The sequence below is a fragment of the Vulpes vulpes genome, chromosome 2, assembly GCF_048418805.1.
Source record: "Vulpes vulpes isolate BD-2025 chromosome 2, VulVul3, whole genome shotgun sequence".
Classification (NCBI taxonomy): domain Eukaryota; kingdom Metazoa; phylum Chordata; class Mammalia; order Carnivora; family Canidae; genus Vulpes; species Vulpes vulpes.
In genome coordinates this window covers 37,482,341-37,543,185 of record NC_132781.1, presented here as the reverse complement: position 1 = coordinate 37,543,185, position 60,845 = coordinate 37,482,341, and the positions used below count along the sequence as shown (strand labels likewise).

Genomic DNA, 60,845 nt, shown 5'->3' with positions numbered 1-60,845 from the left:
TGTTGCTTCTAGGTCACTTAAGGATTCAGCCCCATGGTCAGTAATGGGCTTGGCCCCAGGACTCTGTGGAGCTGGCACAGACCTCCTGTCCTGTTTGGTGGGAGGCTGTGAAGAGGGATGGAATTATAAAAACTGAGGAGTCAGCAGGAGAATTCCTGGTGCCACATTGCTTCTGCTGACCTCTCTGCCTTGGGAAGCTCAGAGTCTGCCTACTTCCTTGGGACTATTTCCCCAACCTCAGATTCCTAGACCTTACCTCAATGACTGAGGGAGTCTCTTCAGGAAGTCTCCCTCTGCCTGGGGCAGTTTTCCCCTGGCTCCCAAATCCTAGGCCAGGTTATAGAACACCCCCATGGCTTCTCCTCATGTCCTGCCACTGAATAGGACCTTGAGGCTCTGGATTTCCTAGAATGGCTCTCATCCACCTGCTGATGCCTTTGAACCCAAAGTCCTACTGGCTCCATTCTGGCATGTCCTGCCTCTCCTGGACAAGAGGACCAGCCATTATGTGGCTCTGGCTACTGGTCTTCTAATAGACATCTACCATTTTGCTAGGGATCTGCTGGGGGACATAGAAAAAGCAGCAGATCCTTGGGGGCCTTTGTCTACTCTAAGGAAAGGGGCCGCCTGAGCCTGAACCATTTTTCATCAGAATAAGTGAGCCAGCTCCTTCGCCCAATGATAAAGTCAGAAGAAAGAAGATGGAGATAGCATTGTTCAGTAGTAGGAAACTTCTATCTCTTGTTTTTTTCTGAGTTTTTATCTTGTCCTTTCATTTGAGTTGTGTTCCTCTGTCTCCTCACTTTGCTGGACTCCGTGTTTCTGCATATCAGATGAAGCAGCTACCTCTCCCAGTCTTGAGGGAGTGGCATGTAGGAGATGAAACTTAGAGTTCAACTTCACCCAAGTTCTTGGTATCTCTTGAACCATTGTGATTGCTCAAGCAGCCTGTTTTATTTTTGATAGCTCCCAGTTGTTGAAGGTGTGCCAAGACCTGTCAGCATCCCAGCATCTGCATCAGCCTCTAGCTTCAGGCTGATGGGAAGCCAGGGCGAGGAACCAGGCCCTTCACAGAGAGAGAGGATATGTGTCAGTTGCTGTTTGTGCAATGCCCTGGGGTGGTAGCCTGCTCTCCCTGATTGGTAGTCTCTGATGTTACAGTCTCATGGGACCCAGAAATGCACCATAAAAACTGGAGCACCAGATGTGTATGAAAGTTCCCCTCCCAAAGATACTGCTGCTGTGGAGTGAGGCAGAGGGAGAGCACAAAAATAGTACCTCAATCTGGGAGAGAATCTCCACAGGTCCTGCAGTCGGGGTGCTTCACCAGATTCCTTAATTTACTCAGAACTTTGGGTCTCGAGTCCCATTAGTTTTCAAAGCCAGATGTTTGGGGGCTCGTCTCTCAGGTGAAGTTCTTAACAGTTGGGGTGCCTGATGTGGGGTAGGGTCACTTGGCTCCTCAGGGAGATGTTCCTGACTGAGCATCACAGTATGGGGGTAAGAGGGGGAGGAGGGAGGGTTATTGTGAGAGCACTGCTCTGTCTTTCCAACCCACCTCCATGGGGTTCTTTTCTCATTTGCTCATGTAAAGTGGCTGCTCAGCTAGTTTTCTGGTATTTTTCAGAGGAAATTGTCCCCATGTAGCTGTAGACTCAGTGTATCTATGGGAGGAGATGAGTTCACGATTCTTCTATGGCACCCCTTGGATGGACCACCTCCTCTATCTCAAGCTTTTTGTCTAGTCTTAAGTTTGGTCTCTACCTCCTTCTGCAGGGAATGCAGGTAATGGAACAGTCTGGTGCTTGTTCCAGTGTTATTGGGGAAAATAAGAAATTTTTCCAGCAAGAGACTGCCTCTGCAAATACCACCTATAAGGTGGTACTGGGGTCGGTTTGTTACTCAGTTGATCCCTGGGAAGCCATTGAAACTGGATTCTGCCTCTTGTTGAACACCTACTCAGTTTTACCCTTCTCAGAATAAGACAAGTCCCCATCATGCCCTCCAGATACATAGACTAGAATGCTATAACTCCTTTGGAAAGAATAGCCATCTGAACAGATAATGCATGGCATTTTGAAAACCTCTTGTGAAGCTCTCTATTTCACTTGGGTATCATAGGACTTTGGCATTGTGGTCTGACCCCAGCAGAGAATGGACAATAATAGGAAATGGCAGGAGACTCCTGAAAGGTAGCCTCAGAACAGAGGGCCATGGTGAGGAGGATAGTGGAGGCCCAAGAGGGTGGGCCAGAATGAGACTCAACTTTCTTTTGGGGTCCCCTATTCTTTCAACATGTAAGCTCTGGACCTTGGGGAGATGGAAACTTAGGGTGATGAGAGAGGAAGTTTTTAAGCACAGTGTTGCCTTGTTGCCTTGTACATACAAGAGGGGTCTTGGGTAACCACAAGGCTCAGGGTATTTGCAAGAATGGTTCAAGTGTTCAATTGACAAGGGCTGTTTATGGGGAAGTGGTTTCCACAGTAAGAGGAGGTGAGATGTTGGTGTCATCCCAGGACCACATTTAGCTGGGTCCTTTTCATTAGAGCTCTGTAGTCATAGTTTCCCCCAGCAAGGCAGAAACTTCTGTGTGATTCCATAGCTGTTCTTACTGATAGGCATGACATGCAACAATGCCATGAATATTGACCAGCACACCCGGGCAGAAAGAGCTGTATTAGCAAAGCCTGGGCTTCAGAAGCAATTGAACATTCAGGCAGTCTTTCAGACACTGCTCATTCTAGAGAGATTCATCAAGGGCCCCAAACGTACAAGGCAAACAGCATAAGGACACGTTGGACAGGCACTGAGGCATATAAAGAACCTTAAAATGACCTTTGCCTTTGACCTTGATAATCTATAGCTCAGAATGAATTATCCTATGTAGACGATCCTTCCTATATAGATGAATTCAAATATGGAAAGAATATTTATATATTAGAACATTTGGTCTCTCAAAACCACAATGAGTTACCACCTCACACCAGTGAGAATGGTGAAAATTAACAAGACAGGAAACAAACAAATGTTGGAGAGGATGTGGAGAAAGGGGAACCCTCTTGCACTGTGGGTGGCAATGTGAACTGGTACAGCCACTCTGGAAAACTGTGTGGAGGCTCCTTAAAAAGTTAAAAATAGATCTGCCCTACGACCCAGCAATTGCACTGCTGGGGATTTACCCCAAAAATACAGAAGCAGTGAAACGCCAGTACACCTGCACCCCGATGTTTATAGCAGCAATGTCCACAATAGCCAAACTGTGGAAGGAGCCTCGGTGTCCATCGAAAGATGAATGGATAAAGAAGATGTGGTCTATATATACAATGGAATATTACTCAGCCATTAGAAACGACAAATACCCACCTTTTGCTTTGACGTGGATGGACCTGGAGGGTATTATGCTGAGTGAAATAAGTCAATCGGAAAAGGACAAACATTATATGGTCACTTTCATTTGGGGAATATAAAAATTAGTGAAAGGGAATAAAGGGAAAGGAGAGAAAATGAGTGGAAATATCAGTGAGGATGACAAAACATGAGAGACACCTGACTCTGGGAAATGAACAAGGGATAGTGGAAGGGGAGGTGGGTGGGGATTGGGGTGACTGGGTGATGGGCACTGAGGGGGGTACTTGGCAGGATGAGCACTGGGTGTTATGCTATATGTTGGCAAATTGAACTCCAATAAAATTTTTTTTTAAATTAACTTCAGCGGAAAAAAAAAAGAACATTTGGTCTCCACCATATTGATAGCAATTTAAATTTGGACCCAATTTAAATCACCTACAGTATGGAAATAATGAGAAAAGTCATGTGATATCTTCACTTGATTTGTTGTTAGGGAGGCTTTACAAACCATGCAATGTCATGGGAAATGCTTATGTTATGATAAGTTAAAACAAAACAAAACAAAATGTAAGTTGCCTTATTTTAATCAGGACCCACTCGGTATGTGGGGATGTGGTCAACTCCATGAGATATTTTTTGCAGTTGCTGTTCCCAGAAAGGAAGGAGAATAGAAGAAAGGAGTAAGTATGAGGTATCTCCCGTCATCTGTGCTTTTGTCCATCTAATATTAAATACTCTCCTCTCTTCCTCACTACAGGCAAGCTCAGTAATATTAGCTCATTTTTCAGGGAGTTTGCTCATTTCCCTGTCCTCAGGCTTCTGTTTCTATGAAGCAGAGTTGGTGGTGCCTGTAGTAGGGCCAGTTCTACCCACTTAGTATGTCCTGGAGTGGACATAGAGCCTTAGTTTTTGGTGGTTGTTTTGGCATCGCGAAGAGCTTAATGTCTCTTTAGCCTCAGATTTGAGCAATAGCCAATTTTAAGGCAACAGGAAGTACACAAGTCAGCATGCTTTTACAAATAAAGTCATTCAAGAAGATGGAAGACTAACGGTTTCTAACCCAGAGACCAAAGGAGATGAAGCATTTATCACCTACAAAGAGTTAGTTCCTTTTAGATAGTAGGAAAAAAGTCCACTGGAAAAGGACATATTACAGTGAACATGTGTTTTTGCTGACCAGCATCCCTCCTGATACCAGAAACCTACATTTCCTCTGGGAAGCCACACTGACGCCTAATTCTCAGACTTTAAGATTATGTGACACTCATGCACTTCACAGATCCAGGAATGCGTTGATTGGCTTAAGCAAATCAATGGAACACAACCCTAGAGCCACAGTGATTGATCACAAATTGGGTTTCTGACTTAAGGATGGGTCAAATCGGAAAGAACCTAGTGATTTTCTTCAATGGGAACACAGACAATGAGCAAGGATTCATGTAATGCTGGGAGGTACAAGCAGCCATCCTGGGATCCGACATGGATGGGAGGTCAGGGAAGAAAATGGGACCTGGGGGATACCATAGGGCTGCCACATGCAGCCTTGCCTGGAGCCAGTGCCCTTTAGTCTTGGGGTCACAAAGCTCATTTATTCAAGCCTCTTTGAATTAGATTGGTTTGTTCGCTTACTCCCTAGGCATCCTGAGAAGTGCAGAGACCTATGTCTGTGCAGAGATCTAGAGTCTTTTAACAATAACAGCCCCTAACTGAAGTGTGGGATCGGCTGAACCAAACAAGTAGGAGGATATTTGCCAAGGATCTCGTTAAATGGAAGTGGCATTTAAATTTTGTGTGCATCGGAATTACCTGGAGCCTTGTGAAAATAGATTGCTGGGCTCCACCCTCTAAAGGGAGGAGAAGGGGCTGCTTAGGACTTGCATTTTTAATATGTTCCCAGGTGATATTCATGCTGTTTTCTGAGCACCACCTTTTGAGAACCACCCCTACGTGGTATTGCTACTGGTTGAACTGAGCCCTATCGTCTCTTGGTGCTAAGACTGTGTGCCAAATACTAAGTCTGCAACAGTGAGGAGTTTGATAGGAAAGCGTCTTAAGTATTGGAATATAATAGCTACTTCTTGCATCCATCAGTGAGCTACTTTAGGAAAGAGTTTAGACGATTTTTTTTTAATTTTTTATTTTATTTATTTATGATAGGCACACAGTGAGAGAGAGAGAGAGGGGCAGAGACACAGGCAGAGGGAGAAGCAGGCTCTATGCACCGGGAGCCTGACGTGGGATTCGATCCCGAGCCTTCAGGATCGTGCCCCGGGCCAAAGGCAGGCGCCAAACCGCTGCGCCACCCAGGGATCCCAGTTTAGACGATTTTGATATGGCCTTATCTGAAATCAGAAAAGGAGAACAATTCAACTTTGTTATGAAAGGCTTTTTCAACCTGCCAACTGAGAGCCAGTCATCTGGAATTTCTACTTGAAGCTAAAGTTAGTGCAAGTAGAGGCAGGGAGGTAAGAAACTTCACAGGAGAGAAATCTGGGGTCTAACTGCACCCCTCAACCCCCTCCCCACCTTCTATGAAATTTTTATCTCCCTCACTTAATGAGGACAGTCAGCTTTGTGTGAAGGTGCAGGGAGGCCAGGGTTTGGGGCGAGGTATCAGATATTCGTCACTTCCCCACATTGCCCCACCTCTGCAGGGGCGATGTGGAGGCAGAGGTCTGTCCCCAACAGGCTGGGAGTCAGAGGTGTAGGGGTGGGACTCAGGACTGAAGCCTGTGCTAGGAAGCTCACATTCTCACCCCCAAGTTAACATGCAAAATGTATGACTGGACAAACTCTCTGCTCTGCTCTTAGACAATCCATGGAATTGATCAGAAGCAGAGAGATTCAAAACCTCCAATCGTTAGAAGGGTGTTACCTTGCCAAAGAAACCACAAGACCAGCCAGAAATGGCTGTTGATTGCTCAATGCCCAAAGCAAAGGCCAAGCTCCTAGCTCATGCAGACAGGAGAAGGCTGCCCCCAGTGAAGGGTTCCTCCCCAGTGCATATCTCAGACAAGTCCAGGGAGGACCTTCCCTACGGCGGCCAACCAGAGAGGCTGACCAAGGAGCTCAGTCACATCTTACTGCTCCGCGATGCACCATATGCTAATTAGCAATGCTATTCCTGTTCTCCACTTTCCAGCACAGGGGTCCTTGTAGTATTTATGCTGTTCGCAATGTTTGTGTTTAGGGAAAGTTGGACATGGTTAAGCTTCTTATTTGGGTTTGGGTCACTGGACCTTGAGAAATCACTCAGTGTAAATAAGCAGATTTTGTTTGTCTCAAGACTCTGGACACCAATAGAGAAAAGTGACAGTTTCTCTGCTTCTTTGGAGACAAGGGCTGTTCCTCCCATTCTCCTGATAGTACCTACACACTTACCATGGCTGTGGCTGGTAATGGTGTTAAGGGAATGGGGCGACTTGTAATAGAAGGGGATTGTAAAATGTTGCCTGAGAGGAGCTGTGTGTGTGTGTGTGTGTGTGTGTGTGTGATATGAAAGTCTCAGGCAAATGACTTGTTACATTGCCCTCATTATATAAAAGCCATGATGGCATTCAAGCTGTTATGACTGGCAACGATGAGCTCTGTCTTATGTCCAGTTCAGAGTCACCAGAAAGTTATTCCAATGGATGGAGTATCATCACCCATCAGTGGATAGGGTCAAATGAAAGAGGCAAAGTAAGCAATGCATCCTCATTGAAAAAGAAACAAAAGAGAAGTGCAGAAAATATAAAGGAGAAGTGTCCATGACAAAATTAAATAATAGTCTTCTTTTCCTCTAAGAAACCACAGTTAGCTACTTGACATATATATTTCCAAATATTTGCCCTTGTAAATATACATGTGTATACGGCTTTTAAGAATGAAACAAGAGTAGTATTATTCTATACATACAGTTCTGTAGCATGCATGTAGAGTATATATGGCTATACTTCATGGAAACACAGACACTTTTTGCACCTAACATGACGCATACTTTCCATAGATATGGATGTGTGTTACTCTTTTTACTGATTGCAGAGGTTTCCATTGACCGGCATCTCAATCCTCTATTGACTTAATCCTCTGCTGATGGTTGTTTCCATTAGTTTGCTATTTGCAAACTGTGCTGCAAAGAATATTCTTCTGCCTACGTATTCCTGTTCTTAGTAGTGTTGCTACAAAATACATTCCTAGAAATGGAATCCTGGCAAATGGCAGCTAGATCAAATACTATGTGCATTTTAACGTTTGCTTCATAGTAGCATTTAATTGTACTCTAAAGAATTTGATCACTGTAATTCTAAACCAGTTTTGGATCAAAAATTAGATTATTCTAAACAAAATGAAAAATCATGGCTCACAGAATTAACACATGCTTGGTTTTGGCACAGCCTTTTGAATTTCCCTTCTGCGGAAGGGGATCTGGCTCAGTATACATTTCTTATAGTTATAACTATGACTGAATAACCCATCTATTAAATAGCTCAGCTTTCACAGTGAACTTAGAAACTGGCATATAGTATAAATCTATAGCCCCACATATGGGCTGGTTGTCTTTTCCTCCTCTAACATTAGCCATTTACTCTGTAGGGCATGGACTCTACAGAAATAATGTATGCTATCCCTGTTACTGTATGCAGATATACACTGCATTTGGAAAAAAGCGGTGAATCATACTGACTATTGCCGTGGTCCTCAGCTGTTAAACACGCATGTTGAACACCTGATGAGGTTGTAGAACTATCCATTCCCAGGCCCACACCTAAAGATTCTGATATGAGTGTCCTAACGAATCATGGCATGTGATTTGAGGACAAGTGGATGATATTTGGGGACATAACTTAGCTAGTGTTTAAGGGTCTGTAGTTACATAAAAGTCTAGTTTTAGAACTCAGTTGTACCATTTACTTGCTGTGTGCTCTCAACCAAGTTACTTACCCTCTCTAAGCCTGGCTGGAGTTTACTCTTGAATCACATGAGGATATTAATAAGTATTTAAACTGTACTGATTCATTGTGAAGATCAAATGGACCCTACTTAAAAAGCACGCAGCCTGAAGTAGGTCTCAATATGTTAGTAATTGTTATTAAGAAAGCTTGATTTATTATAAATAAATCTATTTATTATTATTTACTATTATTTGTTATAAATAAATAAATGACACTCTTCTTACTAATATCCATAGTAAATTTTCCTGAAGCATGTATATTATGATTTGATTTATGAAATATTCATAATTTCAATGATCCAGAAATGTGGCTCCATTATAAAGCAGAGTATCTCTGGGCTAGCTACTCTTTTATCTTTCCCAATTCCCTCCTTTTCACACCTGCCTATTTTTTGCCTATTATTCCTTCTGACCAGCGATTCTGACTTTGCAGACAAAACCAAACTCAATACCAGTTTTCAAAGGACTATCTTTATTATTTCTCTAGGCTGAACACAGCACTGAACAGAAACATCTTAATACACACATGTCAGTCTGGTGGCTTGCATGCCACTTCTGCCTAGAATAAACCATGACAGTCACTCAATTGACACCAATCCACAGTGCAAATGAAGGGACCAGGGGAGGACAGTGAAGAAGGTATCTTGGGGTCTCTCGGAGCAAATGGTCCCAGAGTATGACATTGAAAATAAATAACAAAAATTAAATAGTATAAATAAGTTGAAATTTAAGTTAGAAAGAGTCCCTGAGTGTGGCTGTTTGGCAACAACCAACCTACAGGAGAGGTAGCTGTGGAGGTTAGAGGGGTGTTTCCAAGGCTCGGACTTCTGCTCCCCAGTCAGCCCACTGAGGTCACTGGGTTCTCCAAGCTTCCAGGCCACTCAGGCTTTCAGCTTCAGATCGGCCACATATTCCTGGACCCAGGCCTCACTGGGGTTGGCACAGGCCTGGCGGCCTTTTCTGGTTTGGAAGCTATGGAGAGAAGTGGAAGGATTATATACCAAGGAATCCAGCAAGAGGATGCTGAGTCCCCTGTGGCCCCTCGCCGCACTCTCTGTCCTGGTCAGCTGGAGGCATACCTACTTTCTCAGAGACTCTCCGCCCACCTCAGTCTAGAGAGCAGCTCTCACTGACTTGGGGTGGTCGGGGTGCGTCCAGGGGACCTTTATTTCTCTCTTTATTTCTCTCTTCCTTCTGGGCTGGATCAACCCTCTCTGACTTTGCAAGCCCCTGGCAGGTCAGGTCACACCTCAGAGACCGGGGTCCTACATATCTCATAGGCCCCAGAGGGCTGTGCCATTCCAGGATGGCACCCTGGGCCAGTCTTTGCCCTTGGGTGCTGCTCCCATTGTAGACCCTCCCTGCCTCCCCAGAGCTGGGCAGGAAGACTGGCACTTACATAATACCGGGCTTGGAGCATTGGCTGCTGGTCTCAAAGCAGTCGACTATGAAATTGCGTGGAATCTGCTTGGAGACGTAGGAGAAGCAGCAGGCTATTGGGGTGTCAGCACCAACTGTGGAGGAAGAGAGAGAATGAGCCCGAGTCACAGTTTGGAAAGGAAAATGAGATTGGATCCCTGAGAAGGCGAGAAAGACTTGGAGGAAAACAGCTTCGCTCGGAGTGCAGGCTGGGGGACAGGATCACTGGAGGGCACTGGGCATCTTTGCCTAGAAATATGCCTGTCTCTGTCCTGGTTTCTGTCTGTGTCTTCTTTCTCCTTGACTTTTTGTCATGAGCTGTCTTTCTTGATGTGATCCAAACATCTAAGCAGACTGCTCTTGTCTCATCTCCCCCCTGGAAATTTTGCCTGGTTCAAGAAGTCCTGCCCCAGCAAACAAGAAACCTTGGACATCTCTCTTATGACATCCAGGGGACAGTGCTCTGGGGAGGTCTAGGGTGAGTGAGGGTAAGAATGACCCCACCGGGAGGTCACTAGGCTTGGATTGAGCCTCTTGCAGACTCATTTGTTTAGGGTCCCTATTTTTCCATCTGTAAAATGGGACTATAACTCCCCTACCTCACCCTGGCTCTCAGATCTGGGGACTGGGAAAGCTAAGATCCCTTTATGAAGATGAAAATAAAAGTCTTGAAGAGAAAGGCCACGATGTTTTCTAGCCCTCTGAGAAGCTCCCTATTTTCTCCTGGGGGCTCCCGAGGCCATGAGACAGAAATGGATGTGGTCCGGCTGTGGGGACAGAGCGTGGGGACATGTGCAGCAACAACAGAGACTCACATGGTGCAGAGAAGACCTGGCTGCAGAGGGACATGGTGCAGAGGAGGACGGCGAGGGCAGCCCCGGGGACCTTCATGACGCTGAGCTGCGGATGGAGCGAGGGCTTGCTTGTCTGCAGAGGTGGGCCTGGGCACTTGCTGCTGCCTGTGTCCTTCTGAAGAGTGAACAGATCTCCCCTGCTCTTTATAGGCAGCCCTGGTGGAAGGGGAAATAGAATCTGGGGGTGTGGAGGGAAATTTTTAAGCACAGTGGTGTTGTCACGCTGAGTGTTGCACAACTCAGGGTCCCAGGGTACCACAGGGGTTCAGGATATCCAAGAATAGCTTCTCTGAGTTATAAGTTTCAGCCTGAGACCCATGACTTGTTCTGGTTTCTTGTGAGGAAATGGTTTCCCCCGTGAGCAGGAGGAGAGAGCTATGTGTTGACCCAAGGCTATTCTTAGCCGGTCCCTTCCCATAAGACCTGATCTATACACAAACTCACCAGCCCTGTCCTTTCCACAGAGCTGACACTTCTGTGCTTCCTCAGCTATTCTAACCACACGGATGGGGTAGATGTGGTGATGCAGAGGATGGCACATACCTGCCTTAGATGCAAGGAACTGAACCAAGGGATCCTCACTAGGGGACTTGGAGGCATGAGATCACATCTCCATTGTTCATCCTGTCATCAGACAGTGACCGAGTGACTCGAAGCTCTGGATTAACACCAGATGAGGATCAGAAAGCCACATTAGATGTGAGTGTTCACATGTCAGGAGCCTAAAAAATATTTATGCCTTATAACCTAGGAGATGCATTTCTAGGAAAGAGTTCTAAAGAAACAAACCCAAATACAGAGGCATTGTTAAACATAAAGATATCAGACTCAGCATCATTTAGGATTCTAAAATAAGAAAACCTAAATTCTCCTTTATTAGGGAATTATAAAGTAAACTCCTGATTGTTTATTATTAAGCCCTTAAATGGAATGAAGTGAAATAGCATAAATATATCATAACAATAGTTATAAAAAAAAGATGAAAAATTGTACAAGATGAAGAATTATATATATATATATATATATATGCATCCACACATGAATGGCAAATATTGTAACTATATATATATATATATACATATATATATATACATATATATACATATATATGTAAACACTAGGCATGGAAAAAAAAAGCATTGGGAATAAATGTCTCAAAGAACCAATAGTAGCTATATTTGTGTCTATGGTCTATAGGTGATTAATTTTTTTGTGATTAATTTTTTTGCTTTCCCCTTTTTATAGATTAAAAAAATATATATTTTTAAATGAGAATGTTGAGATCCCTGGGTGGCTCAACGTTAAGCACCTGCCTTTGGCCCGGGCGTGATCCCGGAATCCCGGGATCGAGTCCCATGTCGGGTGCCCTGCGTGGAGCCTGCTTCTCTTTCTGCCTGTGTCTCTGCCTCTCTCTCTCTCTCTCTGTCTCTCTTTCTCTCTGTCTCTCATAAATAGATAAATAAAATATTTTTTAAAAATGAGAATGTTTTACCTTCCTGATCAGCTTACCAATTTATGAACACGTTTTATTTATTTATTTTTTAAGATTTTATTTATTTATTCATGAGAGACACACACACACAGAGAGATATTTCCCCACATTTTGTTTTAAAACATTCACAACATTACCATTTGGAAAGTAGGTTGCTATCAATTGTCTAACTTGAAAGAAATTTTTGATATACAAAAGTTTCTGTTCAATGGTGTTTGCTAAAATGAAGTCTTGATTTCCATTTCTCTGAACTATTTTAAGGAACCTGTGTGATACTTACATAAATAATAACAAATTCAAAGCAGTTTTCTTATTCTTTTTTAAAATGATTTTAAAAATTTATTTATTCCTGAGAGACAGAGAGAGAGAGAGAGAGAGAGGCAGAGATACAGGCAGAGGGAGAAGCAGGCTCATTGTGGGAAGCCTGAGGTGGGACTTGATCCCAGGACTCCAGGATCATGCCCTGAGCCGAAGGCAGATGCTCAACCGCTGAGCCACCCAGGTGACCCTCTCTCTTATGCTTTTTAATTTATAATTTCAGTGGTGTGAAAGGGTCTCCTTTTCAGCCAGATCTACATATTTTTCTATCTTTTATTATCTTATTATTAGTGTTTAATAAACATAATTCACACTTGGACTCTAGATACTCTCGGTCTGATAGGAATGGGTAGAGCATATAAACAGGTAACCACAGCACTTAGCAGAAAGTGCTAAGATTCCTAGGAGGGAGAAATGACCTCCCTCAAGAGAATTTGGGGAAGGCTTCACAGACGAGATGGAGCTTTGCTTGGGTGTTAAAAGGTACACAGGTTTCAAACCCATATAAATAGAGGGTGGGGTTGGCAGGAGAGGTCAAGCCAGCGTAGTCAAAGGTGTGGACTTGCCAGTTCAGAGGGAAGAGTGAGCAGATCAGTGTAGCTGCATAGTGGTGGGACAAACAGGGATGAGGAAGCTAAATTGGGGGTCAAACCAGGAGATCTTTGAAGTCCCCAAAAAGGGGCTAGCACAGTGGTGGAAATAAGATATAAGCAAAGTGAGATCATATCTTAGGAATCCTGCCTTTCCTGGGTCTGTAGGGTTCCTGCTCTTAAAACGCATGGGCTCTCTTCTCATCCCATTCCTAGGATTGCTAATGCTGGTTCTGAGAGAGGCAAAGGCAGGATCAAGGACAATGGCAGGTTACCCTGGGGCTTCAGGATCCAAGTGTCTTCCTTTGTTCCTGTCAATTCCATAAAAGGAGTCTATCACTAGTTTCAGTGGAAACTCTAGATCACAGACCTGCCTCCTCCTCAGCCCGCCCCCTTTGCCCTAGCTCTCAGCTGACACCCTGAACTGCACTCCCTCAGTTCACTTCTTGGGGAACCCCCCTCACATTTGTGATTCAGCTTCTGAGAGTTGGATGCTTTGAGTTGGGAGGGCCAGAAAAAGGAACTGGAAACTGCTGAATCAACCCCTTGGCTAATAATGGACCTTATTATATCCTCTTCTATAATTACAGAACCTGCCACACTGCGTTGTAATTAGTTACTTATGCAATTTTTCTCTCCAGAAATTTAGACCATATCCTGTTAATTTTAAACCAAATTCATATCATGGCTTGTTGGTTAATTTAAACCAAATGCTAGCCTGTGATGATTATAACAGGATGAATTGTCTGCCATTATAGCTATTCCTTATATTTTTGTTCTTTTTAATAAAGGTGCTTTACTGAATATAAAATTTTATCTTAGTGTTTATATATTTGTAAGCCTTTCCATATCAACCTTTCAAATCAGAAAATAGCCCTTTGTTGTATGTGCTTTTATTGGATTGGAAAATAATATACTTGTGTGCAAAGTATGTCTTAATATGTATATGTTGAATGACTAATATAAGGGGATCTTCAGGTGGCTTTGTTGGTTGGGTGGGCCTTAGAAATTTCTTAGGTGGGGGCACCTAAGCGGCTCAATGTTTGAATGTCTGCCTTTGGCTCAGGTTGTAATCTTGGAGTCCCGGGATCGAGTCCGGCTTCTCCCTCTGCCTGTATCTCTGACTCTCTCTGTGTGTCTCTCACGAATAAATAAATGAAATCTTTTCTATTTTTATTTTTTTAAGATTTTATTTATTTATTTATTCATGACAGAGAGAGAGAGAGAGAGAGAGAGAGAAGCAGAGACACAGGCAGAGGGAGAAGCAGGCTCCACGTGAAGAGCCTAATGTGGGACTCGATTCCAGGACTCCGGGATCACACCCTGAGTCGAAGGCAGAAACTCAACAGCTGAGCCACCCAGGGATCCCTGAAATCTTGTTAAGAAAGAAACAAGAAAGAAAGAAAGAAAGAAAGAAAGAAAGAAAGAAAGAAAAGAAAAGAAAAGAAAAGAAAAGAAAGAAAAGAAAAGAAAAGAAAGAAAAGAAAAGAAAAGAAAAGAAAAGAAAAGAAAAGAAAAGAAAAGAAAAGAAAAGAGAAATTTCCCAGGTGGTAAATTGGTGTTCTCAGGTGACTTTCCCGGGATCACACAGATGATATTGGTCAGTTTTATGTTTCACTGTCTGTTAATTGGCAGGTTATCTCCAGTGATAACCACAATGCCTGACATATAGTAGAGCTTAATACGTATTTGGTGAATGAATGAATACAGTGCTAATTTGACTAACAGTGTGTGTTATGCCCAAAGTCCCAATGTGGAGTTGAAAGACTAACAGGAAGGAAAAAATCAGAAAGGTCCTGATGTCGAAGTCTTGATCTTTGGTAGTAGAGCACTCAAAATCTCTTAGTGATGCTAGCAGTCAGCATGGTGGATCTTGCAGTTTGGAGGGGGCTTACATTGTGTCCTAGCTTCCCTGGCTCATTCTAGCCTCTTTGAGGTCCCACCCCTGTCCACCAGAGTATCCTAGCCATGAGTACAAGGTATTTGGGCAGAACAATTCATGTTCTGCAACATCACTGGCTGTCCTGCTCTGCTCACATCCTCACTGCTTCCCATGCCCTGGACCTGCTGGATTGGTTTTTCTCCAGTTTCCAGCTCTGTGGCTCCGCTTCCTTGGGCATCAGTTCCAGCTCAAGGGAAATGATAGGCTGGCTGGCAATGACAACTTGTTTGACCCAGCCTTGGCTCCCTTTTTTCAGGCGTGGCCCCACCTTTCAGGTAGGCGGAAACTATGTCCTGGAGGCCCCTTTATAGCATTCTAGAGACACAATGTCTCGTTGATGCAGCCCCTTCTTTCTGCAGCCTGGCCCTTTGCAATCTTGAGTTCTCCATGTCATTCTCCTCTGGCCATTTGTATGTGCAATAGATCAGGGCATACCTCTTGGTATTGGATTAGATTCATCCTTGTGCCCCTGCTCCCCCTTCTATGTTCTTTTCTTTTTTTTTTTTTCAGTTTTATACCTTTATTTGACAATCAGCGATTAGTTCTCATCCACATTAACAGTCTGTAGATTTTTGAAAGTGGTGACAGGTACGTAGGTAACCAGCGTGTAGAGCTTGTTTGGTGAATCTTCATCCTTGTTACGTTTTCTGGACAACCGCACACGGATACGGTATGGAACATTCCTTATTCCTTTGGCCCAGACAGCTTTGTTGAGCCTGGTGTCAATGTGCACATCTGGAGTTCCCATCTCCTTCATGGCAAATTTCCGGATCTCTTTGAGTGCCCGAGGGGCACGCTTCTTGAAACCCACTCCATGGATACGTTTGTGAGTGTTGATGGTGTATTCTCTGGTCACTACCTCGTTGATGGCAGAACGGCCCTTCTTCTTCTCGCCACCCTTCTTTGCGGGAGCCATTCTGCCGGGCCCTAGTTGGAGAGGAAGCCCCTTCTATGTTCTTGACTCAGTAAAAACCATCCCCACCTATGAAGCTTCCATGCCAGAAACCTGGGAATCACCCTGACTCCTCTCTCCCCCTCATCTACATCTATTGCATATTTGAAATGAAGTAGATTTCCTTCTCACTGTTCCTACTGCCACTGCCTGGGGTCCAACCCTCATCATTTCTTGCCATGACAGCTGTAAGAGTGTCCTGTCAACTGTGTTTCCTTCTAGTTTTGCCTCTCTTTGATCTGTCCCATCACATGACACCCAAAGTGATTTTGCTAAAGGTCAAATCACTGTCTATCTCTGTCTGTTGAAAATGTTTCAAATACTCTGCATGGTTTCCAGCATGGAATGGAAGCTTCCCCTCTGACCTGACCCCTGCCTCCCTCTTTGGTCTATCTCTTGCCACCTTCAGACTTCCTGGAAATTTAGTCAGCCCTCTGAATGACATGTAATTCTTTAAAAGTGCAGGCCTCAGGATCCCTGGGTGGCACATCGGTTTAGCGCCTGCCTTTGGCCCAGGGCGCAATGCTGGAGACCCGGGATCGAGTCCCAGGTAGGGCTCCCAGTGCATGGAGCCTGCTTCTCCCTCTGCCTGTGTCTCTGCCTCTCTCTCCCTCTGCGTGTGACTATCATAAATTAAAAAAAAAAAAAAATTTAAAAGTGCAGGCCTCTCTTCTGCTTTCTATGAATAAGGTGTCAGCTCATCCTGGGAGATCACAGGGCGGAGTGAAACCCTAGAAGCATGGGTATGTCCCATGACAGCAGTGGAGATTAACGTTTAGAACAAATAAGGAAAGTCATTATTTAATTAATTCCCTTACTTTTCTAAGGAAAAGAGAAATCCATGGACTCCACTGTTCAAAGACATGCAGAATGCAAAACTGAGAGACATTCTATATCGCAATAACAACTCTGGTTTGTAAGCTTCTAACATAAATTTATAATAAGCCCATTTCCCTTTTATGACTTACTTATGCTTTGAACCAGACTTCCTTGGCGTCATTTCCAAATCTAACATGTATTAGCTGTGTGTTCTTCTGTAGGCTACTTACCTCTCTGTGTTTCAGTTTCCTTGTGTGTGAAAGGGGATAATAGTACCTACCTCAGAGGACTCCTGGGAGGGTAAAATACATTAGCATCTATGAAAGGCTGTGAATAGCTTTTTCCTGTAAGCACTATGTTAGTGTTAGTTACTATTATCATTTTTACTGAAATATACCAGTCAATCTATTTTATGCATTAAAAAAAGCACAGGTCTCGGGCAGCCTGGGTGGCTCAGCAGTTTAGCGCCGCCTTCAGTCCAGAGCCTGATCCTGGAGACCTGGGATGGAGTCCCACATCCGGCTTCCTGCAAGGAGCCTACTTCCTCCTCTACCTGTGCCTCTCTTTCTCTTTCTGTGTCTCTCATAAATAAATAAAATCTTAAAAAAAAAATTTAAAAAGCACAGGTCTCTTGTTCTTTGCCTAGTTAACCCTGGCCCTATACTCTTTGCCTGGCTAATCTTTCTTCAGATCTCAGCTAAATTTATAATAGAGAAAAGTTAGAACAACCCGAATGGGCTGACCTAAGTAACAGAATAGTTAATTATACATTTAAAAATAAAATTTTGGTATATTCACAGAATGAAATATCACACATGCCAATTTTGAATAACTTTAGTGTTTTTAATGACATAGAAGAATATAAAGTAACAAAAATAAGATATACTAATATACTAGTTCAAGAAAGAGTAGTAAGTGACAATAGTAAAATATAAAACCATGTACAGAATGTTGAGTCATTTTTATTTTATTTATGCTTTCCTATATTTTCTAATTTTTGTACAGTGACTATGTATATTTTCTATGAAAAAAACAAAACAAAACTCAGGCATTACCTTTTTTGACATTTCACCACCACCTTCCAAAACATGTATCTCCAATGCTTGAAATAGTGCCCAGAATATAGTAGACCCTTAGTAAAGTTTTATTGAATTATTTTTCTTCTCTTGTTGGATATTCTCTATGACCAAACTGGAAAGAGCTTGAAACAGATATAAAGGGGCACCTGGGTGGCTCAGTGGTTGAGTATGTGCCTTCAGGTCAGGTCATGATCCTGGGGTTCCAGGATCAAGTCCCGTATCAGGCTCCCCATGGGGAGCCTGCTTCTCCCTCTGCCTATGTCTCTGGCTTTCTGACTGTGTCTCGCATGAAGAAAGAAAGAAAGAAAGAATGAAAGAAAGAAAGAAAGAAAGAAAGAAAGAAAGAAAGAAAGAAGAAAGAAAGGAAAGAAAGAAAGAGAAAGAAAGAAAGAAAGAAAGAAAGAAAGAAAGAAAGAAAGAAAAGAAAGAAAGAAGAAAGGAAGGAAGGAAGGAAGGAAGGAAGGAAGGAAGGAAGGAAGGAAGAAAGAAAGAAAGAAAGAAAGAAAGAAAGAAAGAAAGAAAGAAGAAAGAAAGAAAGGAATAAAAGCACTGTTTGAAGGAAGAGAGATATTTCCTAAAGAATACTGGAAGTTTTCCAAACACTGATGAGGCTTTAACCTTCTCTCAGGAATTTAACAACTCTAAATTCATTGACCTCCACCCTTGACAGCAAAGAGCAGGCAGTGGTGGGTGAAGAAGACTCATTTCCTCTTTAAGAAGAATGAGGCTGCTGGCTTGAGGGGTGGAGTGTGATTGTCTCTGATGAACTGCTTCAATTAGCAACATGTCCTATGGACTCCATCCTGAACCCCGTGCTTTGGACAATTTTGTACTTGTTTCTTCAATCTACAACCCAGTTTCTGCTCCCATTTCCCCCAAGTGACTTGGCTATAACATTGGCAAGACCAAATAATTTATCCTAATTGGTTTATTATACTGGAAAGTGACCATTCAGCTCATTTTGGCTTTCCAGTCTCAACACTTGCTCACAAGAAATTCTCTAGTTTTGGGCATTACACATACTAGTAGCTAGCACTCTTGGCCCTGACACTCAATGGTCTCTTCAATGCTCATGCATCTCTGCACTTTCCTTCTAGGAGGGCACAAAATGTCAGGATTTGACCACTTCTGTTTCCTGCTCCTCAGAAGTTTTGTAATCTCTTTGGAGAGTTTGGTATCTTCTGAGACTTCCTGTATTTGCAATATCAGAGGTCATACCTGTAGAGGAAGTCTGGTTATCTCTGAACCAGGACTTGGAAGACTTGAGTCTTGACACACATCCTGTGTGACCTTGATTAATAAGTCTTTGAACTTCTCTGAATTTGTATTCCTAATCTGTACAATGCCAAAACATATAGGGATCAAATAAAACCATGGAGGTGGATATGCTGGGGGAAATCAGAAGTACTAGGACCTTTGAAAGTTCATATTACTGCTGTGGCTAGTGGTCCTGTTTGCAGCCTGGGGAGTCTGGGAGGACAAAAATGAGGAGAAAACAGATGTGAAAGTGACCAAAATGGAATAATGAGCACAGTGCCAGTCAAGGGTATAGGAGGGGAAACCTTACTGTTACCACGAGTGAGGGGAAGTGAAGGGCTTTCCTGCTCAAGAGTGAGGAGGTGACCACAGAATGTAAATGGAGCTCCTGGGACCATGGTTGACTCTTGCTACCACTTCTCACAACCCTAAGCTGGAAAGAGTTGAGTCTAGAATAGTATCCTTGATGCTAAAACTACTGGGTCTATGGGTTGAGGGCAGAAGAAGGAAGAAAATTATCCCATTAAAGCTGGGGAATCACACTTTGGAAAGAATTTTTCAAAATAATCAGTTTATTCTTACTTCATTTAACTAAATGGAATTCATATCCTAAGTCCATGTTATCTGTCACAACCCCTCCCATTAAAACTGGTAGTTTGGGCTACCTCTGGGCACATATTAAGCAAATGTTTATTGAACACCTACTGTTTACACAGAGATAAGCATGACATGGTTTCTGCATCAAGGTGCTCCTTTTTAGTGAGGGAGACAAATAGATATGTTATAGGTGATAAGATGGAGGGAGCTCTGGAGGCTTCCTCTAGGAGCATGGAGAAAGATTCAGAGTTTAGTTGGAAGAGGGGTCAGGGAGGGTTATCTAAAGACAATGAGCACTTTTTTCGTAGTGTATTTGGGAGGGATTTGTTCTTATTCTCTATTGACTATCACTTAGAAATAGCTTCAATGTATGAATCTCAGAGGCCATTGATTCAGCTTAACATGTTGACAGAAGCCTTGGTACTTTTGGTGTGGAATTTCACTGGTGTGAACACAGCATTATTGGTGAGATCTTTACAAACAAAACATTTTATCTCTATGAACCAAAGATCAAACCAAGGCTAAGAAGCCAAAGTCAACAGTCAAACTCATTGTGTGGCTCAATGCAGATTAATTACCCATTCTTATATATCATCATTCTCCTATTGTTCCAGAGCAGACACCTTCATAATCCCTCCACAGGCTGAAGATCAGCACACCCCACTCATTTAGACAGAGGACTCCATGTCAAGTGCTCCTTCTTAGTGCATGGTGGAATTTAGATTTGACTGGGAACCATTCATTGACAGTCAAGGAATGGCCTTCTCCGACATTTTGTTTCTACCTCTGATGTGACACTTACTTTATTCCATCTCATGGCATCGTTATTTCTGTCACTGTCAATACCATCACTAGCCTAAGAACTCTTTGAGGGCATATTTGGGGTTTCACTCAGTTTTGTCTGCCCTGACAAACAGCAGATGACTACTCAACTGAGTTAGATGGAAATGCCATGAAAACAAAGTCTATAGATTTGGGGGAACATAAGACACATCCTTCTTCCCTTAAAGCAAGGTGCTTAATGCATGAACATGAAACTCCATCAACCAGGAGAGGCCATGAGAGATACTAGCATAGGTGATACAGGGATCACAGAAACTTAGAGCTGGGGATGGAGGTCTTGGTAAATATTGGAACATTTGGAGCAAAACTTACACAAAGAAAAGGGTAAGGACAGGAGAGAGGAGAGAAGTACAGTTTGTGTGTGTAGGTGGCATATGGGTGGGGGGAGTGATAAGGTAGGATGACATTGAACTTTATTTGTAGCCCTGAAGCACTCCAAAATGCTCCTCTCATCTCTCCTAGTCCACATTTCTACAGCACCCAGGAGGCCTGGCTCTCTCCTTTCCCTCTTCACCCTTCTTTCTCAGGGCAGAGGCAGATAGCCACGTGAGGCTGGGGGTGAGCAAATGGGTCAGTGTGGATGAGCTAATGGTGGATAGAGATCTTGACCAACCACTCTAATTGCCCCCACGTGTCCCACCCCACGCACTACTGTATTCCTGGTTGACTTTATTCTAGGTCAACAGCAGTGCCCAACCAGGTCGGGCTTTCCATGAATGTAAGGAATTCCCTATGGATGGCTGGGGAACACCCACGTGCTTATACTACACATTTTATCCATAACATGGTTAAGCCCATTGCTAGGTATATCCAATCCCATTTTTACACTAGAGGAACATTTTTTATTTGAGTCTTCCAAACTTGATTCTTCCTTTTTCTCTTTTTCTATTATCAGTCCAAGTAAACATACCAACATCTTTATTTCTTTTCTGTTCCCTTCTTGTTCTAGAACAGACTGACCCAAACTCCTTTCCTGATTTCAGCCCTAATAAGATGGGTCTTTGTGTGTGGCATAGGCCCTAGTGGTCAACATTTTCTCTCTTTGTGGTCATATTCTATATTTGTACTGAGGCAACCAGGTAGAAAGAAAATGGATTTTAGAATCAGATGACTCTTAGTTCAAATCTTGGCACTGCCCCTTAACCAACCATGTGTCCTGGAGATAATGAATTCTCCTGTGTGATCCTCCATTGCCCCAAGGGAATAATCATAGTCCTGCTCAGGGGTATGATAGGGTTAGATGTCATGTGTATGTGGAAGCTTGCCCAGTGCCTGGTCCTTAGTAAATCTCCAATAAGTGGAAGTTATAGATGTTCCTCAGGTGCCCTGCTGGATCTTTCTGCACATTCAATGCTGGACTCTCTCTTTACACCTAAGGAAATGTACAGGGCACTAAGGTCACTCAGCTCAGTAGAAGAAGGCCCAAGAATGGGACATGGATTCCTGGCTACCCCTTCCTTCTTAAGGCCAGGCTTGCAGCAGCTTTGGAAAAACATGAAGTCTCAAGTTTCTGGAGGTGCCAACCACTGAGAGCAGTATGCTTCTCATCTACAAGCCTCTTTTGGCAGATGTGAAGGTTTCATCCTTCCTCTCTATAGTCTTGATCACTGTCTTTGGTGTACCACTTCCCTCTATGACGCAGCCCACTTCTTCTCCACTACCCCCCTTTCCTCCCGTGATGACATCGCCCTGGGGAAGAGAAGCTGTGAAGGGCTGCTCTCTGTCAGCTAGCTTCAGTTTCCTTATTGGCACCATGACATCATCTCTACCTTGGAAATTCCATTTGCCCTCCTGTGCCTCCATATCTGTTTGAGGCCTCAGAGTTCCTATAAAGAGGGGTTCCCAAGTCAGTTTCAGCACAGAACACAGTTGGGCTCTGAAGCTTCACTGTTCTTCAGTCTCAGCTCCTGGAAAGCCTCTCCTCTGCCGAGACCATGAAGCTCTGTGTGACCGTCCTTTCTCTCCTTGTGCTAGTGGCTGCCTTCTGCTCCCCAGCGCTCTCAGCACCAAGTAAGTGGCCACTCTTCCAGCCGCTACTTCTAGAGTCATGGTGTAGATAGTGCTGGCTTTTCTAGCTGGGTCTGATCTAACGGTGGCATCTAGGGACGAAAGGGAGATGGGAAGATTTCCAAGTAGCCTGCTATTAAATGTAGAATCTAGTAGACATTCAGTAGGAGTCAAGTTCCTATTTTCTTAAGAAATAGCAACCAGTAGACTCATTTAAGCAAGTTCCTGCCTCTTTCTGTGCCTTGGTTTCCCCATCTATAAAATGAAGGTAGTTAGACACATGCCCTGAGACTCAGTCCAGTTCCAATCTTCCAAAATTCTTTTGTGACTTTCTCTTATGATCTTCTATTCAGAATACTACTCCTACTTAGGGTGAGTGGGATTGGAAAAAAGGGACCATATTTTGGGATCTGGTAGTCCTACTGAGATGGCCACTGAATATCTATTGATTAGAAACCAAAATTAACAAGTTGTAGAGCTTCTATCTCACCCTTGCCTTTCTTTCCAGTGGGTTCAGACCCTCCTACCGCCTGCTGCTTCTCTTACACCCTGCGGAAGATTCCTCGCAACTTTGTGGCAGATTACTTTGAGACCAGCAGCCTCTGCTCCCAGCCAGCTGTGGTGTGAGTATCAACCCTGGGTCTGTTCTAGGAGGCAGGGGTGAGGGCAGGATTATAAAATGGGGCCTACTGGCAGAAGATGGAAGCAAACAGTAGGGAGACAGGTCTCAGGGCTGAAGCCCTTCCAGAAATCAGTGAGGATCAAGCCATGAAGTTACCTGTTGAGTCTGGAGGAGGTTGGGTGGGGGCCAAGGGAAGGCAAGGGGACTTCTGGGGGAGGAATTTAGCCAGAGTCCAGGAAACCAGGGAAACTAAAAAAGATGACAGGAGATGTGCTTAGAAACCGTGCTTAGAAAAACATGCAGAAAAGTCATTGCTAGGGGCAATAGAGAATGAGTAGGGTGATGTATCCATTTGGATTGCAAAACTCATTTGTTCCTAATCTGAGCAACCCAAGAGGTGGAGCTAAATCCAGAGTAGAAGTTGCAAGGAGTCCAGTTTTAGCACCACCCCAGGAAGTTTTCCCACCTATTAGAGCTATCCAACATAAACCATGGTCAAGCAGAGGAAGATACCTACCACAGGCAAGGTCCCATGGGATTCTAATCTGTCTATTCCTTGTTCCACAGATTCCAAACCAGAAGGGGCAGACAAGTCTGTGCTAATCCCAGTGAGCCCTGGGTCCAGGAATACATGGATGATCTGGAACTGAACTGAGCTGCTCCAGGTCAAGGTGCAGGAGGTCTTCAGGGAAGGTCACCTGAGCCCAATGCTTCTCATGAGATGCACTTTCTCCACACTCATGACTCTTCTCAGTAGACTGTTCCTTCTCTTAATTTAATCATATTATGTGTTGTGTTATTGTATTTGAACTTATTTCTATTATTTGTTTTGCCAAAGGACACTTACTTGTCCCCCATGGGGATAGTCTACCATCATTGTTTCTCTGCTATTGTAGACATATGAATAATGCAACTGATTCCATATGTTTTCAAAATAAAATTTCTAAAAAATTATAGACAATTTCTTTGCATTTTAATTTGACTTGAGGGGAATTGCCTCATATTATGACTGGGGCAAACTACAGTTTCCAAACACAATAAGGACAAGCAATTACTGAGTACTTAATATGGGCTAATATGGGGCGGCCCGGGTGGCTCAGTGGTTTAGCATCGCCTTTGGCCCAGGGTGTAGTCCTGGAGAGCTGGGATCGAGTCCCATGTCGGGCTCCCTGCATGGAGCCTGCTTCTCCCACTGCCTGTGTCTCTGCCTCTCTCTTTCTCTGTGTCTCTCATGAATAAATAAATTTAAAAAAAGAAGGATGGAGTCCCATCCTTCTAAAAAAAAATATGGGTTAATATGTCTAAAGATATGATATCACTCAACAATTTCAATGGGATTTTAAAACCCTTATGAAGTAGGAACTGGTTATCTCCAATTTTACAGATGAGGAAACAGAGGCACAGAGATGACGTGACTTGCTAAACCTTATGGATCTGCTGGGGTAGTAGCATCATGGAAGGATGATCCAAAAGGATAGCTATATGCTAAGAGGTAACATATCAATATTCTGTAGGAAAGTTGTGAATAGCAGTAGCAGCAGCACAATGTAGAAGGCGGAAGAGGTTCAGAGTCAGAAAAGTGGGCCTGCATGACTTATTATTGGCATACCATTAGGAAAGTCATCTTGCCTTACTGGACCTCGAGTTTCACACCTAGAAAGTGAGAGTTTCAAAGGGCTATTGTAAGGTGACATGTACATTACCCATCGTGGGGGCCTGACATCTGGAAGATTCTTTCCTTCTCTGAGCCTTAGCATTCTCACTTAAAATGGGCATGGTGCCTATCCTCCTAGGGTCATCATGTAGATTAGCTTAGTTAGTGAATAGGCTCTCTAAAGGCCAACACAAATGTGAAATGTTATCATGAGAACAGAAGAGTGAATATCAGATCTAGTTCTGGACGGTGGCAGGAATAACCTAGAGCCACAGTTTATTTCCTTAATTCATCCTCAGAACTTCTTCTTACAGGGGTGCCTGGGTGGCTCAGTCGGTTGGGCATCTGACTTTTGATCTCAGAGTCTTGTCTCTTCCCCTCTCTCTCCCTGTCTCTCATGAATAAATAAAATCTTTAAAAAAAATGTTCATTCATGGGTCAGAGAGAACATGGGTCTGGAATAGAATTACATGTATTATCAAGTCTTGATTCGTGGGACTTAGAATTTTAGTCTATTAAAAGTTCAGGGACCCTCTCAGACCGTCTGGTCCAACTCATTTTTTTGGAAACCGAGAGCCAGGGACTGAGAAGTGACTTACTAGAGGCAATTCAGCAAGTGTGTCACAGAGGACTTTAGCTAATTCCAAATCCCAGGTTAATCCCTTTTCCATACTCCTGGTGACATTCTTTTGTGCCCCCCCCCCCACACACACACAAAGGAATGACCCATTGTGTAAGTAGGGTGAAGAGGGGCTGACCTTGAAAATCGCTTGAGTGTTCTTGGTCCAATGCAAAAGCAGAACTGAGACAATGTACCTTTCCAGAGCCAACAAAGAATTCCCTTCCTTGTTCTGCACTTAGCCACCCTCATCATCCCAGAGCCTGATGGGGCTTGGCTTTTGCTTTTCATCTTCCCACATCTGAAGTGTCCAGTGTATTAGCCACTAGCCACAAGTGGCTCAGTAATTGCTCATCCTTATTGTGTTTGGAAACTGTAGTTTGTCCCAGTCCTAAACAGGAAATAACATTTAAAATTCATTTCCTCAGTAGCACTAGTCACAGTCCATGTGCTCATTAGCTACATATGCTCCATGGCTGCCATGTTGGACAGTGAAGATATAAAGCATTTCCACCATCACAGAAAGTTCCATTGGATGGCACTGTCCTAAAGACACAGAACCTAAAATAGTGAAGGGACGGGGTGTTGGAAGTAGGCTGGAAAGCAGGGTGTGGACTTTGGTGAAAGATACCTATACTCTGTTCTGAGGAAAGTGGTTGGGAGAGAAAATGGATAATCCCCGGGCCTGAGACAAGGTATAGATCACCATAGTAGGCTGAATAATGGCCATGAAGAAGTCCACATCCTAATCCCCAGAACCTGTGAGGATTGTCTTATACAGCAAAAAGGACTTTGCAGATATGATCAAGTAAAGGATCTTGAGGTGGATAGATTTTCCTGGATTATCTGGCTGGACCCTAAATTGTAGTTATAAGTATCCTTATAAGAAGAGAAAGAGGGAGATTTGACTACAGAGAGAAGAAGGCAATATGACGACCAATGCTATGCCATCGACTTCTATGATGGAGGAAGAGTGCAGGAGCCAAGGAATGCGAGACTGCCATTCTAGAAGCTAGAAAAAACAATGAAATGTCTTTTCTCCTAGAGCCTCTAGATGGAGTGCAGCCCTGTTGATAACCCTGATTTCAGCTTAGTGAAACAGATTTGGATTTCTGAACTCCAGAACTTTAAGAGAATAAATGTGTGTTGTTTTAGGGCACCAAGTTTGTATTAATTTGTTATAGAAGAAATAGAAAACAAATACAATCACCAACTGAAGAGTCACCCCTTCCTCAGTGTGAAAGGAAATGGAACATTCTAGAAAGTAAGACAAACTTCCCTACAGGAGAAACCTAAGGTGAAGTGGGCACATTCCAAAGGAATGGACTATAATGAAGTGAGGCATCTCAAGAGGAGGGTCTGCTCCTAAGCAGGAGGGCCTGCAGCTAAGTACAAAGCTGAGGCTTCACCAAGGGTACAAACCCATGAGTCAAGCTAAGAGGAAGCCTGACTCTTCTTGGGGGCCTTCAAGGGGGTGGGGGTCGGTGATCTTGGATTCTTCTCAGAAGGAGTCCATCCTCTCCTTTGTCTAATGAAGCCTGGAGGAGAGCCACAGCTTGTCTCTGGTTTCACCATTAGAGAGGGCAGGAGTAGAGCTAGAATCTGGGTCTCCTTGCTCACATGAAGCCCTTTGCCTCACATGTCCCTGGCCCTGAGCAAAATGGAAGGGAGGAATTCAGCATCTCAGAGACCAGAGTGCCAGGGAAGCCTGCAGGAGACCTGAATACCCTCGCGAAGAAATGCCTCAGTCAGGAATTCCCGACGACAGAGTGGAATCCTTGTGGTGGGGCAATGTGGAACTTCACCTGTTGCACAACAAGACACTTGTTCTTCCTTTTTCCTTTTCTTTATGAAACTTCCTTTTCTTAGATTGAGGCCAGGATGTTGGTATCTGATTTTCCACGTACTTCTCCAGGTTTCTGGGTGGAGACTAAAACCTGAACAGATGAAGCAGGATAGGAAATGAGAGCTACAGTTTGTGGAGCAACTTCTGGAAAAAACATAGCCCTGTGTTTTTCTATTCTCTTGCAATATTTGCATCCCCCATTTCCCTCCCCAGTTGGGGGGAGAGGGGCTCTGTTTCTTCATGTTCTGATTCATGAAATTCTACATTCTCACCCCCATCTCACTCCAACCCAGAGCCTTCCACCATGTTCCCATGACATAAGCATTTTCCTCCTAGGAGCCAGGAGCTGACCCAGCAGAAACAGTGACCTAGGATATAAGTTGAGCCACAAATAGTGGAAGAAACCACAGTTTTTCCTGGTGGCTGAGTCCAGCGGCCACATGATGGTTCTGAGCTGCTTTCCACACACACCCTTCACAGACAGGAGGGACGTGTCCTCTCTCCCTTTTCCACCTGCCCCCCCATCTAAACACGTCTCCTCTTGGGCTCCCATTGAGTCCAGGCAGACAGGAAAATGTTAAAAGATGTAGGAATTAAGAGAAAAAATTGTGAATGCATTTTTCTACATTTTAAAGTTTCATTTTTAGAATATGAAAATTGTATGAAATACAGACATTCAGAAGAAAAGAGAAAATCACCTTTTTTTTTTTTTTTTTTTTGCAGGGGAGGACAGGCTTGATCCCAACAGGATGGTCTGGGGACTCCCTCCTCCTCCTCCTCCTCCTCCTCCTCCTTCTTCTTTCTTCTTCTTCTTCTTGATTTTATTTATTTATTTTAGAGCAAGAGAGAGCAGGGGGAGGGGCAGAAGGAGAGGGAGAGAGAGAATCCCAAGCAGACTCCATGCTGAGCACAGAGGCTGACGTGGGGCTCGATCTCAGGACCCTGAGAACATGACCTGAGCCAAACTCAAGAGTCTGATGCTTAACCGATTGAGCCACTCAAGTGCCCCTACATACCTGGTTTATAAAGTTCTTGTCAGCTGTACAACTTTAATCGCAGCATAAAACACTTCCTTGAGCTTTGAATATGCTACCTTCTCTTTCCTTTACTCAATTCCCTATACAAAGGGTTGCTAGAAACATCCTTGGTAAATTTCTTTTTTTTTTTTTTTTTATTGGAGTTCAATCTGCCAACATATAGCATAATACCCAGTGCTCATCCCATCAAGTGCCCCCCTCAGTGCCTTGGTAAACTTCATAAGCCTCCTTAAAGCCGGGGATACTTGTAAATGTCAAAGTCTCAGGCTTTGAGGTACAAAAAAAGTTACCTTTTTTCCCCATAATTGAGCCCAAACCTCCAGTGCCCCTTCCTTTTAGTGGTAGAAAATTTAATCTGACTACAAGGTACACATTATTACTTCCTGATGTTTTTTCCTCCAGTTGAGAATCCTTCATGAGGCATACTTCTTCCTATTCTCTCCTCCCCTTCTTCCCAGGGTCCATCTTCATTCTGGAGGGCTACCGTGTGATCAGGCTCATCACACAGGAAGGCGCAGGAATCTTGCTTCTTGTTGTCCGTTGGCCTCTGCTGGCATCTAAAGAAGTGCATCTCAGCCTTCTGGTCATTGGGCATCTGGCCCTCTGTCATGTCACTTGTCCTGCCATGGCCTTCAGGGTCAGTCCTTATGACTCTGTCCTTTCTGTCTCACTCTAAGCTTCTCTGAGCCCACAGGGCTTGGGGCTTCTCGGAAAGGCTATCAACCTTCTTGGACTGTGCCTCTCTCTTGCTCCTCTACCCCTAGTCCAGCCACTTCCTGGGAAGCACTGGGAAGGTCATTCTCAGATGGCTAATTTTAGGCTCATGCTTTTCACTATATTCTGCTAATAGTGTCTATCTTGTTTTCTCTCCCAGTGTATGGAAAACTAGCTCTTAAATCATGAACTTAAGAAATACATCTATTTTTTATGATATTAACCCTATTCCCAGTTTCCTTTGGGCCTTGCCTTGCAAACACCTTCCCCCCAACACAAACCTTTTTCTCTCAGAAAGCCCAGATCTTGAAATGGAAAGTCCGTGCTTTCAGAACTATTATGTCAATTAGAGTTTTAAGAAAAACCCACCAAGGAACTTAATGAACTTGTCTCTAAACTGTGTCCACTCTCCCTGGAAGGCACTGAGTCTAGGTTATAATCCACTGCGTGTCCCACAAGGAAATAGGAGTGAGTATAAGGAAATGGGGAAGAGAGGGAAGATACCTTGTTAATTCCTCAAAATATGGTACTTAAAGTACCGTGGACAGACAGACAGGCCTGCCTGTATTAAGGGGATTGTAAGGGGATTTCCTTGGCCAGATCTGTATTGGATCCATGCCATCTGACTTTAAATGTCATCATCTCTGACCTAGCCAAGTCTCGTGCTTTATAACAAAATGTCCTGGTGTTCACCCTTGGCTTGTCATGCCATAGGACAAAGCTGCAATATGAGCAAGATCTGGGACTGGTGGGCTGAGCATGCAGTTAGGTGTTTGAAGGATCTGGCAGGGATGAGAAATGACTCTTTGGGACATGGAATTCCAGGAAAAATGGACTTCCAGACAATTTAGGATTCTATATATAGATGCTGTACCCCAAGGTCTCACATGCCATCCTGAAAAGAAAAAAACACACCAAGGAATAAAACCCTGATGGCTATAGGTGTAAAGGATAGTTTTTGCAGACTGAAGAAATCTGAGAATTCCCAATATCTAGACTCAGTTTTCCCCTTTAATTTCTTATGTATGTCTGACAGCTTCTGCAGACACCTGGCCCTTTCAAGTGGTAATAATATGTCACAAGGACTTGCCAAATACCCAGATTTCTGATCATCACTAGAGTAGTAGAAAGCAGCTTTACATATGGACATTGTTTTGTTTTTCACAAAGAAATAAGGTTTTATCAGGTAAGTGATGTGTTCCTCACTTCACGTGCATGAAAGACACCTGGGAAGCTTTTCTGGACCCCACCATTGGAGATTCCACAGCAGTGGGTCTGAGGTGGGCTTGGATATTTGCAGGGCATGGACTTTGAGTCTCAGATTCTTCATTCGTGACATGGGGATGCCAATGGAAGTAACCTCACAAGCTTGTGAGGCTTTGGTGAGAGGATGGGTGTGAAGAAAGCACAGGGCCGGACATACTGTCATGCTTAAAAAAGGTCAAGTACTCCCATTATTATGGAAGAGGCTCTCCTTAGCAACCTCACAGCTGCCAACATTGACGTGTGCTTGTGCAGAACTGTCACAGGTAATCATCCTTTGCTTCTTTCTGGAAACTTGGAATAGTAAACACCAGATTATATTGTCTTATGTAATTTCTGTTAATTAAATTTCTTTACATAACTGTGGGGAGACTTACCTCCTGTACATTCCCAATTAGGCTGCATACAATGGGGAGTATGGGAATACACAGCTTGAACTAGTCCATTAGAATCTGAACTTAAGGAGGAACCTGGGTGGCTCAGTTGGTTAAGTTTCTAACTCTTGATTTTAGCTCAGGTCATGGTCTCAGGGTCATGAGATCGAGCCCTGAGTCAGCTCTGTGCTCAGCATAGAGTCTGTTTGGGATTTTTCTCTCTCTCTCTCTCTCCTTCTGCCCCTCCCCTTGCTCATGCTCTGTCTGTCAAATATAAAAGCAAGTAAAATTTTTTTTACAAATTTAACTTGAGGAAGTAAGATTAAAAATGTATTGGGTCACTTTGGGAGGAATTGTCTCTTTCACTGTAGGAGAAAGTGTAAGTCTTACAGTCTTTTTGAAGGACAATGTGACAATATCTTCCAATGCTAGAGTGGATGCATCCTTTTATTTCCATGTTAAGGCATCTCTTCTGGGGGAAATACTGACATGCATAAACAAAGAAATATATACAAAGTACATGATGCATGTACACAGCAATTTGTTTATAATAATAATAATAAAACCCCACCAAAACCCATCTAAATGTTCAACAATTGAATCTTGGTTAAATAAATTATGAACCATTCATTAATGGAATTTTAGATAATAGTTATTTTAGAAAAGGAAAAAAAAGATATCTGGATAGCTCTCTAAGACATCATGTTAAGTTGAAGAAAGCAAAATAATACATATATGTACATACATATAATACATATTTCTATAAAGAAAGTGATATGTTTATATATACACATATATGTGTATGTAAAAGCATAGAAAAAGACATTAGAAAAATAAACAACAAACTGCTAACATTTGCATATCTCCTGGAAGGTTACTATTCTGGATATATCTGTATTTTTGAATTATTGATCATAAGAATTAGTGCATGTGTTTGTTGCATAAAAATGAACTTTTAAAGATTATGTTGGTAGCTGATGAGTCATGTCCAGGTCTCCCTTTTAGAGGAGACACTTTAGAGAGTGTCCTCCCCTTGCCAACAGCGTACTGGAGGCTTCCACTGCAAGTTCCTTGGGGCTCTCTGGCCTGGCTCCACTCACTCATCCAGGCCAAGCTACTCAGCAGCTTGGAATCTGGCCAGCCTCATTTGGTTTGGATTTGGGCTTGCCCTGCCTGTGCTCTGCACTACCTGGGTGCACTGCCTGGGTACCATGTACTGAGCTGCCCTGCCTTCTTCAGGTTCCCTTATCCCTCCTTCATACCTTAGAGTCATTGCTGGTGCTGGTGCCCATTTTTGTATCCAAAGATTCTGAGATGCTGGGTGTGAGCTAACTACCTGGGTTATTCAGAGCCCTCCTCTTCTGGGTTTGCTTACTATTTCTCTGCTCATAGGGTAGCTTGTCCAGGCCTCCTCAGAGGCGGTCATGAGGTGGTTGTCCCAGCTCTGACCACCAAGGACAAAGCAGGCTTTGTCTTTGCTCCCATGGTCATTGGGGTTTTAACCCTGCACTCCATTCTCTGAGATTCTGTAACTGAATAGGAAAGAGGGTGGGCCTCTTACTCAGGCTCCTATGAACACTTAGTACTCTCCTCTTATAGTTCAGCTCAGCCTGCTCACTTGAAAGCCCTGTTTCCAGGAACCTCTGCTTACAGAGTAGGGGAGGTCAAAGATCATCAGTCATCAGGATGGATCCTGTCTCTCAACCCCCAAGGGCTGGGCCAACTGTGATTTTTGAACATTGATTTTTCCTTGGAAGAGTGACTTCACTACCACCTGTTGCTACCTTTGTGGTTAAGGGGTGGCCCACATTTCATACCTGCTCAGGGATCTCAGCCCCCTAGAGGAGGCTCCAAAGCATACATTTAACCATCTCTCCCACAAAGAGCATGTATCCATATCTGGATCCCTGGATGCCCCAGATGGGCCCTGACAAACAATACTTCATGCTCTCATAGTTCAAGGTCTCACTCTGAAATCTAAATTTCACAACCGTTTTCTTTGGCCACAGTTCCTAAGAGGACCAGGAAAACCAGTGCCAAGTTGCAATAGAACAATGAGCAAAGGGCTAAGAGGTGTCCCTAAACTTTCTTGTTTGACATTTGCATCTTTAAGAAACCACCCCGTAACTGGAGGGAAATCAGCTATGAAACAGAATGAAGGAACTAAAGCTTCTGAGGGTATTCCCTAGGGAGCTTACTTTTTCTGCAGACCAGTCTTGCTCTACTGCCTCCAGCCCCACTCTCCTTTCTGCTGACACTGACAGTATAAACTAGGACCAGGCTCTGTGTGTGCATCACATCAAAGGCGGCATGAAGAAGGGTGCAGTCTTTGTTCTGGTGACTTTCATCACTGTGGGGATGGAGTTGGCCTGTGCTTGGAAACCTTTGAGAGGTGAAGATGCTGAGGGGATCCTACTTGAGAACAGAGAAGACTCAGAGCCCAGCTTCCAACCCAGGGATGGTGACAAGTCATCCTGAGTCTACAATCACAGGTCATTATTAACCAAGGGTTCCTCACCCTCCTTCCCTTCCCCTGGCAAAGAGGCTTAACTATTCCCAGAAAATGGGTGATCTTGGGAAGAGGAGGGAAAGGACAGGGAACCACATTTTATTGAGTATCTCCTGTGTCAAGCAAGCATTGTGCTAAAGTTGAGATAAAAAGGTAAACACAACCAGGTCAGGGAGACAAACCTATATAAAGTATTATAATCCAGAAGTACTAGTGATTTTTACAGATTTCTACTAAGTTCCACGGCAGCAAAGGAAGGAGTTAGTGTCTTTGCCTGGGGAGTTGGACAATTTGTCAGAGAGTGAAGAATATCTACAGGAGAGCTTTAAGGATGCATAAAGTTTGCCAGAGGAAGGATGTTCAGATGATGGGAAAAGTGTGGGTTCTCTGTTGGGATGGGAAAGTGATATGGTAGGTAGAAGTTGCAGCATCTCAGGGGGATAGTAGAGGGTCATCTGAGCCAGGGTCTAAAGAGGAATGAGCAGCCTGCTGAAGAGTTTGGAAAACTGGTAGTGGTTGCTTAGCAGAGGAAATGTCATGATCAAATTTGTATTTTAGAAGAGTGGCTCCGGTGTCCATATGAAAGATAGACAGGATGTTTATTAAGCATGTCTGGATGCCAGCCCCAGAAGATTTCTCATGGATCCATGAATCCAATGCTTGGCAGAACAAGACTCTCCCACAATCCATTCCTGGCTATTACCTATCCCTGGAATTACAGCCCTAGAAGAAGAATATCTAAAATAGTAGAGCAACTGCTTTCTAAAGATCTTGTGTCCAAAATAAACTGTAACTGTGGCACTATTCAGGGTGTGTTATCCTTCCTTTTAGGGCATCATGGTGGACTCCCTGTAGGTTAGGAGGTCCCTAAGTGTGTACCAGCAGTGAGCTCGTAACTAAGAGGCACTCAGAATACCAATAGATCAGGGGCAAGTTCCTCCCAGATAGTTCCTTTCCTTCTTCTGTGTCTATGACTCCAGACCGAGCAAGTGGCATGAGAATATTTTCTCCAGCATCCTATGAGTACAAATTTGGCCAGGCAAAAAAAATTAATGACCAGGTAGCAGCACATCACAACCCTATTGGAGTGGCCTTCATTAGGACAAGACTCAGAAGGGGCATGGCCAGGGGCAAGTGTGGAAATATTCCATTCTAAGGCAACACACTAATATCTAGCAGTACTAGGTGCCTAAACCCAGGAGAGTGACCCCGACTCTTGAGATGTGGGGCTTTGAGTGATGTGAGTCAGGAAGTGCCATCTCTTGCCTGGAGTGATGAAGGGTAAGGATACAGTTAGGAGGTAGGCTTTGCGGGTAGAGCCTTTGATTCAGGTTACCTGAAGCAGAGGAAAGACCCAGCATCTGTCCAGAGGTGCCTAAAGAATTTTCTGGGATTTGTGCTGAATTGTGCTTGGGAGGTCTATCGTGTCGTAAGGGCATGAAATGCTGCAGCAATGGATGTGGTCATGTCTACAAGTATCTTGTCCCCCAAGTAAGTATAAATCAGTCAAGAGCTGTCCAAGGGGATGGACAACTCCCCAGTGGACTTTGCTGGGGTAGACAGATGCTCACATGTCCATTGCACACAGATGTCTGGATAACTCCAAGAGAAAGAGGCTGAGTACCTATTCCAGAACAGCCCTGAGATAAACCTAGGTCTCCCAAAAAAGCCCTGACAAAAATGATGTTCTGAGTTGAAAAGTATAAAGTTCTCTGATTTTGTTAATATTTATAATTTAAATTGTCTTCATTTTTCTTTATTTTTGTCTGTATTATCCCTCAATTTCTGAGAGAAAAATGATAAAATTTCCAACTAAAATTGTTCATTCATGTATTTCTTACACTTCTCTATCAGTCGTCTCTTAGTATATATTTCAGGTAAAATGTTTAGAAGCATATATGTCCATGATCATAATTATCTTCTTAATCCATTATTCCTTTTAACACTAAATAATATATTTCCCCTCATATATTCAACAGTAAAAGCTATTCACCAAATATCAAGATTGATAATTCAGCATTCCTTTAGTTCATATTTGCCCAGTAAAATTTTCCTATCTCCTTATTTTACTATTTAAAATTTTTCATATGTTTCTTAAAGCAATATATTGATTGATTGTTCTCATTTTTATCCAGTTGGAGTGGTCTTTTGATCACTAAGTTTAACCAATTTATATTTATGACCCTCACTGTTAAATTAAGACCTGTTTCTGTCACTATCTTTCATATTTCCTATTTACTATATTTTCTTATTGTCTTTGTTTTACTTTACCATTTCTATTAGCTGGACTAGATTCCCATATGCCAAATGGAAGCTATACTTCTATTTTTATTCTTCTGGAATTTACCCTTGAAGATTTTTAAAACCTATTACTATTTTCACCTTTTTAAGAACAAGGCAATTACCATAATGTGCCCTCATTTCTCTTTGGACTTGTGTTCTCAACCCCATTCCTCTGAGTAACCAAGCAGATATCACATAGAATTTTAGTTCTGGATTCTATGCTTGTACTTTAAGAGATTGTCATTTCTTTTGATACTAGCCAAATTTAGTAGGTTATATATTTACCTTTAATCCCTGTATATTCATATCACCCTCCTGATCTTTTCCCCTCTTTTCTTGCTGAAATATTTCCTTTAAGTGTGTTTTCAAAAAGGGTCTTTTTGAAAGGGCTTTTTGGAAGGGTACAGCTGATCTGGCTGCTAGGGGTATTAACATGTAAGGAGCCTTTCTTACTTGGTGAGGAATGTGTCTAGAGAAAGAACAGAAGAACCAGTAGTGAGAACTTTGGGGCCCTGTGAGATCAAAGACGTTAAGACATCTCTTGAAATTACAGGCCTTACCATACAAATGGACCAAATGTTTTTTGCATGGCTTCTTTCTGCTGGGACCCACTTCTACCCTATTGTTAGAATCTCTTGGTTCATAGGGGAGAAAAACTCACAGTGAATTTTCATGACCAATAATGTCCACAGTATGCACTGAAGCCTGATTTGCTTCTAAACAATAAGCTGATGTTCAGTTAACACGGGTGTGAGGGGACATGCCTGAGTGTAGGGAGGATTCCTACGTGGAAGACCTGGTGGTTTAGGTGGTAGAGGACGATGTTACAGTGTAAATAGGACCTGAACAGCATCCAGTCTCATCTCTTTTGAAATAGGTGCCTGACCAGAACTGCCCATAGGAACCTATGGCATTTGTGTTAACATGCACCCAGAAGATGAATCTTGTCCCATGGGACAGAAATGCTGTCGCCATGGCTGTGGCCATGTGTACAGTGTTGTCCCTAAAGTGAGTACAAGCCAGTTTCAGAGATGTCCCCAGGCGAAAATGCTGCCCTGGTCTTCCTTAGGACAACTGTGGGAGAAGCAGAATTGTCCTACTTACTCTAGGATTTCAGGCCACCTTATCTGAACTCTTCTGTTGTCCTGACTTCCCTGAAGAGAACCATGCTGAGCAGTTGAGTTCAGAAGAGGCAGCTTGATCTGGGTACACAGAGAGTGAAGTTTTCTTAGGGCTTAGCCCAGATGTCAGTACAGCTTCCCAACTCCTGTGCACTTTCAGCTTATCTCAGGCTGGCAATAGGGCAAGTGTTTGGGAGATATGGGGAGAGAAAAGGGACCAGCATTCGTTGAACAGCTGTCCTATGTTACATTCCTGAATGCAAAGCTAAATCTGGCAATGTCACTCTTTTCAAATGCTTTCAGTCCAGTCAGGGAGGTGGAACCACAAAACAAATGAAAAACTATGGAACAAGGGAACAAAGTTCTGAGGAAGCCAGGAAGGAGTCAGCATCTTTATCAAGGGGCGTCAACAGCATCTTCAGAAAATAGGTAATAGTCTGAACTAGATTTTTTTAAATTTTTATTTATTTATGATAGTCACACAGAGAGAGAGAGAGGCAGAGACACAGGCAGAGGGAGAAGCAGGCTCCATGCACCGGGAGCCCGACGTGGGACTCAATCCCAGGTCTCCAGGATCGCGCCCTGGGCCAAAGGCAGGCGCCAAACCACTGCGCCACCCAGGGATCCCTGAACTAGATTTTGATAGAGAGCAGGATTTAACAGAAAGAAAAGGAGGACAAGGTATGCAGAGGGAGCAGTGGGACTTGGCCTCAGATGTTCCAAAATGATGGAGGTTTGGAGCACACGAGTGAGTGGAGACTTGCTATGGGTAGTGGCAGGGAGAAATCTACAAAAGGAGGATCAAGACAGATTCCGGAACATCTTAAACATATCTTAAACACTTAAGCCCCTGCACAGAGTGTCAATGGGGCTCTAGGATAGGTTTTTAAGCAGAGGAAGAGTCCTGACAAATCTGTGTTTTCTGTCAGTAGCAATGATGATCATTGTTGAGGGAAGGAAACACCTTGACAAAAGGTTCTGGCCACCTCCCTGGAAGATTCCTCACATATCTTCCAAGCCATAGAAGTGCAGGCTCTTCCACAAGGCTTTCACGGTTGTTCTTCATCTTTGGAACTACTACCCTGGGAGAAATGCTATATTTTAATTGTTCAAGCTTTGAAGTTTCCAGGGGTAAAGCTTTTTTTTGGGGGGGGGGGTAAAGCTTTATACAGAAAATCCTTATCTGAAAATCCCTAATCCAGAACAAGGAAACTATAATGCTGGCACTATCCAATCTGAATTTTTCACTATTTAAAGTTTCTAAGGGGTCCATTCTGGACTAGTGGCATCATAAGTAGCATAAAATACTAATATGCTTGCATGTGGAGCCCTGAAAATAATTCTGGGGTTTCTAAGAGGACAAGGTGAAATGTCTCTCAGGTTCCTTCCTCTGTCTTTTATGACTACTGGTATTACTCTAGAGTCTCTAAGTGTGAGTGGTTCTACAAGTGTTTGTTCTGGGGACCAGTAGAACTCTTAGCTCAGTCTCCTCAGGGAAGGAGGAAGATATAGGGTAGACTTAATGAGCACCAAGTCTGAGCTCAGGGACTGACTGAAGAGAATGAGCAAAGTCAAACCTTCCCAAATCAAATTTGGGCCTTCCAGAAAAGGCAAAGACAAGAGTTTGAGTTGACAACACAATGGCTCTAGAACCTGGATGTGATCCCCCTGTTTACTCCTGACAAGGATTCTGACTGGCCCTGCGGGAACTTGGGGTCTCCTCCTGTGGCCCTCCTTGCTGACTCTAAGTGGCTTTTGCCACTTAGACTGGATTTTCTTTCTTTCTTTTTTTTTTTTTTAAGATTTTATTTATTTATTCATGAGAGACAGAGAGAGAGAGAGAATGAGAGAGAGAGAGAGAGAGAGAGGCAGAGAGGCAGAGACACAGGCAGAGGGAGAAGCAGGCTCCATGCAGGGAGCCCGATGTGGGACTTGATCCCGGGTCTCCAGGATCGGGCCCTGGGCTGAAGGCAGGTGCTAAACCGCTGAGCCACCCGGGCTGCCCTAGACTGGATTTTCACATTCTGTCCAGGCTTCCAGGGCATCTGACCCTGAACAGCTCTTGGTTTGCACTTTGCCACCTGACTGAGCAGCCTGCAGGGATTCAGCAGGGGCCAAGGCCATGGGAAAGTCTCAGTAAGGAGGAAAGGTAGACAAATGAAATAATATCTGAAAGCAAGTTTGGAGTTTTTTCTCTGAAAACACATTTTCAAACTCTTTCTTCAAATATATTTATTTTTAAACTACCCCAAAATTGAGAGGTAATGACAACTTTGATTTTATTTGTTTTTAGATAGTCTAGATCAGGGACTAGCCACCTAAAGCCCATAGGCTATCGGGTTCTGTAGATAGCCCATGAGCTATGACTGGTCTTTACGCTTTACATGAATTATACCTAGTGATATGTAAAATTATATGGAATTCAAATTTTAGTATCTGTGAAGTTTTATTTGAATACTTACATTTATACATTGTCTCTGGCTGTTCTTGCCTGGTGGTATCAGAATTCAGTAGTTGTGACAGAAAAAATGACCTGCAAAGCCTAAAGTACTTACTATCTGCCCTTTACAGAAGATATTTGTTGACCTTTAGTCTAGATCCAAAAAATGAAGAAAGACATTATTTCAGAAAACTATGGTTTACAATATAGCACAAATGAATTCACAGATTCACAGATTTTCTAGCTCTGGTAGCATGTTTTAATCCTTCCCTTCCCCTTACAAAAAGATTTAAACAAAAATATAAAAAAGCAATTATGTCTAAATAATAGTCCAGTGTGTGTGTGTGTGTGACCTTTTCTTTATTCATTCATCTATAGACAGATATTTGACTATTATGAGTAACGCCGCAGTGAACATAGATGAGCAGATAGCTCTTAGAGATACTGTTTCCCTTTCTTTTGAGTATATATTCAGAATTAGGATCGCTGGAATATGGTAGCTCTATTTTAATTTTTTGAGGAACCTCCATACTGTTTTCCATAGTGGCCATACCAATTTACATCCCCACCAGCAGTGCTCAAGGATTTCTTTTTTCCACATCCTCTCTCACACTTGTTGTCTTTTTCTGTTTATTTCTTTTTTGATAATAGACCTTCTAATGGGTGTGAGGCAATATCTAATTGTGGTTTTGGTCTGTATTTCCCTGATGACTAGTCATACTGGGGCCTTTTAAAGTACCTGTTGGCCATTTGTATGTCTACCTTTGAAAAATGTCTATTCAGGTCAGATGATTATCATTTTCCTCCTTAAACATTTCCAAAATTTTAAAATTTATACAATGATTATTTGTAAAACTAAAAAAGTATTTAAAAAGGTTATGTTTATATTGTAATCTCATATTTTCTTATTTCATTCTAGTTAACACTGACAAAATAAAGAGATCTGCTGTACAAAAGACGTCTCTTCCATGAATATGAAACAAATCTAAAACAACACCAGAGAATTCTTGACATAATTGTATCCCCTTAGACTGAATACTAATGTCCACAGCACTAAGGAAATGGAAATCAGATGACACAAATATTACATTACTTGCACCAACCAATGTTACAATGTTATAAGCTGATGGGAAATAAATGCCCAGAGTAAACACAGAGGGAGAAATTTCAAATGCAAGTACAATATAGCAATCCATCTACTATTTCTGCAGGACTAAGGTATGAATGGTTCCAACTCTGCAGAGAGAATGCAAAAATCCACAATTCTTGTTTCTCCCTGCCACACTGTGTTCTACCAACGTGTATCAGAGGAAGGACATGCAGGTGCCTGTGACTGAGGGTAAATTCCTGATGAATAGACATTCATGGAACTATGTGTACCCTTCAGAAAAAGACTTCTGGGGCGCCTCGCTGGCTCAGTTGGTGGAGCGTGGGACTCTTGATCTCTGGGTCATGACTCCATCTCTGGGTCGTGACTTCAAGCCCCACATCGGGTGTGGAGCCTACTTAAAAAAAAAAAAAAGACTCCTGATTTTAGGAAACGCAAGCTTTTAATTGCCCATCTCTGCAATTAATATAAGATTATATGACATAAGGTAAAATAAGGAACAGAAATAAAGAGGATAGAAAAAAAGTTGTATAATCAGGAGATCAAAAAACAGCTCAGGTATGCATCTTGAAATTAACCATATATGTATCAGTCCAAATATACATTCCAAATGATCTTGACATTAAATCATGCATTAACTTAAAATATTTTCAAAATATTCTTGTGTACACAGGGAGAAAGAAGCAGAGATTGAGGGAGAGAGAGAGAGAGGGAGAGAGAGAGAGAGAGACTATCTCTAGAGGGAAACCCAAGAAATTACAATAGTGGTCCCTCTGGAGAGAGAACAGGGTGGAAGAGCCTGAAAGTCAGGGATGGAGAGAGAAATTACTCTTCATTGTAAATCTTTATGTTTAAATTCATGCATTTACATTCTTCCTTAAACTACAAATATAACCAATAGAGGTCCAACTCCACTTACACCAGAAAGGAGATTATAAAGACAGCATGTGTACTCTGACCCTCCTTTTTCTTCCTGAGAGCAGGAGATAAAACTGTCATATGAAAGGTACCCTCCTTGGGATCCCTGGGTGGCGCAGTGGTTTAGCGCCTGCCTTTGGCCCAGGGCGCGATCCTGGAGACCCGGGATCGAATCCCACATCAGGCTCCCGGTGCATGGAGCCTGCTTCTCCCTCAGCCTGTGTCTCTGCCTCTCTCTCTCTCTGTGTGTGTGTGACTATCATAAATAAATTTTAAAAAAATTAAAAAAAAAATGAAAGGTACCCTCCTTATACCAGTAGGAAGGAAGACATTCTCATCATCAGAGAGTAGAAAATGTGGGAAATCTGTACAAGACTCGTGAACTAACCCTTGTCGTCCTAGTCACCTTCTTGCCATTTCTTTCTTTTTTTTTTTTTAATTTTTTTTTAAATTTTTATTTATTTATGATAGTCACAGAGAGAGAGAGAGAGGCAGAGACATAGGCAGAGGGAGAAGCAGGCTCCATGCACCGGGAGCCTGATGTGGGATTCGATCCCAGGTCTCCAGGATCGCGCCCTGGGCCAAAGACAAGCGCCAAACCGCTGCGCCACCCAGGGATCCCAAACCCCTTGTCATGTCAATTCTTGACAAATTTATTGTTTCTATGGTATAACAGCTTCCTGCTCTGGTCACTTCGGGTCTTCATTCTCTTGTGAAGGCTCCCATTTACATGTAAAGATTTTAGGAAAGTTTGTATGCTTTTTCCCATGAATCTGTCATACGTCAGTTTAGTTCTTAGGTCCAGCCAGAGACCCAAAAGCATGGGGAGAATATTTCCTCCCCTGCACATCCTATATCCAGCCTCCCCTCTCCTCAGCATGGTTGGGCTCGACGTGACCTAAGCTGGACGGCCATACATTCCACAAAGTCAGCCTCCCAAGATATGAGTATTCCCACCAGCAGCTATGCAGGAGACAGGGCAAATCCGTAGGCAAGAGCTGAGTGAACAAAGTAAAGTCATCAAGATCATAATGTAATTGTGAAATATGGACTTTTAATTCATTTTATGTATGTTTTATAAAAGCTGGCAACAGGGGAAGAAAATCATCCTATCTAGGCATGGCTCCCCTTGCCCCCCTATAAATAACAGCAAGAGACTGAGTCACAAGAAAGAAGTGTTGACCAGCGGTCTCTCAGGTGGTATAGCCAAGTGAAAAACTTCAGTGAGTGAGTGGAGTTAAGGAATTTGGGAGGCAGTGGTAGAGAATGCCAGCTCCTCCTTACCCTGGACCCCTGCAACATGACGGGTGCACCTTAGTCCTGCTGGGGATGAGCAGTAGACGAAAGGGCAAGGCAGGTGATATGAAGGAAAGAGACCTGAGAATTTGGAAAGAACTAGTTTATCTCCTATCCACCCCTGCAACTAAATTCCTCAGTAATTCTGAACACAGTGAGCTATGTCTGAGTCCTGATCTGTGAATGGGAGGTGCTCTATATGATACCCACGCTACTCTGTGTTATTTCATTTGCTCACGTGGCAGCCCTTAATCTTTAGTGGTTTTGTCTGTTAAATGGGAAATTCTATTGCTGTTGGTGCAAAGAGCTTGTTAGAGAAGGCGGCCCACACAGGTGTGTGTTATCCTGGGCCAGTTGCCTGAGGGATTCAGTTTCCAGAGACACACTCTGGCCAAGCTCCGTGGGCATGAAGGAGGTCAGTCTCCTTCAGCTCTGCTTCACCTTCACAGGCTTTAAACAGCATGGACTGGATATCTTCTCTAAGCATGGAACTAGAGTTTCCCTGAAGCCCAAGAGATCACAGGTAACAGCTGCCTGCTAATCTCAGGAGGATAGAAATGAAAACAGAGAAACCTGGGGCTTTCGGATTTTGTGGTCACCCAGATTTGGAGAACCATATACATTAAGGGAAGATAGTTACCACTCACCATACATAGGCCGGTGCACATGTACCATCTCACTTTATACTCACTACCAACTTTAGAATATCTTTATAAACTTTACAGTATCTTTATAAATCTTACTATCATGATTTTACAGATGAATAGGCAAAGAGGCCAAGAAGTTAGATGTCTTGCCCAATGCTATACTCCTAGTGAGTGGAGTGGCCAATCTTCCCATCCAGAAGAAATTTTGGCTTTTAGGTAAATGCTCCCTGTCCTATACTGCTCTGATACTCTGTCCCAATGAGAGAAGATGTTCATTTCACTGGCAGCCTTCTTGTGGGCAGGTGTTAAAGTCTCAACAGAAAAGCATGTATGGGTTGCGTATGTATGTTTTGTATTTAATGCAAGGACACAAGAGAAGGTAGAGGGGCATTGCCTGAATCTTTGCTCTTTCCACACTGTCGTTAGCATTGGGCTATATAAGCTTAAAAAACAAAGTTTGCTCGGAGTCCTTTGTGATGCCCACCTGTTCACCCACATTTATAATTTTAAAAAGGATTTATTTTGTAGTTATTAACTTTTCAAAAAAATTTAAGTATAATTAACATACAGTATTATGTTAGTTTCAGGTATACAGTATAATGGTTCAACAATACTACACATCATTCAGTGCTCATCATAAGTGTTACTCTTAATCCCCTTCATTATTTCACCCATTCCCCTACCCACCTCTGTCTTGGCAGCCACTAGTTTGTTCTCTGTATTTAAGAGTGTTTTTTGTTTGTTTGTCTCTTTATTTTGTTCACTTGTTTTGTTTCTTAAATTCCACATATGAATGAATTCATATGGTATTTGTCTTTCTCTGACTTATTTCACTTAGCATTATACCTTCTAGATCCATCCATGTTGTTGCAAATGGCAAGAGTTTGTTTCTTTTTGTGGCTGTATAATATTTTGTGTGTGTGTGTGTGTGTGTGTGTGTGTATCACGTCTGTTTTATCCATTCATTTATCTATGGACACTTGGGTTGCTTTCTTATCTTGGGTATTGTAAATAATTTGCCATAAGCATAGGGATGCATATATCTTTTCCAATCACTATTTTATTTTTTGGTTTGTTTATTTATTTATTTATTTCCTGTTTTCATTTTCTTTGGGTAAATAGCCAGTAGTGGAATTACTGGATCCTATGGTAATTTTAATTTTTCTGAGCAACTTCCATACTGTTTTCCATAGTGGCTATACTAGTTTGCATTTTCACCAACAATGTCAGAAGGTCCTTTTTTCTCTACATTCTCACCAATAGTTGTGTAGGATAGCTGACAACACTGACTCCATCTTTGGCCTGCTATCTTATTCATGCCAGCACAATGACCTCCCTCAGGGCTATGTGTTCTAAGCCCATTGGAGGTTAATGTATGCCATGACTGGAATGAAGGAAGGCTTGACTGATCTTCCCTGAAATGGTGCATAGAAGGCACCACTTTCGATAACTAGTAGAGCGCTCTGACACATAGATGGTCACTTTAGATAACGACCCTGTGACCTTACCACCATCCCCTTGTTCTATAATAGCTGTGGTATAAGGTCCAGACTGGGCAGAGGAAAGCTGCATGGCACCTGCATTGTTGCCCACCTGACTACCTACCTCTCTCCACCTTTTACCCTGCCCTGGTCAATAAGTTACCCTGAGTAAAACTTTGTGTGAATTTTATGGAGTGGCTTGCTTTGTTTTTTTTTTGTCTCAAAGTGTCCTCTCAGTTTGGAGGATACTTTATTGTCCCTTCTCCACCTTCTAACAACTTATTTCTTGTGTTTTTGATTTTAGCCATTCTGACAGGTGTGAAGTAACAATCTCATTGTGGGGTTAATTTGCATTTCCCTGATGATGAGTGAGGAGTGTCTTTTCATGTGTCTGCTAGCCAAATCTGTATGTTTTCTTTGGAAAACTGTCTACTCAGGTCCTCTGCCTATTTTTTAATTGGATAATTTGGGGTTTTGGTGTGTGTGTTTAAGTTTTATAAGTTCTTTATATATTTTGGTTATTAATCTCATATTAGATATATCATTTGCAAATATCTTCTCCCATTCAGTAGATTGCATTTTTATTTTATTGATGGTTTCCTTCACTGTGCAGAAGCTTTTTATTTTGATATAGTTCCAATAGTTTAATTTTGCTTTTTTCCCTCCCTCACCAGATGAGACATATCTAGAAAAATGTTTCTATTTAAATGTCAAAGGAGTTACTCCCTATGTTTTCTTCTAGGAATTTTATGGTTTCAGGTCTCACATTCAGGTCTTTAACCCATTTTGAATTTATTTTTGTGTATGGTATAAGAAAATGGTCTGGTTTCATTCTTTTAAATATAGCTGACCATATTTCCCAACACCATTTGTTGAAGAGATTGTCTTTTTTCCATTGTATATTCTTGCCTTTTTGTCATAGATTAATTGACCATAAAACCATGAGTTTATTTCTGGTCTCTATTCTATTCCATTGATCTATGTGTATATTTTTGTGCCAGTTCCATACAGTTTTGATTACTAGACCTTTGTAAGTATGTCTTGAAATCTGGGACTGTGATACCTCCAGCACCTTTTAATTGGCCAAAGCTTTTCACCATCTTTGGAGTCTCTGCCGCTCCCCACAGCCTATACATGTCATCTCCTGACCACTCATCACTCCTCAATCCTGTGTATGAAGTATGGTTGACTCCACCTGACAAAGCAGAAATGTGTGTGTTACAGGTTCACAGGATTCTGAGGCTCTGATTCCAGTCTGGCTGGGTGGTTGTGAGTCTCTCCCTTCACACTTTGTCCATACATCCTTTAGAAATGAAAGCCATCTAAGAAACCCATGCTGGAAAAGATTTTTTTTTTCATGAACATGTTGTAGGAAGGTATCATCTGGGAGGCAGCATCTTTCAAATTTGTTTCTTTAATTCCAAATGAACTCTTGATTTTGAGGGGAAAAAAAATCACAGATCCTGAAATGGCCTTAATCTCAGTGGAATGAACCCAAAGCCTTATTCTCTTGGAAGCCATAACCACTCACTGCAAAGTGATTGAGAAAATGAAAAACAATTGCCCATAGAACCAATAAACCCATAAAAACAGTCTAACACTGTACTTAATAGCTCCCTGCAGTTTACACAGAAGATTGGCTTGTTTTCAGCTTCTTGCCCCTACTCCCAAATAATCATTTCACCAAACCTTCATGTGTAAGGCATATGTACAGTATAAGCTGTTTGGAGAGGCTGTGGAGATTGTTAGTGGCCCCAGTTGGGAGCGCTGGATACAGACTTGGAAAACATATTTCATTTCAGAACAACTTTCTCTGTGAGGTAGACACTCTGAGCACAGACCCCACAGGACCTGTGAGAAAATCCACATTTTCTGTTTTAATCTGAGATTGTTTACTTAAGCTCTGTTTGTAAGGACAAATGGGACTTCTAATTAATGAGCTCTTTAGATTTGGTTAGCTTCTACTGAAAAAATACCCTTCAAATGTGCAAAGATAGGCTAAAAACCAAGACTATATCCCTAATTATGTAAGTATACTATTATGGCACGGAGAATGATGGATGAGCTATTCTGGGAACTTGAAATGGAAAATCCAAGTGTGGTGTGTTTTATTTATCAAATGTGAAACAGGCTTTAATGTTACATATCTTAGACTTTTACTTTTGACACTTATGAGAAACTCCTCGAACATAATTCTCAAAGGCGCCAGGAAATTTTGTGTCAGATAACCAGACACTGATGAGGAAATTGGCTGACAACTTTTCTAGCTATACATCAATTTGTGTTTTTATCTCTCCAAAGAGGCATCTGAACTAGGCAGAAAATTCTCCCTCAATAATGAAACAGAATAAAGGAGCCAGATTACTATGTGGGTATCAGAAGTTACTCAGTACCATTCATATACCCAGCACAGCTCAGCCACATTCCCTCATGATGGAAGGTGATAAACTGGGTTGGATTCTGTGTGTGTGCATCACTCTGCCTGCCAACGTGAGGCTAAGCATCACCTTTATCCCGGGGGGCTTTCTTTTTGGGGAGGGTAAAGGTGCCTGGGCTCACAGACTTGGTACAGCAGGTCAGTCTGCTGAGGGCTTTCCAGCAGCCAGCCTTGGGGAAGATTCAGAAAGGTAACACAGGGGCACCTGGGTGGATCAGTGGTTGAGCATCTGCCTTTGGCTCAGGTCATGATCCTGGGGTCCTGGGATCAAGTCCCACATCAGGCTTCCCCAAGGGGAGCCTGCTCCTTCCTCTGCCTATGTCTCTCCCTCTCTCTGTCTTTCATGAATAAATAAATAAACAAAATCTTAAAAAATAAGAGGTAACCCAACCTTAACCTGAGACTGTTTTTCCTATGTGAAGCTCACAGAATGAGGTACTATCTCTACAGCAGTAGTAAAAACTTCTCAGTTATGGGTTTTTGTTCATTGTATCCATATGGATATTCTCTTTCTGAGCTTCTTCGTAGGTTGAGTAAATTTATTGAGTAAATTTATTTTATTACAGAATAGGGATCTCTTCCTGTGAAGAGGTATGGGTTTCTTTTGAGCCTTGGCTCTAGAACGATGATAATGTATTATAGGGACACCATGATCTGAAAGGATAAGAAATGCTACATTAAATGTGTGGACTGGTTTACAGGGTTGCTGGCTGAGAAATGAGTGGAAGGATACTGGTGATCTGCTTGTGGGTGAACGATAGGCCCCCAGTCCTCATCTCAAGCAAAAAGAACACCCACCCACTCTCTACATGCAGAAGTCTTCAGAAGTCCTGGGGAAGAGCTGTTGGTTGCAAATGGCAGGAGAGCTGGAATTGTCCTACCTAACACAGGACATGGGAAGGAATAAAGAACCCTCCTCCTAGGGAGGGATGCAGCTGCTTCCAACTGCTTGACTAGAGACATAGGACCACACTCTTGGATTCCCAAGGCACTGATTAAAAATCCTAGACATGAGACCCTTCTGGCAGGTTGGGGTAAAGGATGGAGAATAAAAATTAGAGTAAGGAAGCATTTATTGATTGCTGGTGGCCACCAAGGCACCATGCTTGGTGTTGGAATAAGAACACATACAAGGCAAGTTCAGCAAGAAAGACCCATGTAATCCATTATAATATAACCTGCCTGATGCTATGGCAGAGATTTGTGCAAAGTTCTACAGGAGCAGAAAGGGAAATTATTAGCTCTTGCCCTGGAAGTTGGGAAAATGTTTAGGTGGTGCCAAGTACATGAGCTGGAAGCTGAGGGGTGAGGAGGGGTGAGGTTGAGGTCACCAGGTGGTGGGGAAGCCAGGTGAATCATCCAGGCAGCAGGACCAGCATGCAATGGCCTTGGAGGTGGGGAGGGCTGGGGTTGGAGCACTGGGGGAGGTAGGATACCAGTATAGGGGGACTGGAGGAGGCTTTAACAGGAGCTCCAGGCCAATTCTAGAGGGACTTCATTGCCATGCCAAGCAAGGTGGATAGGAATCCGCTGAGCATAGTCAAGTCAGCAAAGTGCCATGACCAAATTTGTATTTTTTAAATTTATTTTATTTTTTAAAGGATTTATTTATTTGAGAGAGAGAGGGAGCATGAGCATGCATGATTGAGGAGAAGGAGAGAGGGAGGGAGAGGAGAAAATCTTAAGTAGGCTCCCCCCCTAAGCACTGAGCCCTATACCTGGCTCTATCTCATAATCTTGAAATCATTACCTGAGCTGAAATCAAGAGTTGGATGTTTAACTGACTGAGCCACCCAGGTGCCCACCAAATTCGTATTTTAGAACAGCATCTCTGGTGGTAGTGAGTGATTGATGAGACCCTGTCTCCCTTGTGCAGTAACTCATCCCAGAAAACTCTTCTAGGAGACTCCAGAATAAGGGGAGTGTGTGCCCAGAATAAGGGGAGGCTCAGCCACAGTCCTTTACTAACTGCTCCTTTCTCCACATCTGCACCATTGCACTGGATGGAAATATACAATAAATGTTTGATTTCTGAAGGTTTCAGGTTGCATTCCTGGTAGTTCCTTTTATAGAACATTTATTCTGAATACACTCTTGCTTGATGCTATCCATCCTGGGTCATGTGACTAATTAAGGTGTGTACGGGAGTTCCTATAATCAGCAGCATCTCAGTGAGGATATACTGAGTTCCATGCGGGCAGAGTTCTTCCTTCAGGTGATGGAGATGCCAACAGGGCAAACAAGACATCCTGCCTTCCAGTCCCTTCTTGTTGACATCTTCTAAGCCAGGCTACTTGCACTCATTTGGGTCTACTTTCCTGGCCAAAGGCAAAGAGAATCCTTCTCTCTGCACAGGTATTTATCAGTGTAGCTCCTTCTAGGCTGTGACTGTAGACTGTGTCCTTATACAAGTCATCTGGACAAGTAAATCAGCAGACTTTGAATAAAGCCGATATAACAATGTAGGTGGGCTTTATCTTACCAGTTGAAGGCTGTAAAAGAAAAAAATCCCCCCAAAACAAGGAATTCTGCCTTCAGACTGCCTTTGGACTCAAGATGCAACATCAATTCTCCTTTATGCCAGATTCTTTCCTCTTGAGCCCAAGAAGAAAGAGCCTCTTAACTCTAACATGGGTGATGTTGGGATCTACAGATCAGTAGGCCATATAATTAGTTGGAATTCTAGAAGGTGAATGCTCTGGGGAAAAGGAAGTCAATAGGCCATGGCAGAGATAGTTAAGAATACTTTAACTGAGAATACAATTTCATTTTGAGTGTAAAGGAAACAACATCCCCCTAGCCAGGCACTCATACCATTAAGTGCCTTAGCTAAGACTTGAAATCAATCTCTCTACTACTTCACCTTGGCTATAGTGCCCCACTACAAAACAAATAATTGACTCTAATTCAGTGCTTGAAGGGCAGTTCTGGTCACTGCTCTTCCACCAGGGAAACCCCAAGAAGGCAAGAGGCTTAGGGACTGACACCTAAACTGTAGGTCCTGAGTTCTCCCTTGTTCTAGGGTTGGGTGTTTTATAAGGACATGTCAAGAAAACCAGGTAGTGAATGACTGTCCTGCATTAGCTCATTGACTGTCATACAGTTTGTGACTTTCTGAAAACCTGGAACTTTAAGCAAGTTCTATAAGAATTTGGTTCTTGTGGCCTTGCAGATGCTGGTTTTGGAGTGGCTGGGATATCTCAGAAGTATGAGCCACACAGAGCCCCTGGGGTAGAGGTTTTCTCCAGCTAGTGATTGGAACAGAGCTGATTGGTGGTTTGTGAAGCTGTGCAAGCTCACTGAAGTACATGCTGCTTCCCTTCTTTTCCCTGGATTTGGCAGTCTTAGTGTGGAGCCTGGTGCCCTCAGATCTTGGATTTGTTCTCCTTTCCTTTTCTAGCACAGTGGTTAGAACCGATGTACAACTTCATGTCTCAGGCCCCACAGCCTGGGTGGGGAGATGAAGGCACATTCGCATGTATGCTTATGTTTTTAGGGCTGCTGTGATGCCTAACTCCAGGGTCAGCCAGGACATTGTAGTCCATGGGAATAGCGCCCCCTGGTGCTATGTCCTGTGCCAGCTCCACGGCCCTGCATGGGTCTACGCTTTGCTTACTGACCAACCCTCTGCTGGTTCTTTTATGCCTCCTCTGCCTCCTCTGCCTCCCTAGCTTCCCCGATATTTCCAGGGATGTCTCTCCTTTGAACACGGATAAGCCTCTAATGTTCTGACTTCTCAGTCCTGATCTGACCCTTTGCAAGGCCATGTGAATGTGGAACTCACCAGCCACTCCTGGCCCCAGGGCTCCATCTCCTGATTGCAATATTTTTCCTCAAAACCTACAATCCTGGGGCACCTGAGTGGCTCAGATCATGATCCCGGGGCTCTGGATCAAGTCCCACATCAGGCTTACCATAGAGAGCCTGCTTCTCTGCTCTGTGTATCTCATGAAGAAATAAATGTAAAATCTAGAAGAGAAAACAAACCTATAATCCCAGTCTGATCATGAGGAAAACGTCGGACAAATACATATTGGCAGATGTTCTACAAAATATCAAGCCAGAGTAGATTAGGGTGATGTCACATACCAGAGTAAGGAATAGTAACAAATAAATGCCACATGGTACCCAGGACTGGATCCTGGACCTTAAAAAAGACATTAGTGGGAAAATTTGTGAAAGTCAAATAAATTCTGTACTTTGGTTAATAGCACTTTTGTAATAGCAATTCTGTACTCTTGGCTAATAGCAATATTGATTCTTTTAGGGTTTCTTTTTTTTAAGATTTCATTTACCTATTTGTGAGAGACATGAGAGAGAGAGAGAGAGAGGCAGAGACATAGGCAGAGGGAGAAGGAGGCTCCTCGAGGGGAGCCTGATTTGGGACTCGATCCCAGGACTCCAGGATCACACTCTGAGCTGAAGGCAGACGCTCAATCACTGAGCCACCCAGGCATCCCTGGATTTTTAGTTTTGACAAAACTACCGTGGTTATATATGAATTAATAATAGAAGACCAGGTGAGAGGTATACAGGAATTCTCTGTACTATCTCTGTTGTACAGTTGACAACTTCAATGAAATGGCCAAATTCCTTGAAAGACACAAACTGTCTGTGCCAGTTATTGATTTATTGCCCCTTGGCTCCAAATTCACCCTTTTAGGCTATTCCGTGGAAATGGATCTGGGCCCTTTAGTTTTTCCTTTGCCAGTCAGCACTGAAGCTTCACCAGCAGATGGCACTAGCGAGATATTTCAGGAGGGAGAGTTTTGCTTCCTGTAGCATCTGGAGCTTTTGCAGCACTCAGCTTCTGCTGTGCTGGCAGCTTCTCAAGCTTTCAGCTCCTGCTGTGCACAGAGACAGCAGCATCCAATAGCCAGCAGCTTCTGCACCCACACCATGGTTATGTAGCCAAGGACCTCCAAACCCTGTAATGCAGGTGGTTCCCCCAGGGCTCTGCTCTTGCAGCGCTCAGCAGCCAGTAGCACCCAGCAGCCAGACTCTTCCCTTGATACTATTTCTTGGGCAGCATGGGAGCCAAGAGCCTCTGCTGATACATCTCCGGTGAAGAGCTTTCCTGAAGTGCCTTCTCAGTATCAAAAATGCACTATGACGGTCAGGCCGAGGTCCCAATGCAGAGACAAAGCATTATAGAAAAAAAGTCGTGAAATATGAAGCCAAAAATATCTGAGTTTGAGTCCTGCTTAGGAGCTCTGTATCTATCCTTGAACAAACTAATCTTGTTGCACCTCAGTTGTGGTGCTTAATAAATAAAGTACCTTGTACACACTTGTTTTTGAGTAACCTCTCCTCCTCCCTATCTGTATCATTTTCTCTCCCCTTCCCTCCTCCTCTCTCTCTGGTAGATGTCTTTATTATCCTGAGAAGATAGTCCCCTTGTCTCAAAGAACTTGTCTGGAAAACACACATGGTCTGTGTTGTTTTGTTGAGTCTTTTTTCCAGCAAAGTCAGCTACTTTGCAAGCCCAAGGTTCAAGGTTCCTAGATGCCGATGATGGCCTTGAATTCTGGCCTGGCTCACTGTCCAGGAGGGTGTAAATCTCAGCTCCTTTGACATTGCTGCATTATCACCAAATGATGTCTTCAACTAGCTACCTGAAGTTCGGTGTCCTCCTCCCTGGCAGTCCTCCCTGCCTTCAGCACAGAGCTCCAAAGAGTCAGTAAGTCCAGGCAAAGACCAGACCCCTACCCATCTCAGAACAAGAGAGTCACAAAGTGAGAAATCCAGGGCTGGGTATGTGCAGTATAAAAGAGGGGACAGAAATGAAGATGGATAAACATGGAGAACAGTCCAGATCAGGAGATACTGGGGCACATTTAAACTGTCACCACCCATCATCGTGCTGGTACCTCTGTGCCTCCCTACCTTCCTCCACTCTTTCTGCCACAGCCAGCCGTTCCAACTGCACTCTCTAGGCCTTTACCTCCTGCTCTGACCCCTCTCCATCAGTTACTGCGTCTCTCCACTAGCTTCTACCTACAAACAGATATATCTTCTTGTTCTATTTTTTTTTTAGATTTTATTTAAATTCAAGTTAGTTAACATATAGTGTATTATTGGCCTCAGGGGTAGAATGCAGTGATTCATCCATTGCATAGAACACCTAATGCTCATTCCATGAAAGTGCCCTCCTTGATGCCCGTCACCTGATACATCTTCTCATTTCTGAGAAATCATTTTTCTGATTTGAAGCCTGCCTCTGTCTTCTGTGTCTTTCTTCCTCACCACCAATCACTCCAGGATAACTTCAGCCCACCACCAGCATCATTACAATCACCACCAATTACCTCCCCCCACCACACACACACTGCCTCCAATGGCACCTATAACTTCCTGGTGGACTATCTAATAATTTCCCGCAACTGTCAACTTCCTTGATATCTCTGTAGTATCTGACCTGACATTGTTCAGGATCCTTTCATTCCTGAAACTCTTCTGTGATCTAACTCTCTGTGCTTTTTCTCTTCTCTGTCTTCTGCTTTCTCTTCTTCCTCTTTGTACTGTCTGAAACTTATGGGCTCACAGCCAAAGATGATTTCTCTGGCTGCCTTAGCACACCCCACCTCCACGGTGCAATCAGTTACCAGACTTTGTCAACATTTCTTCTTTCAACATTTCCTTTACATCCTTTCTATATCCACTGCTACCACCCTGATTACCTACCCAGACCATCGCAATCCTCCCCTTTTTCTCTGTCTGGTAAAATTACGTGTTGTGTATTGAATTCCAGCCAGTTCTATACATAAATGAGAGATTGTGCTTCCTACAGTGCAGCTCCAATCAGGCTACTGTTTTCCCAAAAATGCAAATGTCTCATCTGACAACTTCCCTCCCCACTTCTGCCTTCAACCCTTGAAAACCTCATTTACATGGTTATTTCCAGGACAAATGTAATTGGCCTACTCAGTTGTCCTGACTAGAGCAGTATTTCTCGAACTTTTATATGACAAGGATCACCTGAATTTCAGCTGAGTCTTTTTTGATCATGAAAGTATTTGTGTGGAGCAGTGCTCCCAAGACCAGGACTATGGTGGATCAGGAGGACAGGCATTAGCACCAGGAGTGGCCATGTGTGCTCACCAGCCCCGGAATGAGGAGAGGGTAAGAGCCCTGCCTGATTTCCTCAGTCCAGTGGGAACATGTGCTTGGTCCTCAATCTTTTCAGAAATGTGTTAAATAGTAACGAACTCTTGAGTATGGATTTGAAAGTTTCTATCACAGAATGTAAGTAAAACCAGGTTCTTTGGACCCCTCTGCCACAATTCCCATGGCATTCAGCCACTCTCAATTTTTTTCAGGACGGGACTTGTTTTTTTATGAATGACTTTCAGGCACCGGGTGGCTCAGTCAGTTAAGTCCTCGACTCTTGATTTTGGCTCAGGACATGATGGTGAGATCCAGCAACGGCTGCTCAGCATGGAGTCTGCCTAAGACCTCCCTCTCCCTCTGCCCTCCCCCCTGCTTGCATGCACTCTCTCTCTCTCTCTCTGTAAATAAATAAATAAAATCTTTTTCTTAAAATTAACTTCCATCGCTCCCAAATACATATTTATGGTTGAAAAACAAGACTCTATAGCCCAAACTGTGTAAACAAATATACAAACAGCACCCACAATATAATTCCAGCCCAGAGAAACATTATTGTTCATCTTTTAATGTATATCTTTCCACAGTTAGTTTGTGAGTACAAACACTTTGTTTGCTCATTAAAATGTTTTGAACATCCCTCAACATATTTTATTTTTAAACTTTTTATTATGGTAAATATTAAACACAAAACAGACAGAACAGTTTTTGTTCCCTAGTTTTGGGATAGTTTTACTTTCCCTAGTTTTAGGATAGACCCTGTAGCCCTTACCCAGCTTCAACCATTATCAATGTGTGATCATTCTCTCATCTCTAATCCTGCTTGCTTCTCCTCATCCCATGTTATTCTGAAGCAAATTTCAGACATTATTTCTTTACATATTATTTCTGTATGTATCTCTAAAAGATGGGAACTCCTTTTAATTGAATGGTTTATCCTTTTTGTTATTATTTACTGGTATAGTTTTATACTTTAATTATTTATTTATATGGCCTTTTACTAGTTTATTTCACTCATTTATATAATCTCTCCCTCTATCTCTTTTTCTCTCTTTTACTGTATGTCTTGTATTCAAAAAGGTTTATATTTTTGTTGTAATAGTTACCTTATAGCAAGACTTATAAATATTACTCTTGGTCCCTATACTTTTTGGATTATTATCCATAGGTGTCCTACTATGAATATTAATAATAACAAACTTTCCTTTTCTCCTTCTTCCTCACTCCCTGACCCCCTGCAGCTGATTTGAAGTAACATTTTTTTCATTTTCATTTAATCATTCTAAGATACTCATCACGTTTACTCTACTTTTTATATGTTCTTTCCATCCTCCCCAATTTTTGCTAGGTATATTATGTTTACATTGTCAAAGTGTATAGCTAGTTCACAGACTTTCTCCACAGATCATTATTCAGTATAATTCTATAAATACATATTCTATGATTTTAATAGTCCCCATTTTGATATCTCTCCAGTTACTTTGGTCTGTTGAAGATCAATCTCTGGTAGATTCCTCAGAAAGTCGGAAGGGAGCAGTATCCCCCACACACCTCGTTGCTTCCTGTGGATTTCTGCACAGATACAGACGCCTTACTGGTCTGATAAATGGTAGTGGTTTGTTCCCATTTGTCCACTCATGTTTTGAAGTTTGAGGGGATACCTTGTTTCCTAATTTTGTTGTCTCTGTGTTTTGAATTTTGCTTTGTGTGTGTGTGTGTGTGTGTGTGTGTTTTCTGGGAAGATTTTAGAAGATTCAGAAATTATGTCAACCAATTAAAACCACCTTCCCAGAATTTGACATTATTTTTTAACAACTTACAGCTTTTTCTTTTGTGAAGTGTGTGTGTTGTGTTCAGTCTTTTTGCCCATTTTTCTATTGATTTATAAGGGATTCTGGATACAATCGTTTTGGTTATTTTTCTATTGATTTGTAAGGGATTCTGGACACAAGCTGTAATACAAACGTGTTAGCATTTTTTTCCAATGTGACTTTCCTTTTCACTCTCTTAATGGTGTCATTCAATGAAGAAAAGTGCTTAATTTTAATGAAATCCCATTTATCTATCTATTCATATGGTCAGTAATGTTTTTATAATAGCTAGGAAATTAAGAAATATTTGCTTCTCCCAAGACCATGAAGCTATTTACTATAGTGTCTTCAACAAGCTTTATTGCTTTACTTTTCACTTAGGTCCCTAATCCAACTGAAACAGATTTTTGTCTGGTGTGAGGTAGGAGACAGGGCCTGTTCTTTCATATGAATAATCCACTTAATCTAGCCATATTTGCTGAAAATACTTTTTCCTGCTGTATTACAGTGGCTCCCTTGCCGTAAGTCAGGAGACTATACATATAGCTTCACACTGGTCTGTCTGTCTTACACCAATACCACACTGTCTCATTTACTGCCGCCTATAATAGTAAATCTTGATAAATAATGGCCAAGTCTTGCAGCTCTGTTTAGGATTGTCTTGATTATTCTTGATTTTTTTTGGGAGCTTTCATATAAGTTTTAGAATCAATTTATTATGAATCAGCTTTCCATGCATTTTTATGAAAAATCTTTTTAAGATTTTGACTGGGATTGCATTATATTTCAGTTTGAGGGAAACTGACATCTTTATCATTGTAAGCCTTCTAACCCATAAATATGGCATATCCCTCCATTTATTTACACGTTTTCCATTTTTCCCCTTAGTAATATGTATTTTCCTGCACATGTTAGATTTATTCCTAGGTAATTGACAGTTTTTGAATAATATTGTAAAGGCACTTAAAATCATCATTTTGGAATTGTAAGACTCCAAAGCTTTGAACTGAGCTTTTCCTCTTATCAGGCATCTGTGAGCACCAGTGCAGAGAAGTCAGGGGCTGTGAGAAGGGAAAACAGTGCAACAGGAGGATCATGATCACCTCTGCTCCCCCACTGTTCAAATAGGTAAGTCCTGACTTCCTCCACCCTGCCTGTTCCAGGAGAATGAGAAGTTTGGTGCTATCTGAACTTTCACAGTTGTGTGGTCACCCAGAAATGTGGGAGAAATACAACTGAATGCTGAGGCCTCCCTGTGTTCTTGCCCTTTGGAGGTAATGGTTGGTCCTGAGGCCCTTCATCCCAACATTTTCAAGTATGAGAATCCTGAAAATTTTTTCGTCTTTCTCAAGGAATATATACCAGAAAGTATAGAACAAATTGATGGCAAAAAAATGTGCCTATAATCTCATTACCATGAAATAAATGTGTGTGTGTGTGTGTGTGTGTGTGTGTGTGAATATATATATATTTAAGGGGTATGGTACCCAAAAATCATGGCATCACACTCCAAAAACACTTTCAAGCTTTCTTTTTTTGTTGTTTCTACACTAAATACATAGTGAACAGTTTTCCATGTCCATGGAAGTATTTCCACGACTCTTTCCCCACGGGCTTCGAACTGTTTTCATTGTGAATATAGCACATTTTGCTTACTAATTCTGGCTAATGCACTTATAGGCTTATATTTTGCTATAAGAGGATTCTCCTGGAACTAAATCTGTCTGTGTATATGTGGATATTTCCTTAGGAAATGTTCCTTAAGTATTGTTGCTGGATCCAAGGTCATACATTTTTTTTAAGCCAAAGATACATTGCCAATTTGATTTTGTAAGGATGCATTGTCTTTTTCAAAAAATTCAATAAACTTCAAAATGCTGGATTTATTTTAAATTTTCTCTACTTGACAATAATCCTTTCATGAGAATTTATGATTTTAAACCAGATGCAGTTTTAAAAGTTTCAATTATGTTTATGAAATATTTATTTGTTTTTACGGAGTGTTTCAATAATCCTTTGCCATTAGTTGGTATCCCTAGAGTGGGAAAAGAGTTAAAAAATGCATACTTGACAACTTCCCCATGGAAAGTCTTTTCAATACACTGTTTTGTTTCATCTTGAGAGCTTTAGGTATAAGAGATGTAAGTATTCATCTCACATCCATTTTACAGATGAGGAAACTGGGGAATGAACCAAATGCTTTTTCCTTTTGCTCACCTTGCCATGATTTCTCTCTACCCATGATTTACCCATGATTTCTTCTTTACTTGGATCACGTTGCAAACAGTGACATGCGAGTCAATCATACCTCACTGTGTCCCTATTCGTACTAATTATTGGTGTCCTTCTATCTCTCCATGCAGGGCAAAGCCTGAGTGCCTGGCTCAGGAGCAAAGCCTGGGATGACATTAGCCTCTATTGTGCCATCTGTCAGCTATCACTGTCCAGCACATGACCTACCCAATCATACATGGCAGTACCAGCTGGAGCTGATGAAGTGGAAATATCCATATATCTCACACTTTTGCATCTGATCGTTATAACACTTTCCCAAAGTAAATCTTATTACCTGTATTTCAAGTGCTGAAACTGGATCTCAGATTATGTGCTTATCTTGTATCAGGAAGTTCATACATGGCAAGGCTGGTCTCTTCACATCCAAAGCACATGATGCTACCTCCTGAATGAAGTAATAATGAGGGGACACTAGCCACATGGTTCCACATTTTCCTCCAAACCAGTGAAAGCATAAGAAAAAATACCCAGCATCTTTGCATAGAGTGGCCACAAGTGTGTGTTCTGGTGTTGAGGTGGCTGGCCACACTCTGACTCATTCTCATGGCCAAGCTCCCCACTTAGGACTGCTCCTTCCTGCTCAGACCCATCTTTTCCTGTTCTCTGTGAAGCCCAACCAGACAAAGCAGTCTCTGTCCTGTGGGGTTTCCCATTTCTGCCTAGTAGACTGGGCTTCCCCCCTACTTCTCTCCCTTCCCCTAGGCAAGACCCATACAGCACCATCATGAGGAGATGAGACAGGCCAGGGGGGCTGCTGACTGGAGGCAGCTATTCTTGGGGCTGTCATCATCGTTCTGGTTCATGGGAGAGCACAGCTACTAGCTCCATAGAACCTTGGCAGCAGTGTAGTGTACTGAGGTTTGAAGTCATGCAGACCCCATTCTGACCCAGGCCCCTCCTCTTCCTAGCTCTGAAGTTTTGTACAAGTTACCTACCCTAAAATAGGAATAATAGTTCATGCCCCACAGAGTTGTTCTAAGGATTAAACAAGATTGTGCTACTAAAGGGCCCAGTGCCTGGCATATACAAGTGCTTAATAAAAATAATAGCCAAGAAACAGGTGAGGGGTTGGTGCTAAATATGCACCTTGATTGAGGTTCTCTTGGTCAATAGGGAACATTAACATCATGTGAAGATAAAGATCCAGAAGTCCGGAGTCAGACATTGTTTGGCTTTAGGCTTTGCCACTTATTGGCTGTGGGACCACATGGTGACCTTGCCTCTCCTCTCTGTGGACCCATAGACAAGTCTTTATTAAAGACAATGTCTTTAGGTATATATTTCCAAATTGTACATAAAGACCCTTTGAAAATACCAGAAACACTAAGACACTCACAAGATTGCTGAACTTTTAATATCCAACACACCTAAGAACATCATGACTAATGGATTCAGTAAGGCCACTGAATGGAAACTTGTGTTATTATTTACAGCAGTCCATACTTATATTTGAACAGAATAACACAATATTTACTCATTTTATGGACAAAATATGGGTTACATAAGAGCTTATCTTACTAAGCCCATGCATACCCCCGTTGCCTGATTCTGCATGACATGCACAAGGCTTAGGAAACTGGCCCCCCAAGAGCTCAGGCTGTACCTCTCTCCTTGGCTCTGGGTCCCAACTCTGGCTTTCCTGGGTGCTTGTGATGGAATTGGAGTTTGACGGTCAGCCTAGGTCTTGGACCTTCTCAAATCCTGTTATACTTTGAAATCTCATTGGCAGCCAGGGACTTAGAAAAGATGAAAACCTCAAAGGCCTCTCCCTTAAGTGGATAAACCAAAGGCTTTTTTTTTCCTTTCCCTTGTCCTTGCCAGGGTTTATGCCCATCCTATTCCCAGAATAAACAGAGTCTCATTAGGTTTTTATGCCTACAATTGTCACCTAGTTTGTACAAAGGGACAGCTTGGTTCCAGACAGGAAATCCATAGCCTCAAATCTATAGAGGGTGAGAAATTCACGTGGGAACAGCCTATGTTGGAGTTCAGAAAGTCATGACAGGCTGGATGGAGACCACAACTAGTTCAAATGACACTTCTGTGAGAATCAGGAGAAGGCTCCTTCCAGCAGAGTCCAATGGGTGCTTAGTTTGGTAAACAGACAACACCTTTATCCTAATATGGAAAAAGTACACCTCCTCTAGATGGAGGCTGTGTCTGGGTGTTGGACTTCAGGAATGAAGTCAGGGAATGAAGTCCCATTTATCCTGTCACCAGACATAATTGTGCAGTGCACCACCTATAAAACCATACATGGCAGCCCTGGTTAGAGTGGATGAGATGGAAGTATGGGTGCCTTCATTCCTCATTACATCTTTTTGAAGTCATAGTGTCATGCTCATTTCAGAGACATGGGAATCAGGGCTCAGGAAGGTAATTTGATCTGTTAATAAACGGCAAAGCTGGTCTCTTTAACTGGAAAAGCCAGATCGCTTTCTACCACACTATACAGCCTCTTTGCATAAAACCTTTTAAGAGCCACCATTTCCCCACTTCTGTATCTTTCTTCATTCATTTCATCAAGGCACAGGAACTTCAAGAACAGACAACCCAACATCTTTGCATATAGTGTGTTCTGTTTTTTTTTTTTCTGAAAGACCCAGCTAGAGTAAGCAAGCCCTGAACCAGTGGTATTTCCTCTCTGACTGACTGGCTGGCTGGCTGGCTAGCTGGCTGGACTTCCTCCACAACTCCCCTCCCTTCCTTAGTCGGGGAGGCCAGCTATTCCTGGGGCTGCCTACATTGCTCTGGCTCATAGGGGGAACAGGATTGCTAGCTCCATGGAGACTTGGCAGCCATAGTGAAGAGGC

The 60,845-nt window shown here is 42.7% G+C and overlaps 3 protein-coding genes across 3 annotated transcripts; 1 reads left to right on the top strand and 2 right to left on the bottom strand.

Moving 5' to 3' along the window:
- Nucleotides 1-8,736: 8,736 nt before the first annotated feature.
- Nucleotides 8,737-10,665, bottom strand: LOC112918092 (C-C motif chemokine 3). The gene is made up of 3 exons (XM_025996252.2): nt 10,516-10,665; nt 9,681-9,795; nt 8,737-9,253 (listed from the first exon to the last, which is right to left on the bottom strand). Exons 1-3 carry the CDS (start codon nt 10,589-10,591, stop codon nt 9,163-9,165), a joined length of 282 nt encoding a protein of 93 aa, XP_025852037.2. The 5' UTR covers nt 10,592-10,665; the 3' UTR covers nt 8,737-9,162.
- A 4,731-nt stretch (nt 10,666-15,396) lies between these two features.
- On the bottom strand, nt 15,397-15,829 carry LOC112918091 (large ribosomal subunit protein eL31-like). The gene has a single exon (XM_072743101.1). It carries the CDS (start codon nt 15,810-15,812, stop codon nt 15,435-15,437), a length of 378 nt encoding a protein of 125 aa, XP_072599202.1. The 5' UTR covers nt 15,813-15,829; the 3' UTR covers nt 15,397-15,434.
- A 6,294-nt stretch (nt 15,830-22,123) lies between these two features.
- On the top strand, nt 22,124-24,033 carry LOC112918090 (C-C motif chemokine 4). The gene is made up of 3 exons (XM_025996251.2): nt 22,124-22,453; nt 22,959-23,073; nt 23,640-24,033. Exons 1-3 carry the CDS (start codon nt 22,378-22,380, stop codon nt 23,725-23,727), a joined length of 279 nt encoding a protein of 92 aa, XP_025852036.1. The 5' UTR covers nt 22,124-22,377; the 3' UTR covers nt 23,728-24,033.
- The last annotated feature ends 36,812 nt before the right edge of the window (nt 24,034-60,845 follow it).

Excerpts from the sequence above, each read along its gene's own strand:
- LOC112918091 (XM_072743101.1), bottom strand. The coding sequence starts at position 15,812 with ATGGCTCCCGCAAAGAAGGGTGGCGAGAAGAAGAAGGGCCGTTCTGCC.
- LOC112918092 (XM_025996252.2), bottom strand. The coding sequence starts at position 10,591 with ATGAAGGTCCCCGGGGCTGCCCTCGCCGTCCTCCTCTGCACCATGTCC. Across the intron at positions 9,796-10,515 it reads CCAGGTCTTCTCTGCACCAT|TTGGTGCTGACACCCCAATA; the intron begins GTGAGTCTCTGT and ends CTTCCTCCACAG. Across the intron at positions 9,254-9,680 it reads TGCTCCAAGCCCGGTATTAT|CTTCCAAACCAGAAAAGGCC; the intron begins GTAAGTGCCAGT and ends TTCTCTCCATAG.
- LOC112918090 (XM_025996251.2), top strand. The coding sequence starts at position 22,378 with ATGAAGCTCTGTGTGACCGTCCTTTCTCTCCTTGTGCTAGTGGCTGCC. Across the intron at positions 22,454-22,958 it reads CCCAGCGCTCTCAGCACCAA|TGGGTTCAGACCCTCCTACC; the intron begins GTAAGTGGCCAC and ends CTTTCTTTCCAG. Across the intron at positions 23,074-23,639 it reads TGCTCCCAGCCAGCTGTGGT|ATTCCAAACCAGAAGGGGCA; the intron begins GTGAGTATCAAC and ends CTTGTTCCACAG.